Genomic DNA, 70,042 nt, shown 5'->3' on the forward strand with positions numbered 1-70,042 from the left:
AACCCTTAAACATATTTAAATTTACCAAGTTCCTCATCAAACCACCAAAGTCCTCCGCCACCAAAAGAAACAAGAATGGAGATAGTGGATCACCTTGTTTTAAGGCCTCTTTGAATACTAATTTCCTATGTAGGAGTCCCATTCACAAGTATAGAAATATTACCTCAAAACACACAAGCCTTCATATGCTCCACCCACTTATTACAAAACCCCACTCTTCTCAACATATATTTGAAGAAACTCCAATCCACCGAGTCATACACCTTTTCAAAATCAAACATTCATGCTTTAATTTTTTCGCCATCTCAACCACCTCATTAACAACCAATACTCCATCAACCAAGTTTCGCCCCTTTAAAAATGCCGATTGAGATTGAGAGATAACTGAGTTCATCACCCCGACTAATTTTGAAGCCAACAACTTCAAGAGTAACTTGGAGAGACTACCCAATAGAGAGATCAGACGAAAATCCTTAAGGGAGAAAGGATTAGACAAAATTCACACCTCATTTTTCACAAGATACCAAAACTCTTTAAGAAAAGCAAAATCAAAACCATCCGGACCCGGGCTTTTGTTTCCGTCACTTTTAGTCACCACCAATTGGATTTCCTCTATAGAAAAATGAGCAATTAATCCCATATTCTTGATCTCGGTTTGGCTAGATAAAGGTACCCCTTTCAACTTGGGTCTCTCCCAATTATTCGATCCAACATGTCTCCTAAAATACTCCACCACCGCACCTCTAACCGCTTCCGAGGCTTGTAACCACTCACAATCCACTTTAAGAGCTTTCAAACTATTACGGTTGTATCGAGCTTTGACGCACCTATGAAAAGATATTGAGTTTGCATCACCCTCTTTAAACCATTTCAATCTAGATCTTTGCACCAAACTTGCATCTCTACTCTTTAGAAACTTCCACAATTCACCAAACAAAAGCTTTCTACCTTCCACCTCCTCCAAGGATAACATACCTATTCACCTTTCACATCTAACTACGCTATATCCTCCATCAACAACTTAATTATATTATCCATCCCACCATACTCCCCTCTACTCCACTCCTTAAGACTACTTTTCAACCCCTTCAATTTATTTTTCAACACAACTCCCATCCACCCACTTCCATTTTGATTCCCCCAAATATCCTCCTCCACCCTTTTAAATTTTGGATTTTCCTTTCAATAGTTATTAAAGGAAAAAGGTTTGGGACCCCAGTCTGCTTATCCCACCTTTAAGACCAAAGGACAAAGAGACAGACTTCCCCACATATTCACCCACTCGTCCAAAATGAACACCCTATCAATTCGACTTATCGCCACCCCATTAGCATGATACCAAGTGAATTTACGACCCAAAGAATTAACATCTTCCAAATCTAACGCGGTCAAGAACCAATTAAAAAGATTCCTCTCCAAAATTTGACTCGAAGTGTCCTCCACATTTACACCCCTTCTTTCCTCTCTACTACTCACCACATTAAAATTACCCATAATGCACCACACTCCATGCCCCAATTCCTCTCTACTGTTTGTTTTCTTAAAAAGAAAAATTGTTATAAAGGAAAGCAGAATCACATGCTTTTAAATGATAAAAATATATTTTACTAAATTCATAAACAAAAATTAAAATTTCAAGTATAAATAAGTAAAAAATAATAATATTTTAAGAATAAAAAAAAAGTTCCAAACCATCATGTCTTATTTTAAGAGAAAACCACATTTTTATACAACAAAGAAATAAAGCAATTTACTACAAACCAAAGCAACAATAACAGCAACCTAGCTCATTACAATTATTGAAGAATTAATTAATAATAGCAGAAAACAACAATAGCATCCCTCATTGTAACTTACAAGTTTTGAATTATATCTACCAGAGATCTATAGGTACCAAAAATAGCAATAGCAACCCCCACTACAATGATTGAATAATTAATAACCATTTCATACCCAAATCTCTTGTATGCACCTGAAATCTTCAAGTAACAAATTGATGGCACTAAAATTGAAGCTGAGATGCATAATAATGCTCCAACAAGTGACATAAGGTATGCAAATAAAGGAATAGCCACTGCTATAATAAGAGAAATTATTAACAAAGACGTACTAATAATCATATGTGTGAACCTTTTGTTGTAGTAGTTGCATGAAACCTTTATTTTTATGGCATTTATGACTGGAGTAAGCAATAATGCATATTTTGCTATTGGATTAACCAAAGTAGTGTATATTGCCACTTTTGAACTCCATTTTTCTGCTTGGAGGTTCAATGTTACTTGTGATTCAACTTGTTCTCCAAACATTAAGTACCCTAGAATTGCTGCTGCTGCATAGCCAAAAGTGCATGCTAAAAAGCTTACAGATAGGACCTGCCAAAATAGAGAAATTTAGACAATAGTTTAGTGGTTTTACAACTGAAATTGTGGAAAAGAAACAACATTTAGGATTTTAATTCATGTTAACAACTTAATTATGTACCTATAGGCTATAACGTAAGCATTACATCATATTCCTGTATAAGTTATTTCTACAACAAAAGATAAAACAAGTTAAATTATTTTCATAAGCTATCCTAAAGAGTATATGAAAATAAGTTAAAAACAACTTATAATTAATTATAACAACAACCACCAAAGCCTTTTCACATTAAATGAGCTGTCATTATAAATTTAAGGCTTTTATATGTGTTTAGTCCCTGCAAATAGGGGTGATTTAAAAAATGGTCCATGTAATCGTTAATCCTGACAATCTGACCTCCCAAAGTTTAGTCACTTAAAATTTCACCAAATTGTAACAGAGCCACGTCAATAATCTGGTGACATGGCAATCATTAAGTGGGTTAAGGGACAAAATTTTAAGTGATTAAACTTTGGGAGGGCAGGTTGCCACGATTAAGGATTACAGAGACCATTTTTTAAATGACCCCTATTTACAGGGACTAAACACATATAAAAACCTAAATTTAACAATGTTGCAACCCATGCGGCTCAAACTGTTATGTTAGATTCCCTGGCTAAAACATACGGTATTATTAGTGTTTTAAATTTGTATCATTCTAGCGCAATTGTAATCAGCACAAACTTTTTTCTTTTAGAATGGGGATTAATTTAGGGGTGGCAAAATGGACCTAATCCGTCAAGACACGCCGTCCACTTTGTCATCCCTACGTTGATCCATGGTTGACCAAAAGGCTAAATTTATTTTTTTGATTCTTGCTCACTTAAAGATTTATCACATATATATAGTTCACTTTAGACCTAAACATATACGGTACCGACCCTCCTATCATAAAAAAAATATTTAATAACAAACAATGGGGACATATCCGTATCTTATACGTATCAAATACCAACACTCTCTGGATACTTGTGAATACACATCCACGAATTACTTCCTCCGCCTCATTTTAACTGAGCCCTTGGTTCATTTCACACTTATTAAGAAAAAGTATATAAGTGTGTGTGTGAGAGAGAGAGAGATGGTTTTGAATGCATTTATCAACTATTGGTGCATTCTTCTTTATCATTAATTAGTGTTATAATTGTAAAAAAAGTAATTAATATTGTATTGAAAAGTAAAATGGGTCAATTTTCTGGGAAAATATTCTTTTAGGTTAATGATGTTTTACCCCCCGTAATATAGGTCATTTTTTGTTTTCCCCCTGTAAAATATTTTTTTTGATTTACCCCCCTGTAAATTTTTATTTTTTTTGGAATACCCTCCTAATAGGTCATAAAAAAACGAAAAAATTTTGCAAAAAAAAAAATAAAGTCGTTTTTTTATGACCTATTAAAAATATATTTTACAGGGGGTAAATAAAAAAAAAATATTTTACAGGAGGGAAAACCAAACATGACCTATATTAGAGGGGGTAAAACACCATTAACCCTATTTTTTTTACAAATAACTCGGTTATTATGAGACGGAGGGAGTATCAATATTAATTTTTTCTATTTTTAAAAAATATTCGATTGAATACTTATAGGATACTCCACATAAATATTTATAAGAATACTTCACAAATACGAATCTAAGAAAATATGAAAGGTAAAAAAGTGATCTTTATAAGTATTATATTAATGAACTAACTTCTTTATAAAAATAAAAATAAATTATATATTAATGAAGAATGCATATTTTAGAAAATATTTTGCATGCATATAAGCTTTATTAAAAAAATATTAGTGTATCTTGTTAGTGTCGTATCCTTTTTTTTTTCTTTTAAAAACCATGTATCAGTATCGTACCCGCATTCATACTATGTATCTAGGTTTCATAGGTTGATAGGGACGTTGTTGTATGTATGATAGGGATTCGAACCCCAAATTTCCTACTTATTTATGATAAATGTAAATTTTTAGTCACTAAACTACTTGATCAATAAAAAAAAAATGTAATTTTTAAAACCTTCTAATAACAAGTATAATAAACCATTAAAATCCAAATCCTCCTGATAACAATGACAACTATATGTGTGCTTAAGAGTTTTGCAAAACTAGTCCCTACGAGAAAACAAGAAGTTTAATTTTAGAAGGTTATGGTAGATTATTAATTAATTAATTAATTAATGGGTTTTGTGGATTGACAATAAAGTTATTTTCTAATATGAAAAGAGTTCAGAATAAATAATATGAAGTACTATTTCTAAAACAGTATAACCTATTTTATGCTAGAGATTTCATGAAAATAAAATAAAAACTTAAAACATGTCATAAATTATTTTCATAAACTCACATTAGTGTTTATACCAGTAGATAAGTTCAATAAATCATATTAGTTCTAGAAATAGTCACATTAGTGCTTACTTACAGTGGAGAAATGACTTTTATTCCTCATAGAATTGTAGAGTGTAGGCAAAATTGGATGAGCACCATAACAAAAAGCATATAAACTAACAGCAGAAGGTATTCCACTCCAATTAACAAAAACCCTTCCTTTTCCATGAAACCCTATTCCATCAATTGCACCATTCCACAACAATGAAAAGATAAATATTAAAGCAGCTAGAGCACCACCAGCAGATACATAAGACAACAAACTCAAATCCTCTAACAAAACAGTAGGCAAAATAACAAGACCAGCGACCATAGTAAACATTGTTGTTCCACCAATTGTTATATTTGCTATGTGGATTTCTGAATTTGGTACTAGTTTGTTTAGATTGTCTCCTTCTAAAATAAGAAAACCTGTTACAGCTAGATAAAGTTCAACATTCATGATGATTGAAACTATTAATCTCCCTTTGGATCCAAATGCATGTTGACCTATGTCAGCAAATGTTTTGATATTAGGGTCCATGTCCATGCATTTTTTTACCAATGTGCCTGTATAACAACATGCTATGGCTATTGTAAATAGTAGCAATATGCTTAACCATCCTCCAGATGCTAGTGCATAAGGTATTGAAACTATACCAACTCCTGAAATTAGAAAAGAATAAAAACGTTAGTAACAAGTTAATGTCTCAACAATAAAAGCTTAGTTTTCTTTTGGTTTTCAGTTTAATGAAAAAATAAGTTTCATTGCATTGAACCCACTTGGGTTAGCTTGGTGGTAATGGCTTGGGACCTGAGAGTGTGCTCCTCCTCAAAGTTTTAGGTTCGATTCTCTCCGAGACTAATTTAGCTTCTTCAAAAAAAAAAAGTTTCATTGCATTTTTAGTCTCCAAATTTTCACTTGCACACATAATTCGTTTCTCTTTTCAAAATCAAGTTTATTGGTCTCTCGCTCATGTTTTTGGACCAAAAAATAGCGACGAGTCAAGTTATTTATTTATGTGGCATAAAACCGTTAATGTTATTTGGTGGGTCTCTCCTCAAGTGGAGCACACTCAAGTAAAAAGAAAGGGAAATGTTAAAATGTTAATTGGTGTCTTTCGGATATACTATTTCAGGAATCAAGTATAGTAGTATTTGTATTGGAAGTTAAGAGGCCAAAGAGTTGCGAAACCGGCTTTGTTGGTCGTCATGTGCTTGATTCTCTCATATTACAGTTTGTTGAAGTCTGCAACTTCAAGGGTCAGTTCTGCCTCCATTCCAGTATCATGTAGTTATTTGTCTCAGTCTCAGACTGTTCTCAGACTACTATGCTTGAAAGAGCTTTTATGTCTGCTGCTTGGGTCAAGAAGTTGTTGGTACGTGGATCTTGATGCCATGTTGGCGGTCGATCCACTCGTCAACTTATACCCCTTTTTTATCCACACAGATGTTCACTCTTCATTGTTTTTTGTAACATGGTTTTTCTCCCGTACGTGGGTTTGCGTTTGTGATGAATGTTTATTTTGTTAAGATTGATTAGGGTTTCTCCACCTGCATTTTATTATCACAATGTACACCAGGTTGGGTTATACTTGGGTCAGATCTAATGTCCCCCAATCTATGTATCATCGCCAACATGGAGAAAAACCGTGGCTTGTTTAAATTCGTGTTTTATAGAAAAAAAAATCATCGGCACATGTGTTGTACAAAAGAGGATTTTAAATTTCAATCGTCTATATATTTTGATCTATTTTGAAATTATATGAATGTAAATTATTTGATCCTAGCATGAGCCAACCATCAAAATATCTGGTATAGGTTTATCAAACAAATATTAATGCATCATTCTTACAATAAAATACTTACTCTATTTTTAAATTAGATAATAGTCATTTTGGTCCTTAGATGTATAACGAGTAGACACAATAGTCATTTAATGTATCAAAATTCTAAAATAGTTTTTGATTATGCATTCCATTATCAAAATAGTCTATTGCGTTAAAATATTTTTTTAATACCATCATATTAGTCCCTCAATATTCTTAAATAATATCAAAGCAGTCCATATAAGTACGCATACTTATTGTCATATCAATCTTCATAAAAAAAGAGTTATTGTCAACATTAAAGATTATTTTAACGTCAATGACTATTTCAACTAACTGAATGCATAATCATGGACTATTTTGAAATATATATGTCAAAGTTTAACCATATTTAATACTCGCATAAACTACTCTAACCTTTTTTTTATTATGATATAAAAACAAATGTTAGTTTCAAAATACATTAGTCAATAAAAAATTACATTAGAAATGTCAAAACAAATTAATTTTTTTTTCTTTCTAAAACACTAATTTGTTTCCTAAAACATAAATCCATTATTTAAAAAAAAAAAATTTATCCATAAATATCTTGCTGGTATCTCAAAATCAGTAGATTATCTGTTTAGTGGATACTCACATATGTATTGAAAGAATACATATATCATATTTATTCAACAAAAAAAAAACACAAATATCGTATTATATGATATATCCATTTACATCCCAAAATGAAAATATATTTCATAAAAATATGAAGTGCAAAAGTAATAGTTAATACTTAAAAATTAACAATTAAGGGGAGTAAGAAGCAACAAATTAAGGGCATAAGATCAGAATATGGAGAAGAAAAAAGTGGTAATTGGTGATGAAAACAATAAGATAAGAGAGCAAGAAAGGAACCTGAAATAGCATTAACTAGATGGAAGCAAGTCTTGAATAAAGAAGTGTTACCCACATGAACCATGTGGTATTGATCCTCAGTTTCTGCCACCACAACCCCATTTGAACCATTCACTTGGTACACTATTTCATCATCCAAAAGTGGTACTGCAATGGAGGAACATCCATCACCTTGCTCTTCAGCCATGTACTACAAATCCAGTAGATGGACGTGTCTTGTAATTTATGACTGCTTGCTGGATATTTGACCTTTCCCTCTCCCTTTTATAATGAGTTCAGAAGGGTTAAAGTCTTCAACATATTTTTCAAATCCACTTGGGACTTTGGAGTGTCTCAATATCTTATGTTCGATTATCTCCGGTGTAAATTTCGATAGGCTAGTTTAACATCTTAAAAAACAAATGGTGGAATGCAAAATCAATTTTTTCTGGTTAACTCTTTCCAAATAAACTTCTACTAATTTGTTTTAGAAAATGGATAGAAACCCAACTCAACCAAACACCATTTTTTTTTCTACCACTAATTTAATGTATACAATACTAGAAACTAAAAATGGATATTAAAGTCCCAAGTTCTAGTTCAATGTGTCAAATAAAGCCGAAATTGATAAGCTAGACGTTGTGATTAAGATTCGAATCCCAACTTTCTTCACATATGTGTGTGAGTTTTCGGTAGTTATTGTCATTTTGTCTATCTGCAAAATAGAAAATTTAATTTTATATTTTGTTGGCTATTCAAAAAACAATTAAGTTTGGGGTTATGATGACAGATATTTGACGTTATTTTGGCTAGAGTTTGAGAGGAGTTGTTTATAGTTTATGAGATATTTCGTATTGTTTTCAATTGATTCCATGAAATTATATTTTTTTCTTCTCGAAATTAGCAATTCCAAAGGCGTTTTGAGTCATTTTGGTGATAAATCATGTAAATCGGCAAATCAAGACATCACATGGAGTTATGCAGGCAAGAGAATGAATAGCACAAGGGTTCAAGAAGATTTTTTAAGGCAATACAATGTGAAGATTTTTTAAAGCAATACAATGTGGAGTCCCAAGAAACGACATTTCCGGCCAGTTTCCTTCCATGTGCGCCTTAAGGTGCGCCTCTTGCGCCGCAGGCGTATACAAGTGTCCATAAGACGCAATGTTTCTATCCTATATATGAGTCCTAGAAAGCACCCCATGCGCATGACTCCACAAAGCTTGTTAACCAGTTTTAAACTTTCCTATATATATAGAGACCCTTGCAAACACTTTTTCTTAAACTACTACTTAAATTGAGCACGTAATTAAATAATGAAACCCCTTTATTGCTTTCTGTTTTAAATAAGTTAAGTGAATTGCTAAGTTGACGACAATTCTCATGGAAACGTAAACTTACTACTTTATTACTTTTCTATGGTTTGGTACACTTGTCAAAGTTGTCATCATTTCTCATCATGTTTGGTAGTTTTATTCTAACTTTCCCTTTGAGGAGATTTCTATAAGGACATGGGATTATGGAATTCCCTAATCTTGTTGTTGAATAGTCCTTTAGAAGATAACTTCTTCTATAAGAATCTCGGAGATTGAGGCCGGTTAGTAATCTTTTGATAATAACATGGAGAGAGGGACCATTCTGGTATCCAATCTATACTCGGAATATGTTTAGAAGATCAGGTGTCATGGCAATGATGGTGTATACACGGTTATCCACGATTGATGTTGGAGCTACGCAATCAGTTCCTAAATTATGGGTTCGTCATTGACCGTCACGATTGGAATTCATATCATAAGTAACCTTTAATGGTTGATGCTGCCACAATGGGCTTCTAATTGGCCACGGTTGTATGTATGTCGTTTTGGTTGTTTCCACCATTCACAGTCATAGGCACATCGATCTGGTTTCTAGTTGTTGGCTCATCATATATGGGAGGAAGTAACCAATAGTGCAAACAACATTGCTTGTTGTCTTTCTTCTAGGACCCATTTGATCAAAGGATGATCGAAGAGTGATTTTATCATTTCTTTTTTATCGGATCATTATTATAAACAAATATTTTATTTTCCGATTCTTTGAATAATTGATATATCTGATTTATAAAATAGTCTAGATTCATAAATCTAAAAATGAATCTTTGTCACCATCAATGATCATCGAATGAAGTAATTGTCATAACCGTATCAAAGATGTTTGCCATTGTCACCAACCTGGTCGACGTGTTGTTCTTTCTAATCGTTGTAAACTTGCTAGCGACGTCTTGACTTGGTCAAGCCATACGAGATGGGTCATCTATTTGATGCATTATTGGAATTCTACGTGTGGATGATTGGTCATTAATATTGGAATAACCTACTACGATTTTCTTACTAATCTACTATAGATTTTTTTTTTTTTGAGAGAATCTACTATAGATTTTTTGACACGTTTAGAGTACTATAAAAGGATATAGATTTTTTATTTTATTTACCTTATTAAGGTGACTATCTCTGTGCTTTGTATTGTATAATAATATATATTTTTCAATTACATGTAAATTTAAACGTGTTAAAAAAATTAAAATAGTAAAATTAATTTGAAACTTGTGTATTTTATATTAAATATATAGTTTTTTAATAAATAATTGTTTTTTAATAATAAGCTACTACTTTTAGTTGCTTTAACATTTGTATTAATATTGCATATGTTAGACAAATCTTTATAATGTTTATAATAACTAAATTTGAAATAATTTGTAATTAAAAAGTTTAACTAAAACAGACATTTTGTTTTCAATTTTTTTATAATAATAGAGTATATTTGAAAAAGAATTGAGTTCTTAAAGATAAATTTGTTCAAAAAATAGTTCAAATAAAAAATAGTAAAAAGTTATTTAACATTAAAGTTGACTTTATACAATGATATAGATGACAAAATTCATTTGTATTTCTTATTCCTATATTGAGTCTTGGCAAAGATAAATCAATAAATTCCAAACAACAAAAAAACATCGGTATACGAGTCGTATTTTGTTTTGTGGACAGTGATGTCAAATAGATAGTGTCTTGTACGTTGTCTTTTGATAGCAATTCATTCACAAAAAAGATTTAATTTTAGTGTAGCATCTCTTTCCCTAGCAAGCAATATGTAAACACAACCAACTCTTTGACATATGAAATTATGATTGAAAGCTTTTCCGGGCTACGTTGATCAGCAGACTTATCAATAAGAGAATATAAATTTTAGTATTTAATATAGTAATATTAAACTTTTGAGTTAACATTTCAAGTATAAAATTGGGAATATTATTATCTTAAAAAAATAAAATTGAACAAGCCAAAATAGATATTTATTAACAACTAAATAGGAGTCTCTCCAGCATAAGGTGTACCAGAGAGATTACATAAAGTTTACAAAATTACAAACTAAACAAAAGCAACATCAACCAATGCCCAAACAAGCTAACGAGTCTTGCCACCAAAGTAATTGCGGAAAATTTTGGCGAGCACGAGAACCACTTGTAGAGTGAGAGAACTGAATAAAATGATCCATAATATTATTAGGATCCATCGAATTAAAACCAATCCAAGACTGCACTTGCATCCACAGGTAATTGAATAAATTGCAATGAAGGATGAGCTGATTCTATGTGACCGCAACCACTAACACAAAAATGATACTCTGTTGAAATAATGCCTCGTCGAGCCAAGTTATCCATATTCGGTAATCGGCTACACAAAAGGCGCCAAGTACAAATAGACACCTTCAACGTAACCTGTTTATGTGAAACGTTGTCCAAGACCGTATCCAATTGATGATCCTTCTGATGAGTGAGCAACTAATAGGCACCACGAAGAGTGTAACCATCACCTTGATTGGGAATCCACTTCCATTCATCTAGAGTATTAGCTTGTAAAATGATATCAAGTAAAATAGCCCTACACTCACCCACCATCTCCTCCTCTAATGCAAAGAACTGACGCCGCCATTTTCAAGCTTCACCCCCTTCCCCCAACCTAAGGAAAACATCTTAGCAACCGACTTCGTCTAATAATCAGACAAAAGGTAAAGTCGATCAAATCTCTCACACAAAGGCACCTCCCCCACCCAACTATCTGTCCAAAAAAGAGTATTAACACCATTATCCACCTTCCTCCTCACACTATTGGCAAACCACCTATCCTCCTCTCCCCCCCATCCCATCACGGATGCGCCCCACCTCCCTCCACCAGGATGCGACTCATCACAGATCCACAAAAAAGATAGTAACGCCCCTCGCCTTACTATCTTAAAAAGTAATACAGAAAATAAGGGGGATATATGCCAAAAAAGGTGTGTTATTTGAACAACCATTTATATAATAACTTTTAATACAACCATAGATTTACAAATAAAACTAAATATTGTTACGAAAACCAAAGCAATAAAGAGAGAAAGTAAAAACATAACATGAGTATGAGAAAGAATGTTGTCACAAACTTTATAATGAATTGGTTGTACAGATATCATTTCTCTATGCCAAAACCCTTTTAAAATAACATAATCTAAAATCATTAACTTGTTCATGACACAATCATTTTTGAGACCTTTAGGACCTCATTTCACCAAGTGACATATTAAATATTGTGCATTATATTGATAAATTTATCGAGCACAATGATTCTCCTCTCTAAAGATATGTGAAACTATGAAATCAATGTTTTTTGTTATATAAATAAAATTGAGCACACTCATCTCCTTAAATACTTAGGGTGTGTTTGGTTGCGAGAGAAAGTTGAGAAATGAGAAATAAGCGAGTGAGAGAGAGATGTTGATTGTTTTTATATATACCAAATTACCTTCGCAATCAAAAGATCCTAAAGTATCTAAAAAAAAATATTTAATCTTTTATTCAAATTTATTTTAATTGAGTAATTAAGTTAATTCATATTTTTATTCAATTTAATATTAATTAAATGAACTAATATAATTGTAATTATGATTTTTATTTTCTTAGAGAATAATTAAGTTTTTTATATAATCTAAAAAATAACTAACTTTGTTTGGTAAGAAAAAACATAAGCAAATTTTTGGCTGACATTCTGCACGTTGAACATTGTATATTTTTTCGGGCATTCAACATGTGTTACAAAGCTTTATCACGTTCCATATACTAATTGAAAGAAAGAAGAAAAAGCTTTATCACATTGTCCTCGGCAAAGATTGAAGGGTCCCCACAATTTTGTTAACCCAAGAAATACTAAGTAACCGTTTAGATTAGGTTTATTTTGAGTTTAAGTAAAATAACTTATGAAATAAATAAATTTTTATACTAATTTATAAATTTTACTAATAAAAATTGTATCTTTATAAACTAATTTTTCACAAACATTTACAAAAAGATTATATTGTATGACCCATTTATAAACTGTTTATATCTCAAGCACTTCAATTGATTTCTCTCAAAAAAAAAACACTTCAATTGAATTAATTTATACAATCATACTCGTAGATTGATCAAGGCATTGAACGTTTTAGATTGGAAGACGTGATTTATTGTAGTCTATTCATATACATGGTTGTGCTTTGCTAATTTTTTTTGCATAATGTATCCTAATTTTGCAGGAAAACTTGCAGCACATAGGTTTTAAATTTAATTAGTTTTTCTTCGTGTAAGCATTCCTTTTAAGAGCTTAGACTTGATTGACAAACACTTGCCTTGTACAGAATTTTCAGTCATATAATGAGAATGGATGAAATTTGGAAATATGCATGTACCATATAGTTGAAACTTTAGATGGCCTCCGCAAATTATTAGACTAATCACCAACCCATTCTTTCCTCATTTGATTCCACGTTATCTCAGCTGCACGAAAAGAAGAATATGCTTTGGGGAAGACAAACCCTCTTTAGGAACACAAACTATCTTTAAAATGATGTAACAAGTTTGCATCTCGTACAATGATTTTCCCTTAAATAAGGTTTGGTAAAAGCTTTATTCCTAGATGACAAATTAAGCAACAAAATAAATACAAGATTAATTTGAATTCATCACAAGACAATTTGTTAAGTATAAAATCCAACACTAATTACAAATCTAAACATATGAATCAAGCATAAACAAAAAGGAGAAGTAGTTCCAATGAAGGTGAAAGTGGGAGATCATATCATACTCCAAGTTACATGATTTAAATATCTTGGTTCCATGATATAAAATGACGGAGAAATAGAAGCAGATGTAAATCATCATATTGAAGTTGAGTGGTTGAGATGAAGAATAGCCTTAGAGTTTTATGTAATGAGAAAATACCGCTTAAATTTAAAGGAAAATTATATCGGACAACAGTCAGACCGGCGATGTTGTGTATGGTAAGTATGTTGGGCGGTTAAGAACCAACAAGAGAATCAAGTAAGTGTAGCGGAGATGAGGATGTTGCGTTGGATGAGTGGTAAGACAAGACGGGATATGATTAGCAATGACGTCATTAGACAGAGTTGAGGTAGCACCTATAGTAGAAAAGATGGTAGAAAATAGGCTTAGGTGGTTTGGACATGTAGATAAAAGACCGTTGGATGTTGTAGTACGAAGAGTAGATCAGATAGAGGAGAATCATATTAGATGAGGCAGTGGAAGATATAGAAAAACTAGAAGAGAAACTATTAGAAAAGATTTAGAGACTAATGAGTTTGATCCAAATGTGATTTCATATAGAATATTATGGCGTAATTTGATCCATATAGTCGATCCCACTTAGTAAGATAAGACTTGATTGTTGTTGGAGATAGATATAGATCCCAAAAAGAAGAGCTGAGATGGTGTTGATTTTGCACTTAAATCGGGCAGGAGTGCAACAGAAGGGAAGCCACGGGTATGGATGGGTAGGCTTCAAAAAGAGACAACGATTCTCATAAAATATTGTTTTTGAAAATTAAAAAAAAAAAAAAAAAAAACAACAAAATGAAGTGAACTTTTTTTTGGTTACAAAGCTAACAAAGAAAAAAAAAGAAACAAAGAAGAAAACTAAGTCCTCAGGAACAAAGTTCCGGTAGCATCATTTCGAAGGAGAGGTCGAAGATCATCAGGTGGTGACGAGTGAAGCAGGAAGTTAGCATCGGATGTTGCCCCTAACTTGGCAAAATAGTCTGCACAATGGTTATCTTCACGAAGAGTATGACGTAGCGAAACATTCATCTGAGAAAGCTTATCTTTGATGTCCTGAATGAGAGCAGCATGAACATGATACTTCGATGTATTGCTGGATATGAGGTTGATGGAGAGAAGAAAATCCGAGTAACATACCAACTCTGTGGTGCAAATGAAGTGAACTTACGACTGCCTATGTGGTGCAAATAGATTTGGAATAAGGATGACATCATTTTGTGCAACGTATAGAGGTCAATGAGAGTCATATTTATGCTTTAATATTAAAATGTTACACACATATATGTGTTGCCTACACTACTTAAAATTCCTGAATCCATCTTAACACCGATATTATACATGAATTAAATCCATAAACTGATGTCTTAGCTTAGCATATGTCCTCAGACATAATTTCTATTTCAGCCCACCAAAGAGGGGATGATTTTGGAGTTGCTCCATCAGGCCCCATATCAGTAATCTCCTTCAATTTAGATGTAATCTCTTTCATTGATGACCTTGTTTCTTGATCAAGATCTACACAATTGTTAATCACTTCACACCATTTCTCAATTTCATCATCTTTCAAAGAGTTCAACCTTGTATCAACCATCTCTCTCAATGGTTGTCCTCTTATATATTCTCCAGCCCAATCTGTTTGAGAGCCATTTTCCACTGCATATGGAATTTTTCCTGTTATCAACTCAAATAATATTACACCAAAACTATATACATTGTCCTTTACTTCTTCTGCTGAAGTTTTTTCGTAACGGTTCTTTGTATCAACTTTGTCGGTGCAGAAACTAAGGTCTGATATTTTAGCAGCATAATCTTCAGTTAGGTATATAGAAGAAGATAACAGATTTCTGTGGGAAATGGGTGGTGTGAGATTATGCATGTGGTCTAGACAGTAAGCTATTCCCATAGCTATCCTCTTTCTCATTCCCCAGTCTAGCTCTTCTGCTTCTCTAACTGCAATATATACATGAATGGTGCAACTTAAAACAATATCTAAAAGCTTAGTAAAATTTACATAATCATTTTCAATTAGAATTAAATATGTTTTTGTTCCCTAAAAATATATCGCTTTTTGATTTTGGTCCTTGTTATTTTATTTTAGTCCCCGTAAAAAAATTCATGTTGAAATTTGTCATTGTAATACGTGTGTAATTGCAAATCCTGCAACCTATGAAGCGCGGACATTCCTCGGATTAGACGTGTCTTGGTGTCAGACATGTGTCGTGTCCGACACCGATACTTGTAATTACACTGAATTGTATGATTTTTTCAAATTATTAGCTCTGTCGGCGTGTCAGTGTCCGTGTCGTGTCCGTATTCGTGCTTCATAGCCTGCAACTAAATTGTGAACATAACAGGACTTACTATGTAGATGCTCAAACAGCGTTCCATTCGGAGCATACTCAAAAACCATCATCCTTGTGAATGGCTTATTCTCTTCACAATAACCAATAAGATTCACAAAATTCTTGTGGTTCAACCTTGATAACATCTCAATCTGAAAGACAAAAAGTAAAAACAACAAAAAAAATTAAAACCAGATCAGAAAATGTGTGATTCATTTGCTATATTTGTTGCCTTTGAATACCTTCTTTCGGAACTGAGCTTGCATATTTTTTGACCAGTCTAGTGATGAAGTCGCGGCAGAGGATACAACGGCTATCTCAACTCCACTTGAAAGAGTTCCCTTATAGATGGTTTCATCTTGTAGAGAACCAATAATGTTGCTGAAATCTTCACAAGCTACTTCGAGTTCACCTCGTTTAAGACTTGGAATACCTGAATCGTGCATTTTTAGATCAACAACTCAAGTTCAAAAGAATAAAGATACGAAAATGCTAATAGAGAAACACACGAGGAAGAGACGGCCCTTGTTTGGATAAACAATTTAACTAAGCGTTTATCATATAAATGCTTTTTTATATAAACTATTTCTATACCAAATATAAAATAAAGTCAAACTGTTTTCACATAAGTTATTTTCATAAGCTATCACGATGTGTTTATCGAAATAATAAACTGAAAAGATGAATCAAGTATCAGAAATTACCTGTTACAAATGCTTTTCGAAGCTGGCCACTCAACCCTGTGGTCCAAGGTTTGACAGTTACAACCTTACTACTTCTGAAGCAAATGAAAACCATGAATGACACCAAAACAAGGAATGAGAATCCTCCAACTGTTGACCATATAACAACAGAATGATGCTTTGGGTTTGAACTTTGTGAATTCATTTGGTTTGAAGATGGAGCTGGGGAAGGTGCAGAAATCCAACTAGAATGTGGTGGTGTAGATAGAACTGTAGGGGAAGGTGATATCACAGGTGAAGGTGAAGGTGAGGATGATGGTGAAGGGGAAAGTTCTGGTGATGTTAATAGTGATGGAAGAAAAAATGATGGTGAATTTGAGGGACTTTCTGATGGAGAAACTGGTGAAGGTGTTGGTGATGATGAAGGTGAAGGATTCTCTTTGTGATCAAAACTCTTGGCAGAATTTGATGTTTGTAGAAGTTTTCTATTGTATGGTATATCCCCTTGTTGGCCAAAGTGCCTGTCACAAGCAGTGAATATCTTAAAATTAATGCTTGTAATGGTGAATTGAATCTTATTATAAAGAGTATTGTTGTTCACAGATTTGATTTGGCTGAGAAACACGAGTAATTTATCAAATTAAATAAGGAAATACACCTAAATTTTCCTTTAATTAAATTTAATTCTTTAATACATGATTCTTTTCATAACGTTGTTGATTTTATTCATATAATTTTGTTGCCATAAATGAAGAAATATGAGATCCTAGAATTATATATTCGATCATGTTTCTTATTAGTAATAGAAAAGAGGTTTTATTTCTAAAAAAAAAAAAAAGAGGTTTTATTAATAGAATAATTACAAATATAATTCTTTTAAAAAAAATTACAAATATAATTATTTGAAAAAGAGATGAATAATATCTAAAATATTATAAAGTAATAATAGATTAGTCAAACCAATGAATAATCACAAATATCAATGAAATTAATTACAAATATAATTATTCTATCATATATAATGTTTTTTGTTGTTGCATTTTTTTTTATTGAATCACCATTTTAGGTCCATTAATTACCGATGGCTAACATTTTTCTTTGTTGTTGCGTTTTTATTTTTTGTTGTTGCGTTTTTCATGTTAATTAAAGTAATAATATCTAAAATATTAGTATAAAGTAATACTAATAGGTTAGTCAAACCTATGAATAATGACAAACATCAATAAAATTAATTACTAATAATTACAAATATAATTATTCTATCATTTGTAACGTTTTTGTTGTTGTATTTTTTTTTATTGAATCATCATTTTAGATCCATTAACTACCGATTGCAGATATTATTCATCCCTCATATTTCTTCATTTATGGCAACAAAATCATATTAATGAAATCATAAAAATAATTATGTTTAATTCCTTAAAAGGATTAAAGAATTAAATTTAATTAAGGAAAATTTAGGTGTATTACCTTATTCAATTTTAGATTTGAAATTCCTCGCCAGTTAACTGCCGAAGTTTTCCTCGGCTGCAGCCGGTTCTTTAAAATTTTGGCAGTTAACTGTCGATGAACATTTGAGTAATTTACTCGTGTTTCTCAGCCAAACCAAATGTATCAACAACAATTCTCTATTATAAATGGTACGATATATCAATAAAAATATGACATGTTTTAGTAAAGGCTTAATTGCACTTTTGGACCCCTATCTTTCCAAAAGTTGCGGTTATGGACTCTTAACTAATTTAAATACAAAACAGCCTCTTATGTTTTGATTTTTTGGCAGTTTTGGACCCCCAGTCCATTGTTGACTCGGTCAACGCTGACGTGGCACCATAAGTGAGGTGCCACGTGTCAATTTTTTTTATTTATGAACAGTGTTTTTTCTTATGAAATGTTGATTTTGATTAAAAGTATAAGTGTTGATGTTGGTGACTTTCAAATTATAACAAATTGTTAAAAAAAAATCATGTTTATCATTTTCAATGCCACAAATGAAAATGTTTGTGATCATGACTTTCCAATTGTAAAAAATCATGTTTATCATTTTCCTTAACAATATAAAATATATATATATATATATATATATATATATATATATATAAAAACTTTTTAATTTAACAAAAACAAATATAATATAAATTCTTATATTTTTCAATAACCTGCAAATTTTTCAAATAATTTTTTTCCACCAACGTTGCTAAAAGTACATATAATAGTTACTTAAATATTGTTTCCAACAAAAATATTTTTTTGTCTAAAAAGCCTGACTTTTTGTGTGTGAGTTTTGTAGAGTTGAGTATTGAAGAACTGACATTTCAACCATATTATTTTACACTATTAATATGTACGAACAATAGAATTTTTAACAATAAAGCTTCTTCGATTCTTAAGTTGGTAGATAACGTTAAGCAGCTTTCTTTTTTTTGGTTAAAAGCAAATTCTAAGCTTGCAGATAACCTTCATACTTGGATACTTGATGTCAGTTCTTATAAGTATAGAATATAGATCTATTGAATTGGACCTTTCAAGCAGCTGATACTTGAATAATTTTAAGCTTAACTAGTTTCCTTTATATTATCCAATTTTCTACTGTTTAAACTACTTTATTTTTTACTCAAAAAGATACTACTTTATTTTAATTGGATTTGTTAACCAAACCCACATCGTGGTAAACACTTAGGAATTGCCAAATCCCTTAAAAAAAAACTTAGGAATTGCCAACAAACCAAATACTCTACCAAATCGATACATCAAATGAACAAAATTCAAAATATTGAAATTGAATCTTTTTGACCAAAACGGTTAATGAACCCTTTTTTTTTCTATAAAAAAAACCAGTATCTCCGTTCCTAAATATATAAGACTATTTTAATAAAAAAACGGAAATTAAGAAATGTGGTTGTTGAATTAATTTTGTTGACAATTGCTATTGTTTTACATGTTTATCCTTTGTAAGAGAGAATTACTTAATATTTTCAAGGAGTATTTATTAAAGATGGCAGAAAAACATGTAACATAAATAAGGATAAGGATGTACTTGTAAAGAAATATATTAATACACAATGAAATTTGAAAAGGGTCTTTTAAAAAGGGATGTAGAAAAAATTCAAAAGTGTGGGAGTTCTAGAGAACAAAGGTGGTCAAAAAGATTCAATTTCAATATTTTGAATTTTGTTCTTTTGATGTATCAATTGTCTTGAAAAGCTAAAGTGAGAATTTATTAACAAAGTAAAATTTGACTAAGGTAAAATTATTCGAGTAATATGTTCAATAGGAAAACTATATTGAATATTGTTTGAGTAATATATCAAAGAGAAAATCAAAACCACATGAGAAGAGGGTGTTATTACTTACAAGGCCACAATATTTCCATGAGAACATTCCACTCCAAACCAAAAGCATGGATCAATGACTCCTTCACCATTCCAGTTCAATAATTTCTTCATTTTTTCAAGTGTCAAACCTGCATATCACAATTCAAGCACACATCATATCTGAAATTAATTCTCCTAATATCTTACAATCTTTGAATTATATAAAGAAAAAGAAAACAAAGGAAAAAAAAAAACGAAAGAATAAATTATTGCACTTCATTTTCTATCATTACCTTGGCTGGTTAGAGACAAACTATGACCTAGTGTGACTCCAATTACCACCATGCAGCAGAATATTATGAATCTCCACACTTCTTTCATTGTGAGAACAAAGAGTTACTTCTGAAACAATGAATAATATCATAATATAAACAACATAATATGAGTGATGAGTAAGAAAAAATTTAGATATAAATAAAACGAACTTTTATTATTGATTTTGTATTTGGCTTTTGCGGCGATCAATGGCACGTTTGCATTAATTCACCGTTTCATAGTATTGAAATGAATTGTGTCATCTGTTTAGAGAAGTCACCAACTCAATCCCATGTCTCTTTATATATGCTTTATTATATATGTTAGAAGCAATGTAGGCACGTGCTAACCATGCATTTTATGATGGAATTTTTTATCACTATATTTGTATTATTAGCTTTTAGCAAATCTAATAGCTATATTGCACCTATATACAACTTGCGATAAACTTATCAATATAATAATGAAGTGCTAGTTTGGATTTATTTATTTTTTTACAAAAAATCGAAACTTATGAAATAAATATGGTAGAGACTAATTTCACCAAAAATTATTTACACAACACAATATATTTATTGTAATTGACATGTCATCACATCACATGTACTAGACATGTCAACACCTAAATGGCCAAGTTTTAGTGAAATTTAAAGGAGGGACTAATTAATCCCTCATATATATGAAATTATCAAAGGATAATTTGGATATTAATTTTTGTCACGACCGAATTGGTTTCATTCAAGAATCTTCTTCAATAAGATTGACATGTTTGTATTGTTTAGTCTCTATGAGAAAAAAATAATTGTGATGATTTTCTAGCTAAGCCATGCAAGAGGCATAATGCCATAATGCCTAAATTCACATAATGGATGTTGTTGGCCCTTATTAACAACAAATTAACATTTTTTATACCACATATTATAATAATATACTCACACTTGTACCAGTGCCATGTGGACCAAATCTTACTTCTTAGGAAGCAATTGTTTGATGATTTAATTAAATAAAACAGGATTAGTTGGCTAGTTAATTTTATGCTGAAGAAAGGTTGTGTTCTTTCTAATTCTATTATCCATTGAAGGAACATATAGGAATTAAAAGAGTAAAGCTATGGCGTGACACAGAAGTACTCACATAATGTTAGCAATAAGAAAAAAAGATGAGAGATAATGAGATCCAACCTTCTTTGAATGTGATAGAGATAATTAATGATGAAAAATATTTAATAATCATTCATATCATAAGTTCATAACTCCTCTCATAACATTTATTTCCAAATTATAAACTAGTAAAAAATTCCTATGTACACTATGTTTCAGTTGTAATGTGTTAATTCATTGGAGACGAATTTTACTAGTAGTCTAGAAATTCTATAATGACTAAATGCGCATCATTAAATTAGATTTAATAGTTCATATATCATCTTAAATTAAATTTCATAATCTTATCAATGTGTTTGTCTTTTCTTGGTTGCTTACTTTGGACACATTAGCTACCATATCTAACATGCTTATCAGAAAGGTGGCTGCATAAGAACCTTTTAATTTGAACACAAGACTAAAAAAAAGTGTATACATGTGTACTCACACGACTAAATATATAGTGGTTAGACACACATGTAAATAGTAGTGCTTAGCTCTTGTATATGAGCCGGGAGTTGGAGCTGAGGCCCTTAAGATTAACAAATTTATCAGATGAGATTCGAACTTTGATTCATTACGTTACGATAGATTAAAAGACCAATTTTATAGCAAACATCAACATCAGAATTATGAAGAAATTGATGCTTTGAGTAAAATGTTGTTGCTTAGAGTATGTTGTCGTTATGCAATACAAGTGTTGAAAATAATTTAAATCTAAAAAGTCTGTTAAGTTTAACTAACATGCGGTTAAAAGGAAAATATTTAGGAAATTAGTCACTTTAGTCCCTGAATGGGAAAAGAGTAGTCACTTTAGTCCCTGAATGCAGAGAAATTGCAAAACAGTCCCTGAATGTAGACCATGTTGGTCAATTTCAGGGACTAAAGTGACTAACGGAGTATGCATTCAGTGACTAAATTGACTAACCGAGTCTACATTCATGGACTATTTTGCAATTTATCTGCATTCAGGGACTAAAGTGATGACTCATTTCCTATTCAGAGACTAAAGTGACTAATATCTCAATTTAGAAAAACCATCAAAATATTGATCCATCCATCCACATTGCAATGTTGTTTATTCAAACAAAGGAGTCAATGAGTCCTGCTCGTGACCTAAAAAATAGGGCCTAGGTTGGTTTCATGGATCAGCAAATGGACAAGGCAACCTCCTTTGTTTTAGGAGAAAACGGCGTGCAACCTTTTCCGAGTGTGACACTAAATCATATCCACATACCGTACACAACTTCACATGCTTCCAAATTTCTTCATAAGGTTCATTCTATGCTTCCATATCACATTTTGTTTAAACAATGCTTCGATATCACATTAAATTGAAATCTAAGATGAACTTGGTTTAGATTACTCATCATTAGTTGAATTTAATTTTGATCCATTAGATGTTGACATGACAAGTTATGTGCAAATTCAAGGAGGTCATGACCTCTACAACCTAAAGTTCAAAAACATTTCATTTAAACCTACTAATAACATCAAAATCAAAATTATAAAAAGTCTAAATTTTCAGTAATGCTCTTTACATGAGACCTTTGTTTTGTTGACAAGGTACGATGTTAAAAGGTATCATTTTTTTTTAGTAAGTTAAAAGGTATCATGTTAAAGTGTTATATTTGTGCAACAACCATTATTTCTCTTGCTCTCTCCTTCTTTTTATTTTATTGTATTTGTCTGATAAAAAAAAATTGTCATTATATATGTAATTGTGACTCTTCGTAAAAATAACGGGTAATGAGTAGTCACAATAATACTTCAATGTATCAAAATTTTAAAAGGGTTTATCTAACATGTGCAACATTGCATATGTTAAAACAACCAATAGTACTAACATTTCCTTGGAAGACAACAATTATTTATTCAAAAGTTTTATACTTAATATTAAATATACAAATTCCAATACAAAATTCTATTTTAAATTTCTTAACATGTGCATGGGAAGCCCGAATACGAGATACAATACGAATACGATAATGCATTGATACGTCGATACGAATAAAATAGTTCAAGATTGTGCACTTTGTTAGTCAAACTAGCTCTTGATATTGAAATACTTCATTAATATTTTCATATCAGTCATTCAATATACTTATTTATTATCATATCAGTCCTTCTAAGTACTTACTTATTATCATTTCAGTCCCTATATAAAAGAGTTATGGTGAGTATTGAGAAATTATTTTAGCGTCAAGGACTATTTTGACTAAAAGAGTGCATAATTATAGACTTTTTTAAAATTTTAATACATTAAGAAACTATTTTAACTACTAATTACACATTCAGAGATCAAAATGACTATTACCCCTAAAAATCATAATTACATTTTTTTTTCAGGTGTGAATTTGCATTCACAGTTTGGTATAAGTTGTCGAGTTGACTCGGTATAGTTCTTGTAATGCCTGATGATTTGGCCAAATTGTTTGTCAAAGGTCAAGAAAGCTTATAGTTAGTTTGAAATTCGATATGTGCTTTGTTGAACTTAACAAAAAAAAAAAAAAACTATTTGTTATTGCAAGGGTATTGGAATCCTTAGCAAAATTCTATTTTGTTTGTGATCCTCCATTCTGAGTAGGGTGGAAACAGGTCGGGTTGACATTACAACCTAGCCTATTTAATGTCTAACTTAGATATGCTTGTTAAATAAAAAGGTCGGGTTTAAACTTTTTATAAAGCATATTTAACTAAATAAGTCAAACTAAAGTTTACAAAAAAAACATATTAATTCTGTCAGGCCGGTCTATTAAACTTTTTATATGCTTGTTAAAAAAAATCTAGCATCCACATAATAAACCATAGAAGTTTGACAGGTTGCTTCAGCTACAGTGTTGTTTGAAACAGTTTATGGTCTTGGGATCATCCTCGGATTGGTTGCGTTGTATTCTTGAACGAATTCCAGGGCTTTTTGGGCAATTGCAATAGGTTCAGCAACTTCATTCTTGAACACAACATTGTTCCTCGTTTTCCAAATCATCCACAAGATAGTGCAAAAAAGTTGAGCCCCTCTAGGTTCTTCACACGCAAGCCACTTTACTAACCAAACTTTCAAGTCCACGCCATTTGGTATGTGAATTCCTAATTGAGATGCAAACAAAGTTAACCTTGTAATTTGACAGTGTTGGCATGATGTATCCAAGACCACATAGTGGGCATGATGATGTATCCAAGACCACTCCTTTTTTCTCCAAGTTTGCTCTAGTTGGCATAATGTTCTTTATTAGCTCTCCACATGAAATTTTTGACTTTGTTTGGAATGGTAGCCCGCCAAATTTTTGGCCTATTTAGTAGCAAGTTTATAGGTGTTGTTATGCCTAAGTGTAAAAATAAGTTTTTATAGATTTTCATACTTCATTAGGCTTTTAAAAATGTCAGTCTAGGCCTTAAAAATAAGTTTACGGCGGATAATAAATTTGGATTAGGCCTATAATTTTTTTACTATTACTTTTTCCATCCTATGTCTTTCCTCGCGCGCCCTATTTTTTTTTCAATTTTTCCCCTAGTCTGGATTTTGTTTTCCGGATGGTATTGTTAGAATTTTACAGATGTTTCCGGATTTGAAAATCCGGAATAATGTTTTACCAGAAGTTTTGCAATTTTAATCTTCAAAATTCGTAAAATAAAATAAAAAACAGTATAAAAAGACACAAACATAAAAACAACTCATTTTATTAATATATGAATAATACATTACAATAATTTTCAACTTTTTAAGCTTATTATATAAGATCCTAAATCTATTTCTAATCTCCTAAGAGCCTAATTCTAATCTCCTAAGAGCATAACCACTGGTATGTGATGGGACATACCAGTAATTTGCCTATTGGAGGAAAACCGGAGGAGGAGGGAAGAGGAGGGCGGGAAGAAGAGAACAATGCCCCTGAGGGAGGTGAGGGGGTGCTCAAACTTACAACCAAGCAGGCCCAGCAAAGAACCACACTGACTCACATGACCCTCAGATGAACCGCGCTTCGTTTCAGCGCGGTTCCATCCTCATTGACCATTCATACAAACCCTTAAAGTTTTCAACGAGACCCTTATCTATGAAAAGCCAACGATGGAAAACCATGGTTGTAGAAGGAAAAAGAGGAGGAGAGGATGGTGTGAGAAATGGTGGGGTTTGGAAGGCTATTTATAGGAAGGGGTGGGTCAAAAACGGTTGGGAGGCCATAAATGCAGTCAAAAAACGCGTTTTACCACGTTTTTTTACTTGACCACTGACAAAAACGTGTGGTGCAGACCACCGGCCATGATTGATGCATTCCGGAATATATAACCCGGAAATCACATTTGTTTTCCGGAATATATTTTGCAAATTAATGCGATAATGGTGGTGAATGAGGGAAAGTTGTCACTTCCTATAGGGCTAAGGACATTCTGGAATGTAAAATCCGGAAAGATTCAGAGCCATTAATGTGGGTTTGGACAGTTACAACAACCACTAACACGTTTTCATTGACTGTATTAATGACCTAGGACTTGTTTTAGACTATAAATAGGCTTCCATCTTCAACAAATACCTACATTCTTCACTTCACCTCTTTTCTTGCATTTTCTTCAAATGTTTTTTAGTTTTTTAGGGGTGTCGATGGTGTCATGGTCATTGTTGACCGTTCATAGGAACCCTGCAATTGCAATGTATTGCAGCTTGTGCGGGGTTCATATAACGGTTAAGAGAGACACTTGACATCAAAGAAAGACACGGAAAATTACATAACATCTAGTCCGGATTTCTGTTTCCGAAAATCATTAACAATTTGATCCGGATTATACAATCTGGACAAAGGGTATTTTGGTCAAAATCATAGGGCGCGTGAGAAGGCTGTAGGGTGGGAAAAGTAATAGTCTAATTTTTTAAGTATGTCAAGATTGGGCCTTACAAAACTCGATCGGCCTAACCCATTTTCACCCCTAATCATAGGGTGTGCATAATTGAATGTTATTGTTCCTAGTAATATTTTGTTGGGAAATGTTAACTAGTAGTTAAAAAAAAACTAATATATAAACTTTGCATTGAGAAGTGGCGAAAAGTAGAATGTTCAACTTTTTAAAAGTCAAAAAGTTGTTGTGTTTTATGAAAAATTTCTATTTTTACTTCCTTATCTCCTTTTGCACACTAGATTTTACATAACCTATCCACACTAGATTTTACACCTCTCTCCTCATCCCCTTTTCCAATCGAGAAATTACAATCGAGGAATGAAGAAGAGGCTCACTGTTGCAAGTTTATTGATTGGGGAACCCGATTTTCGTTTTTTTTTCAACCAAATTTTATCATTATTTAAGATAAAATAAATTCAAATTTCAAAACAAGATCAATGTTATAAAAAACATATTCCATAAAACTCTCAAGAAAAATACAAGATATTTTAAAAAAAAAATAATTATAATTTATTTATTTTTTAAGTAGTTGGAGTTCTTCTCACTTTCGGAAATAATAATACCACACATATTATGATCAACGATGAAAAGAAGAAGAAACAAATAAGTAAAATTCCTAATGTTATTTATCTCTGCAAACACCAAAATACACTAGAAGATATTCGAGTAAGTTAAATAAAACATTCAATCTGGCGACGAATTTTTACCACCCAAAAATTGTTGCCTAAAGGGAAGTAAGTGGATTTTTGCACGTTAATACGTTTCTTTACTTTGTTAAATACCCATTTAAAAAGCGTTGTCTATTCTTATAAGGCCGCGGCCATAAAAGCATGGAAATAACGTAGTCTTTGTCTATTCCTTAAAGGCCACGGTTCTTACAGGTTGGTATTTAAACCACATCACAAAAGCGATGCCTTATGTTATTCAGTAGCCAATGAGTAATGAATCGTGGCCTATACCACTTCTGCCCATGTTTTTAAATATTTTAAGAGATAAAGTTGCTGATAATATTTGCAAACTGCGGCTAAGATATATTTGAGAGCATAAATTTTTCATTGTTTTGCTCTTTTTATTATGATAACGTGCATAAATTATGATATGTTTATGACTTTTAAATTGAAACAAAATCCAAAAATATAACAAATGTGATATATTATTATATTTTTAATTACACCAACAATATAACGTAATAATTGTAAAATTTATTTAAAGGTATAATTAAAAAAATGAAAATCTAATTCAAAATCATCTATTCGAAGGAAAAAAATTATTTCAGGGTATAATTTATTTTCCGCTATTATTAGTAATGAAGAAAAAAAATTGTCAAAACAAGGATTTTTTTCTACAAAGTGTCCAATATTGATGCTCTTATTGTTGTGGATTGTTACTATTTTAATGAGATTTAAGGAACAATATGATTCTCACTCTATGTGAGGAGAATTTGAGTTGTCTTTTTCCTTCCCAATTCTACCCTTTATTTAAATGATTTTATTTACTATTTTATCTTTTTATATTGTTGTGCCGATAAGCTTGCTTCTTTGGGTCATGATATGACGGATACCATTTGGTACACCACCATGCCTTCCTCTTTGGCATATGCTTTTACTAGGGACAGACACAGCTTGTCTAATTATCGGTTCCTTTAGTTTTTTTTGTTAGATTTCCGTTGCGTTTGAGGGATATGGCCTAGTCCTCCCTCTTGTAAATATTTTTTCCTTTTTTTGAATAATATTACGTATTGGAAAGGCGGTAGAGGATGGGGGTCTCTGTTGTGTGCCAACCTAGTTGGGATGCTTCAGTTTCCCTTTGATGCCTAACCTTTCTCTTGGCCTTATCAAAAAAAAAAAAAAAACTTTTTATAATATTTTTTAAATTATTAATTAAAAAAACTAAATTCATTTAAATAAGAATTGACACACTTGCAATGATGTATTGAAATGTAAATTAATGAATATGAAAATAAACGAGTTCTCAAATTCATTATCGGCCCGCTTGTTTTAGATTCAAAAAAATGATTTTTCTTTGTATTTTTAAAAATGGATTTTTTGGAAATTTAGGTCCCGTTTGTTTTATATTTTAAAAACAAAATAATTCTTTATATTTCTAGAAATATATTTTTTTGGAAATTTACTAAAAAGTAGTAGAATTATTTTTAAAGTCATTTGATATAAGTTAAAAAAGAGATTTTGACATTCATTAATTTAAATATTCATGCTATAAAAAAAAAAAAAACTTAAATATTCATTGTTCGAGATTTTACAGAGTAAAAATCACATATTTTTTCAAAATGACATCTTTCAAAAAAGATTTTTATGAAAAGCTATTTGAAATAGCTTCTTTTTAGAGATTTTTTCAAAATTTTAGTATCCAATTTTTTTTTAACAAAGTAATGAAATACTTAGAATGTCATTTTGAGATAATATATTCAAACGAATTTTTTATTTGGAGCTTTCCTTAAAATTTTCTTTGTGAAAACAATTATAACATAAACATATTACAATACAAAAATCTATTTAAAAAAAAAAAAAAAAAAAAACTATAACAAACGGGCTCTAATTTATATTTCAATGTTGCTATAAAGATGAAGAGAAAGGGGAAAAATGGGAAGGAGTGGAGGGAGAGAAAGTATGGATTTAGTGTTTTTTTTTTGTTTTGAAGAAGTTAAACTAACCCCCTGAAATTGGTACCAGAGAGAATTCAACCTCAGATCTTGAAGAGGAGCACACTTCCATATCCCAAGCCTATACCACTGGACCAATCCAAGTGGGTTAGTATGGATTTAGTGTTATTAGAGCATGATAATATTATGAACCTATATATTTGATCTAATAGTTTATTATTAAATGGAGCAGCATGGTGAAAAATATCGGTGAAAAATATTTATTTCACCATGCTATGCTTCGTGTTTCTTTTGTTATGGAGGTTTAAAAGATGGTGTTTGGTTTATTAACTACTTTTTTCATGTGTTATGTTTTCTTTCTGTTATTTAAACTTTTGTGATCAATTTATACTGCAAATTCAAAATCCTCACATGACAATTCTTGAAATGTATTTTTCATTCATATTTCATGTTATTTAGTTACTACTAGTATTCTTCTTACAAATGCTTGTGAAGGTGAAAATAACATGGATTGAAAATTTGAACAGGAAAGGCTCATTTTTATGTGAGTATATCAACCTACTCATACATTAAATTGCAAGATGCATGTGCCTTCACACAAGTCGCACAATGTTGGTTTTTATTTTGAGTTCGTTCCGGAAAAATGTGAATTTGAGTCATTCAAAACTCTTCTAAACAAAATATATTGTCTATAATCACACTTTCAAAAACATGTTTGCATTTTTATATAAATCTCATGTTAGATTGTTCTGCTTGGGCAACATGTCATAACGATAATCATGTTTTATATAAACTCATTATTTTTGAACAGGTATTATAAACTCATTATAAATATGGTTATGCATATATAATCAATTTTGGTTGTATTTATTTTTTGTGAACATAAGATATTGTTCACTTGGTTTTTATACTAAATTTATTGAATCTTTTTATTGAATATATTGAGTCTTAAACACTTAATTTTCTACTTTTTTTTGAATGAAATTAAAGGAGTCAAACATTCAAATTAAATTAGAAACCTTTAATAAAATAAATACACGTAAAACACTTGCATCACTTCAATAGTGGAGAGATTCCCTTCATACAATGACTTAATGAAATTCATGTTGTTTGCCTATCAAAAGACTATGGTAAATGCCCAACAAATCCCTTTTAACAAAGAAAAATATAAAACAGGTATGAGGATTAATTTATTAAAAGAAAATGTTAGTTGCTTTTATAATTGTTTAACAATATTATCTTATAATTTCTTAATTTTCTTAGAATGATTTTGACATACAACCAAAATACCTTCTTTTACACGATCCACTTTCATCTATTAACCACTACATCAAACACAACAAAACAGCTCCTCAAAGACATTTTTGCTAATTAACCATGAGAACTTGAACCTCATCACGACTGATAATGGACAGAAATGTCGACCAACACAAATGATGAATTATGTATCAATAAATATACAACGATCCCACAATAGCTAACGAACTAATAGCTTCAAGGTTGAATATTTTGCTAGAATATTGGTGGATCTTGATCTTTTAAATTTTTTATCTAACTTTTTTTGTGGAAAGAAAAGAATACGCCTTTAATATCGATGTTAATATGAGAAACTCTCTTCGTTTTGTAAATCTTGTCAAATAATTGGTCATTCATTGAACAACTATCATCGACATAATTGTAGGGAAGATACTCAGCAGAATATTATTGCTAAACTTATCACCCAGAAAATTATATATAATGATCCACACAAGTTTTAGCAATAATATTTTGTCTAGTATCTTCCAGACAAATTTTTCTTCCCTACCAAAGACCGAGGTGGGTGATATATAATGCTCAACCAGAATCGTCTAGACCACAGATTAATAATGATCCACACAAGTAGGTTTTGGTATAGGTACATGATACAAATTTGGAAGAGAATCAAACCAAGAAACAAGCAGAGGAACAATAGGGTAATACATATCGAGTTAAGAAAAGATTCATATCAAGCTGAACTAATTATTATCGAGTATGTGAGTTCGACTCAGCTCATTTTAGCCCTAGCAAACTCAACAAACCTTTCTGTTTTTTTTCTCATAACACAGATCTCCTAAACATGATCAAACCATAACAAGACCTCTAATTAACAAAAGTATTTTAATTTTATATAAAAGTAATTTGCAAGGCAAATTAAGTTCCGATTACACCACTCTCTCTATAGGAGGAAAATGTTTCTATCCAAAGAAACTTACAAATTCTGAATTATATCTACAAGAGATCTATAAGTACCAAAAACAGCAATAGCAACCCCCATTACAATTATTGAATAATTAATAACCATTTCACACCCAAATCTCTTGTATGATCCTGAAATCTTCAAGTAGCAAATTGATGGCACTAAAATTGAAGCTGAGACACTTAACAATGCTCCAACAAGTGACATAAGATATCCAAATAAGGGAATGGTCACAGCTATAGTAAGAGAACCTACTAATAAAGATGTACTAATAATCATATGTGTGACCCTTTTGTTGTAATAATTGCATGAAACCTTCATTTTTATAGCATTTATGACTGGAGTAAGCATTAATGCATATTTTGCTATTGGATTGACTAAGGTAGTATATATTGCCACTCTTGAACTCAACTTTCCTGTTTGGAGGTTTAATGTTACCTGTGATTCAACTTCTTCTCCAAACATTAAGTACCCTAGAATTGCTGCTGCTGCATAGCCAAATGTGCATGCCAAAAAGCTTGCAGATAGGACCTGCCAAAACAAAGGAAACGGCTTAGTTACACGCTATGAAGAACGGATACGGACACGATACAGATACTGACACGCTGACACAGCTAATAATTTGAAAAAATCACATAATTCAGTGTAATTACAAGTGTCGGTGCTTACACGCTTAATTCGAGAAGTGTCCGTGCTTACACGGCTATAGCATAAGCTCTTTCAAATATATTAATAGTGTTTATACTAGTAGATAAGCTCGTTAAATCAAATGAAGTAACTGAAACAGCTCGGTACTTACACTGTAAAACCGACTTTTGTCCCTCATCGAATTGTAGAGAGTAGGAAGAATTGGATGAGCACTATAACAAAAGGCAAACAAACTAACAGCAGAAGGTATTCCACTCCATCTAAAAACCCTTCCTTTTCCATGAAACCCTGTTCCATCAATTGCACCATTCCACAACAAAGAAACGATGAAGATCGAAGAAGCTAAAGCACCACCAGCAGAAACATAAGACAACAAACTCATGTCCTCTAACAAAACAGTAGGCAAAATAACAAGAGCAGTAACCATAGTAAACATTGTTGTGCCACCAATTGTTAATCCTGCTAGGTGAATTTGCACGTTCGGTACAAGTTTGTTAAGGTTGTCTCCTTCTAAAATAAGAAAACCTGTTACAGCAAGATAGAGCTCAGAATTCATGATGATTGATACCATTAATCTCCCTTTTGATCCAAATGCATGTTGACCTATGTCTGGAAAGGTTCTGATATTAAGGTCCATGTCCATGCATTTTTTGACCAATGTGCCTGTGTAACAACATGCTATGGCTATTGTGAATAGTAGCAAAATGCTTAACCATCCTCCAGATGCTAGTGCATAAGGTATTGAGACAATACCAACACCTGAAATTAGAGCAGAATCAAACTTAATTAGCAACATGCTAATTAATGTCTTTCAACATTTTATTTTTAGTTTTATTTTGTTCTTCAATTGAATAAATAAAATGTTTAATTGTGTAATCAGTTGGTAATGCAGCGACGTTGATATAAAAGGGTCTGAGTTCGAACCTCGAATTCTCCACTTCTTCACATATAAATATGTGAGTCTATCGACTAAACTATTTGCCTAAACAAAATATTTGACTGTAATTTTCCTATGGAGAACTATGTTTTTTTACGGTTGAAAAACAACACATACTAACAAAATGGGAACCATTGGATCATTAAAAATTGAATAATATATTTAAAAAGTTACTTATTTTATGTGGTATAACAACACATGATTGAATGAGGTCAAAAAAATGCGTACTTTAATAATTGATAACGATTAAATTCAATTTTAGCTTTTAAACTATTTGAATTGAAAGTTAGTTATTATATATAGTCACTAGGATGGAGAAAAATAGTGCCCATAAGTATTGACATTAAAATATTATGTCAAACAAAATGTTGTATCATCATTCACATATCGTTATCTCTACAGCCTTGAAAGCAATATCTCAGTCATCATTTGGATACAGTGGAATATTGTACCCAAATAGTTGCAAATGAATGCAGACAAAGTGAAAATCAGAGTAGGATCTAATAGAATAAAATAAGTATATACTAGTTTGTAGAAGATTAAATTGGAAATAAAGTAGTGCAATTTTTTTTCCCTCGGATTTGAACCCTCAAACCTTACATATTTCATACATTGTTCCTGCCAAATGAGCTAAGCTCACGAGAACATAAAGTAGTGCAACTGTTTTCACTCTTTAATATTCAAAAAGTTATCATATATTTTAAACTGATTCATATGTTGCACATTTAAATTAATCAATGTTATTTGGTTTGTTGATTTTTAATATTTGTTGACCGTATGATTTATTTTTTATATTTAAACTGATTCATATGTTTCACATTTATATATTTTATGTTTGCAGTCTTTATGATTTTAAATGTGAAACATATGATTAAAAAACATATGTTTGCAGAAATAGTATAGAGAATAAACTGATTAAAATAGCCACAAATTAAGAGTATATAGAGAATAAAATTGCTACAAATTTTATATAAATAGCCACAAATTAAGAGTATAGAGAATAAAATTGCTACCTATACATTCATGTGTAGTGTATGAACTAGAATACCTATTTTTTTAAGGAGATCCATACGTTTCTTTTTTTCTAATCAGAGAGATTCACATGTATTCTTTGGTAAGAGACTTGATTATATTAATTCTGTTTAAGGCCAACGATGGTCAAATATAATATTAAACACACTGTGTTATGAATGGTTGGGTTAATCCGGCACGATTGTTTTCAGATCTATAATCAAGGAGGTTAGACTAATCTAAAATTTTAAGTCCATCGAGTCAACTCGATGGATCGTGAAAAATTTGATGGTTCTACCAACTACATAGATAATATTACCTTAATATGTTTTTTCTTGCCAAACTTCATTAGGTTGAACACAAATACTCTAACACCCTTAAGACCTGGAAATTGTACAACCTATGTAGGGGTATTCGCGCATTGGATTGGTTCGGTTTTGGGAGTAAAAATCATCTGATCCAATTTTTTCGGTTCTGTTGTTTGTTCATCCAATTGGTTTGGTTTTAAAATCAAATCCAATCCGACCAAAAAAAATATTGTTTTGATTGGATTGGTTTTCGGTTTTCATTGATGTATATTTTTGTCATTTTCTTTTAAGAAAATATATTATTTTATGACATTTCATAAAATGGTAAGGTTGCGAAAAAGATGAATAAGTAGAAAATAAAAGTAACATAAAGCAAATAAAATAGTAGGTTAAAGAAAATAGTTACAGACTCGTAAGTTAATAATATTTCTTAAAAAAATGAAGAAAAAAAATCAACATCATTAAAGAACAAGTCTAGAAAATAGTTACATAATTTTAAATTAAGGAAACATTTATAAAAAATTCATATAATAATATGTACAAGATTGGATCGGTTTATACTAAGGGAACCGAAAATCAATCCAATCCATTTAAAATTGCGGTTCTTGTTCAAAAAAAAAAAATTTGCGGTTTTTGTTCGGTCTACGATTTTTTGGTTTGGTTCGATGTTTGGTTTTTTGATTCGGTTGCTGCGGTTTGCTTTGGATTGGATTGAACATTAACACCTCTAAACCTACCCATGTAAAATAGTGGTACTATTTAAACCTCCTCCTTCCAACAATAACACCGTTTATAAAACAACCGATTTATTTAGACCACTTACAATGTTGATGATTAAAATCCCCCTAAAAAAATGTTGAAGATTAAAATGTTGATTTAATCTGTGTGTAATTACAACTTTGTTCGCGGGTCCCATGAGTTTAATTTTGTCCTAAAAGACGAATGTGGAAAAGTTGAAATAAATTTTGGGAAAATCACAAAATTGCACGTATTATGGGAATGCTCTGGACACTGACCATCAGTCTTGGCATATTCCCTAAAAAAAATAACCTCACCCAATCATATTTATAAAAAATAAAAAAATTAAAATTGTATTTTTATTGAAAAACTAATGTATTTAGTCTATAAATGTGAACAAATATATTGGTTATTCAACAAAACTCAAAAAAAAAATATATTAATTATGAATGTGACTAGGGAAAATAAAATAAAATAATCTTAGCATATCTTATTAGAGTTGCGAAATAAGATTGATCAGTAAGAGAATCAACCAAAATAAGACATATACTTACAAGGTTTGACTGCCTCAATAAAAATAATAAGGTTTGACTGAGTAAAATAATAAACTCAAAATGCATGTAGCACATGTGTTGGACATAATTCGTCATTTGCATTTAGAGTAAATCATCGATTGTTTATAAGTCCTAGTTCAATTGAAAAATATCAAAATTGTAAGGTCGAACGTTATAACTTAAGTTCAAATCAAAATCTCACAGTGTGTGTGAGTTTAATTTAAGTGGTTTAATACTTCATCTAAGACGGAAAAAAATTCATCGATTTAGTTTATGAAATTGTAAAGCATTGTTTGATTGAGAATTTTTAATTTAGACTATCATTGATGTTTTGTAATTATAATTCACAATTTTCGTCTTTATAGTTGAGTTAGTAGGTTGATTGATATCAATTCATAAAAAAAAAAAGATAAAACGAAAATATTACTAATATTCATTTTGCTACTTTTGTCAAAGTGATGTTAATCAAACCATCATATCAATCACAAAGATGAGGAAAATCGTGAATTTATTCATAAAATCGTCAATCAATTTTAGATTTTCAAATGATTTTTAAGTATTAGAGGTGGCCCACCTTAAAACCCACATTGAGAATGGAGACCAAAAACAATAAAAGACACAAAGAAGACAAGAATCAAGAAGAACAAATTAAGGGCACAAGATAATAATATGAAGATGATAAAAAAAAGAGAGAACAAGAAAGGAACCTGAGATAGCATTAACTAGATGGAAGCAAGTCTTGAATGAAGAAGCGTTACCCACATGAACCATGTGGTATTCATCCTTATTTTTTGAATCATTCACTTGATAAACCTTTTCATCAACCAAAAGTGGTACTTCAATGGAGGAACATCGATCACCTTGCTCAGCAGCCATAAGTATACTCGAGAAGATGAATGCGTTTTGTAATTTGTGACTGCTTAATAGACAAATGCACTTTACCTCTGTTGTTTTATAGTGAGTCCACACACGTGGTTCCTTTCTCTTTTTCCCCAAACCTAATTTAATATTACCCACTAATAACAAATAATTTTTTCTTGTCCGCGTGAACATGGTTCAGTTGGTGAGAACATCGTATTATATATATATATATAAAGATTGAGATTTAAAGTCAAGATTTTCTATTTATTCATTTTGAGGGGTTAATTTTTAATCACTAGATTATTTAACAAAAAACAATAAATATTAATTATACTAGCGTTCAGACGAACACTATGTTCATTTGTTCGTTTTTTTACTTTGTTAACGTGTGTAAATTATAACTAATATGTCATATGAAATTTTAATTTTGATTGAAATGTTTACCATTTACCAATAATATAACTAATATAATAAAAATTCTTATCTTTTTTGATAAAACGAACAATATAACATTCTTAAAAATAAATTTGTTTAAAGGTATAGTTGAAATAATGAAAAATTAAGCCTAAAAAATTATATATTATGTTTATATAGTGTTATAGATATATTTGTTCTTTTGACCTTAAAAAAAAAAACGTTCATTTTGATAGCTAATATAAAAACTGCATTATGTGAATTTCATCATAATTTGTTCACTCTTACCACCACTTAATATCTTATTTTTCATCTCAATTCTCACACATATTCTCAATTTTTACTTTCATCTCATTTTATTCTCTGGTCAAACAAAAAATCTTATAATTATTTTTCTTCACTCAAATTATTTTCCTTGTGTGTAAACGATTGCCTAGAGAGGTCGTACATTATGTGTGTGTCGAGGACTACTATCCATTAATCAAGGAATAAATTATGAAATTTTGACAATAACTAAATATTTTGATTTGACTGGGTATCGAAAATAACAATCATGAGTATTAATGTATGTTTATTAAATATTTTTTTTATATATACAAAAATTTGTTAAATAGTTGAGTCCCACCAGTTATGGATTTTATTTGCTTATACATGCGAAAACTAATTTTTATGTAGATATATGAGAAAGTTGATATGATAAAATTTTGAAAATTATGACTATTTTCAAAATAAAAATTAATGTAGTATTTATATTAATTAAAGATGGTGGTGGAGGATGTGTGGGGGATTGATAAGGCGATTGGAGTAAAATACAGGAGGGATAAAATGAATCATTTTAATCTGTTGTCGAGAGCGGAGCGACGTGAATGGAGGACAGCTGGAGGGGTGGAGGTCATGAGTGGGTGTGTTGGTGAGGGAGGGGATGGCGGAGTTGAGTGTTAGATGTTTTTGGTGTATGTGTCGGTTGGGTGGTGTGAAGTCTTCAATGAAGGTGATTTCTTATAATATTTGGGGTTTAGGCGGGTTTGATAAGAGAAATGAGATGCTCATAATGGTCCAAGAGAAGACTCATTTTGTGATGTGTTTGCAAGAATCGAATGTGGGCTTGGTTGATGATTTATTGGTCCAGTCTATATGGGGTAGCTCTTCGTGTGGGTATTCTTTTCAACCTTTTAATGCTGCTTTCGGAGGACTTTTATATGTTTGGGATAGCAGTGAGGTAGAAGTATGGTCGTTCATGAGCTTTGAACATGTGTTGGTGATTAAGGGTAGAGTTATCATTACTGGCCAAGAGTTTGTGGTTGTTAATGTGTATGCACCATACCACACGGCGACGAAACAAATTTTGTGGGACCGATTATTATCTTTTATTCATAATCACGATAACGCGGATTTGTGTCTTTGTGGTGACTTTAATTCTATTCGTTCCCAGGAAGAGTAGAGGTACGGTGTGTCGGCAAGGTGACATGGATGTCTTTAATAAATTCATTGATGATTCTTTGCTGGTGGATTTGCCGATATATCGTCGTTTATTTACTTGGTACCGTGGCGATGGGGTCTCGATGAGTCGCTTGGATAGGTTCCTTTTATCTGTCAATTAGTGTGAAGTGTGGCCTAATAACATGCAGGTCGCGCACCAACGAGGGCTGTTCGATCACGTTCCTTTGTTGCTCCTAACAAATGATGTGAATTGGGGACCTAGACCTCTCAGGATGCTGAAATGTTGGGCTGACTTCCATGGTTATGCTCAATTTGTTCGTGATAAATGGAGTTCTTTTAACATTGAAGGGTGGGGGGGTTTTGTGTTGAAAGAAAAGCTTAAATTGATGAAGGGATGTCTCAAAGAGTGGCATAAACAACATTAGATGCAAAAGGGGTAATCGGCTTTGATGGAAGCTGAGTTGTTGGAATTTCATGAGTTGTCGGTGAATTTGCACTCTTTGTCTCGAGTACATGCTAGCATGATTTGGTAGAAGGCGTGAATGAATCGATTAAAAGAAGTCAATGCCAACTCCAAATTATTTCATGGTTTTATGTCAAATAGGCGTCGTCGCAATGCATTCCCATTAATATATGTCGATGGTGCTCAGGTTGATGGGGTTCAGAATATCATATCAGCGGTGTTCAACTATTTTTCTAATCATTTCAAGTCCAAAAAATTGGAGAGACCATCCGTGGAGGATCTCAGTTTCGCAACTCTCTCTAATGCGGAGTCGGGTTCCTTAATTGCAATTTCTCTTTGGAAGAGGTGAAGCATGTTGTATGGGATTGTGACAGTTTTAAGAGCTCGGGGCCGGATGGCATCACTTTTGCTTTCATAAAATATTTTTGGCATGAATTAAAAGATGATTTTCTAAGATTTACGATGGAGTTTCATCGGAACGGCAAGTTGACTAAGGGGGTTAATTCTACATTCATTGCTCTTATTTCGAAGGTTGATAGTCCTCAACGCCTAAACGATTTTTGCCCTATTTCTCTGTTTGGTTGCTTGTATAAAGTGTTGGCTAAGGTTCTTGCTAACAGATTACGAACTGTCACTGGAAGTGTTATATCTGATGCTCAGTCAGCGTTTGTTAAAGGGAAGCAACTTTTAGATGGAATCTTTATTGATAACGAGGTTGTTGATGAGGCTCGACGTTACCATAAGGAAATGTTATTGTTCAAGGTTTACTTTGAAAAAGCATATGATTCAATCGACCTTCATTATCTTGATGTTGTTATGGTGAAAATGAACTTCCCAACACTTTGGAGGAAATGGATATCTGAATGTGTTGGAACAGAAAGGGCGTCAGTATTGGTGAATGGTAGCCCTATAAAGGAGTTTCTTTTGGATATAGGTTTTCTCCAAGGGGATCTACTCTCTCCTTTTTTGTTCCTATTGGCGGCAGAGGGGTTTAATGTATTTATGACATTGATGGTGACCACTGGTCTCTTCAGAGGGTATCGGGTTGGTCGCCAAAATGAGTTGCAATTAACCCACATGTAGTTTGAAGATGACACCTTAATTATTGGGGAGAAAAGTTGGTCTAACGTGTGTTCTATGCGGGCAGTTTTGCTTCTGTTTCAAGCAATTTACGGGTTGAAAGTTAACTTTCACAAAAGTATGCTTACGGGAGTGAATGTGTCTGATTCGTGGTTAAATGAAGCTGCTTTAGTAATGAACTGTCGAAAGGGAACTATTCCTTTTGTATATTTGGGATTAACTATAGGTGGTGATGTGTGACGGCATAGCTTTTGGAAACCTGTAATTGACCACATTTTAGCTCGTTTATCGGTTCGGAGGAGTAATTATCTTTCTTTGGGGGGTCGCCTGATCTACTGAAGTATGTCATGTCTTCTCCTCTGGTTTACTTTCTTTCCCTTTACAAGGCCCCTGCAGGTATGATCTCTTCTATTACATCTATATTTAATATAAAAAAAATTGGGGGGTGTTGTGAGGAACATAAAAAAATTGATTGGGTCAGTTGGGACTCTATTTGTTTACCGAAGGAGGGTGAAGGATTAGGTGTCAAGAGGTTAGAAGAATTTAATTTATCTTTGTTTGGGAAATGGTGTTGGAGGATGTTGATTGATAGGGACGGGTTATGGTATCGGGTCTTAAAGGTTCGTTACTATGAGGAGGGTGGGAGATTGAAGGAGGGGGGATTTTGTAGTTCTAGATGGTGGAGGAAGGTTTGTGATGTCCGAAGGAGCGTAGGAATGGGTGTTAGGAGTTGATTCAACGACAACACACGTCGAGTGGTGGGAAATGATGGTAATACTTACTTTTTAGACAGATAACTGGGTTGATGGTGTCCCTTTACAGGATAAATACCCCAGGCTTTTTGATCTGGCAATGAGTCGAGGGAGTACGGTGGCGGAAATGGCAACTTTAGGTTGGGAGATAGGTGGAGGAGCATGGGTGTGGAAAAGACATCTTTTAGCGTGGGAGGGGGATGAGGTGAGGGAGTGTTATGTTTCATTATCTAACATTGTTTTGCAGGAGAATACTAATGATAAGTAGAAGTGACCATTAGACCTTATTCATGGCTATTTTGTGCATGGGGCTTACCAGTAGCTAACAGCTGCAGACGAGTATACGAATAGGCATCACTTATCTCATACTCCCTCCGTCCATATATCTAAGCACCCATTTGATTTTATTTTTGTCCCTAAATGTAAACTCTTTTACAAATTACTAGATGCATTTATTATTTTTTGCCTAAACATACCCCTAATTAATACTACTAACTTGTCTTGAAATATGAAAAGTCAAATTTAATACACATACAAATAAAGGACAATTTGGTAATATTAACACAGAAAACAGACACATTAATTACACTGACAACTTTTCTTAAGAAATGTGAAAAATGCAAAGGGAACTTACATAGAGGGGCGAAGGGAGTATTTGGCAACGAAAACTACCTCTAAAAGTTTCTCTGTTTGGATAGCGGCTTATGCGCAACAGACTTCTGACAAAGGACAATCTTCTGTGGCGGCATGTCATTACATCAGATAGTACTATGTGTGTCGGTGGTTGCGGCCTTCAGGAGACGACGGAGCATCTTTTTACAAGTTGTGCTACTTTCGGACGTGTATGGCATCTTGTTTGGCAGTGGCTACGACTGGTGTCGGTGTCCCCTTCATCGCTTAATGATCATTTTCATCAGTTTACACATATGGCAGCGATGTCGCGATTATCTCATACGTTCTTCACAGTTATTTAGCTTGCTTATGTCTGGGTCATCTGGAAAGAGTGGAATAGTCAGGTTTTCAACAATAAAGCGGCTAATACTCTTATCATTCTTGACAGGGTCAAGCTTACTTCTTTTTTGTGGTTAAAGTCACATATGATCACCTTTGCTTTTGATTATCATGACTGGTGGCGAAACCCTATGTCATGCATGGGTGTTTTTGTGTAATTATTTCATTATTTTTTTGCTCATAAAGTGGTGCTCCCTTGATTTTGCACCAACGGCTATGTAACTTTTTGGGGTGTTTCATCCGTTGCACACCTTGTGCGCGGTGTTTCACTCTCGTTTAATATCATATTTCATTTTGACTTGTTAAAAAAAAAATTATAGAGGGTAAATACATTTATATTAAAAGGTCAAACTCTAACTAATGAACCGACATCTTTTAGAAAATTTATCAATTATATAATTATAACTAAATAAAAAAAAAAATAATAATGCTTTATTCGGCTACAAATTTTGTGGTCTAAAATTTTAGGTTGGTCTGCTTGATCCTTAACCAACCTTGATCATAAACAAATATGAAATTTATATAACTTCAATTCTTCTTAGGTCTCTTTTGCCTCAACTCATGATGATATATGCCCACATAATTTACTGTTAATAAGGCCAATTAACAATAAGCTTGTCCCATAAAATCTTGAGCTTGGTATATAAGTATATATAAGTAATAGAAAAACAATAATCAATCAATACTACATAAACGTGACGGGAAATGATTGGGTGGCAAAAGTTTTTCCTCGAATTACACGTGATGCATCATGCATCTGTGTCTCTCGTTGTTAGGGTTCTTTTTTAGTCGGGACCATTGTTACAGAAGAGAGTACAGTATTATTAGTAGAATATACCTTAGATTTTTTTTGAGGGAAGAATATACTATAGATAGATGGACATAGATTTTCTTATTATTTACATTTACATTAAGATGATAGACATAGATTTTCTTATTATATACCAATGTGATGTTCGCAAAATAGATTAGAGAATCCCACACCTACCACCATGCAATCAATCGGAAGTGTTACTATTTTTGCAATTAAAAATTGTTAAATGAGAGAGTGCAGAGTAAACCACAAAATTGATCTCTACTGATTTTGTGATACACTTTTAAAAATATCTCTAACTTTATCAAATGTTATTTAGTAAATACCCTCCATCAACACTCGTTTGATGATGTTGTTAATTGTGCTTGAATAGGATGTTAACAAAGTCATAGGCTATGACTTTTGTGTTTGAAACTTGAAAGTGCTTCTCAAGATCAGAGACCAACATAGTGCCTGTTTGGCAACACGTTTTTCTCCTCAAAACGTGGTTTTTATTTACCAAACTCGGTTTTCAGCTTTTTTGTTTTGTTTGGGTACAGGAAAAGTGCTTCTCTAAAACGCAGTTTTGGTGCAAAACGCCGGTAGAGATGAAGCTGAAATTCCTAGCTTCTACGGTAAAGCAAAAGCAAGTTTGGATTTTCATTTTTGGTGATTGATACACTTTACTAAATTACCCATTACTTTCTTCTCCATCTCACCCAGATCTTGCACTCCAACCACCTGCTTGTAGCATTTTATCTTTGAAACTCACAAGTACCCAGATCTGAATTTTCCTCTGCAACTCATAAACAAATAAAATCATGAAACCATTAAAGAAGGGATTTTAGTTTCGAGATGGAGGAAAAAAAGAAGGTATTGAGAGATAAAGGAAGACTGTCGAGAAAAGAAAGATACAGGCACAAGAGTGTAGAAATCCGTTGTTGAATTGTAGTTTTTTCTTTATTTCTTGGTTAATATGTTTTTTGTTGAAAAAAAAAATCACACTTTTTTTTTTTTGTTGAAAGTTGGGTTGCGCTGGTGATTTTTTATCACACATTCAAATTTAGCCTTTGCAAAAGTGATAAAGAAACTTTATGTTTGGGGTTTTTGGTCATTTTACATTTAAAATCAATTTTGTTTCAAACTATCCAAACAATATCAACTAATAAAAATCACTTTTAATTGAGTGTATCCAAACATAAATCAATTCACATTCAACTCACTTTTTAGCAAAATCAATTCTCTCAAACTCAATTCTATCAAAATCAATTCTCCCCACCGCTATACCAAACACACACATAGTAGTTTACTCAATTGAAGAGTGAACAGTGTTAAAGATTTTTTTAGACAATGTTAGCATAATTATTATGCAATTCTTACTATCATTTAAATAAGGGTCATGTTAATCGGTGCTCCTGGGCACCGGTTAAGGAAGAAAAAAGAAGAAAATTTTAATTTAAAAATACAACTTTTTAAACTTTTGAAGAGTTGACTACATAAATTTCAATGTCATATTATTATATTTACTTCTTTAACCGATGTCCTGGAGACACCGATTAACATTTTAATTTAAATAATATTCAGCTTTGGTAAAGATAAATCGATAAATGGATCCTTTTTACCAAAGCCTATGTTTTGAGGATAAAATATGTTCCTATCTCACATGGATCGTGTATTTTGTACGTTGCCATTTGATAGCTATTCATTCACAAAAGAGACGTATCATCTCTTTTTGTAGCAATATAAACTCAATGAACTCTTTGACACCAAATGAGCAAACAAACGGACACTATAATTGTTATATTCTGTCCTGTGAAATGATTGAAAGCTTTCTCTATCAGCGAAGATCGAGTACTGTAAAATTCGTGAAGTCGCAATCCTAAAAATATTAGTCTAAGTTAGGAAGTGTGTACCTCTTTATTTAGACAAATATATTTATTTGTTATTATTCAAACAAATTTTAAACAAAATATTATTTTTCTAAATTTAGGAAATAGTTTTTGGAATGTTTTATTAAAAAATAAAAATTGAATGTAGTTTATTAAATTATCTTTGATTTTGAATTGGTTTGAATGGGAGGAAGTAGATTTTTTTTAATCATACACCTTTATGACATTTATTCCCATTCATTTTAGTAGTTTTATGAAAAGGTGAGTATAATTTTTTGTCTATAATAAAAAAGTGTAGATTGATAACATACACTTTTATGATTTTAGTAGTTACTACGTTTATTGATTGTTTTAATTACTTTTTATAGTTCCTTAAAGGTGGAGCAAAGGTACTTTCGCTACTCAATATAGAGAAATTGTGGTTTCTTAGTTAAAATCAAGATTTCCTTATGTGACTAACAACATGGAGTATTGGTTATACACATTAAAACACACAACTTGCAATCAAGAATAAATTTTGTCATGCTATCAGGTAACAAATTTCCACACTATTATAAGTCATTTGTTTCCCTTTCAAATTTTTCTTCATTTTGAAAGAGGACAAAAGTTGGAGGGACGAATTTTTTATCTTGCCATTTTTCCTCACCTTCCTTTAAACTTCTAATTAAAAGAAATATAGTAGTACTTTGTTCATAACTTTATCCGACAAAGCATTTGGCACCTTAGACTTGGACTCGGTGAGCCATCAGGGTATCCCCGTAGCTCGGCCGGTTGAACCGACTATAAGATTAATTTCAGGTTCAATCGATTAAATATAATTTATCTTTTGATATCCTGTCATATTATGATGTTGATGACTCCACTAAAATTTGAATTTGAGTTTTGTAGAAACTTCAGCTTATGGGGCAAGTTTGTTCCACTTTTTTCAATAATTCTAAGAAAACAAATGGTTTTTTCAAATAAAACGCACACACGTACACACGCATTATATCTCCATAGCTCGAATTTTTTTTTTCTGCCCTTGTTTGTGTCCAAAAATACAAAAATGCTCTACTTTTTCAGTTTTTCTGGTACCTTACTACCCCCACTTGCGGGGTACCTTTAAATTTTTTTAAAAAAATTTTAAGTACCCCGCAAGTCAAATTGGCGTGGTATTTTTTTATTTTATTTTTTTTAAAATTTATTACCTCGCAACCCCCACTTGCGGGGTATTTTTTTATTTTTTTTTTATTATTTTTAATACCGCAAGTCATTTGACTTGTTTTTTTTTTTAATTTTTAAAATACCACTCTAAACAAAAAAATTAATAAGGACAAAAAAAAATAATAAACAAAAAAAATACCACAATATCTACATGTATTATTTCATCTACTATAAATACTTCGTTTAATTTTTCAATTTATCATACCATTTGAACTTATATTAATAATGTAAATCTAGGCGTTGACAAAAAAGTAATTATAATAATAATCATAATATTTACAAAATTAAAAACATACGAAATACAATAAATATGAAATAAAGACTAGAGTTCTACTGATGTCTAATATTAATGCAATCTTTGCGGGAATGACTAGGCATCCTACAAACGCCGCATCTTCTCTCAGTTTCCACATTGTCCATTTCGGTCCTAATGCGAGTAATTGGTGGACGACCTTTCTTTGCCCTACGCATAGACTTGTCGGGAACCACCTTCAGTCCTTCATAATTAGGCCAATATGTCTGGTGGTGAACCACGTCGAAGTGGATGTTGTATACGGCGTATACACACTCATTCGTGAATTTGTTATCGACAAAAGTCTTGTAGTCATGACAAAAGCTAGAACATGCGGCAATGACATGTGAGCATGGTAGGTGTAACGCTCTGAATCGTCCACAATCACACCATTTATTTTGCAGGTCTACCTTGTATTCTCCCTTTGGTAATCCTTCTCTATGGTCGATGGTTTCACGGACGGAAAAGGTATACCGATTCCGATCAAACTGAGTGACATGATGACTGTTGGATTTAATCACCTCATTCCTCAGATATTTCATGCTGTTTTCTGAGAATGGCTCACCAGAATTTACCCTTGCCGCTGCCTCATGTCCTCTTTTAGCAAACAAGGCCGCCAACCTGTAATATGATGCTTTCACAATAGTTGTGATCGGGAGTCCTCGAATACCCTTATACACGTTGTTTTGTGACTCTACCAAGTTACTTGTCATATGGCCCCATCGTCATGTGATTGAGTCCACTTTTGTTTGGGAATATTGTCGACCCATGCTAAAGCCTTTCGGTCTGCAACAGCAATTTCAGAACGGTAATATTCGAATGTAGGGATGTTCATGGCGTAACCTGCATTGTTTGGGAAAAAGTTAGATGTGTCTTTTTAAACAAATAATATGACGAATTTACGTGGAAAGAGATATGATTTTTACCCATGCCTTCAACTTTCTTCTTAAGTTCCCCATCCTTGAATGATCTCATAAAGTTTTGTGCAATGTGTCGGACACAATACACATGGCTTGTCGGAGCATCGTGCCATCCATTCTGTGGATCATCATACGCGCTCTTTATCGACACATGTCTATCAGAAATGAGGCATATGTTCTCCTGTGGGGTGACATGCTGCCTTAGATTCTTCAAAAAGAAACTCCAAGCCTCCTTGGTCTCGCCTTCCACGATTGCAAAAGCAATGGGAAATATCTTGTTGTTCCCATCTTGCGCAACAGCTAACAACAATGTTCCTTTGTATTTGCCATACAACCAAGTTGCGTCAATTTGGACAATGGGTTTGCAGAATTCGAAACCTAAGATGCACGGACGAAAGGCCCAAAAGAGACGCTTGAAGACGATCTCATTTACCACTTCTGTTGATGGGACTGTTTGAAAATCAATTATTGTTCCTGGCAAATCTTTTTCCATGACCATCAACCAATGTGGTAGTTCTTGATAAGACTCCTCCCAATTACCATAAATTGATTCAATCGCCTTATTCCTTGCTCTCCATGCCTTTCTGTATGAAACTGTGTAATTAAACTTCTCTCGGATGTGTGCAATTATAACCTTCACTGTAATTGAAGTATCCATATGTAGAAGTGACTTAACACTTTCACATATCACATTGTAACTAAGTTTGTGATGATCTTGCGTCATTTCTGTTGAGACACATGTATGATCGTTCATATTGCCGATCTCCCATTTATCAGTTTTTTTCCTCCACGAGGCCCGCAATTTGAAACCACATTTTGTATCTTTACATTTGATGACATACCTTTCAGAATCTGATTTTTTCACAATATAATCCGTTGATTTCTTCATGTGATAAAATTTAATTGCAAGAATGCAATCATTTTTGTTATGGAATTGCATCCCCGGCGCAATACCTTGATCGACCGGAAGAGCCATTGAATGATAAAGTTCAGTTGAGTGGTCATCATTGACGTTGCGCATGGACCTTGGTGGATTGTAAGAAGCTCGGATTGGTAAAATTGGTAGTTGTGGCAGATCGTCGTCTTCATCTTCGTCCTCGTCTTCTTCGTTCTCATCACCGTTTTGTGCAGCAAGGAGCTCTTCATCATCATCATCTTCATCATCTTGAACTTCATCATTTCGTTGGTCTTGGAATTGGGAGGTGAATATATCGATTTCAGCGTTTAAAGTTTCGGGTTGTGTTGAACGGGATGGTGTTTGAGAGGGATGAGGTTGAGTTATTCTTTGTGATGGTTCGTACACATTTTCTGACCACTGTGACTGAAAAGGTTGCGATGAGGATGCACCATAAATGGATGACGTGTTGTAGTGTGGTTCGGACGATGACTGGTTGTAGTGTTGTGTGCTATATTGTTGTTGTGGTAGACTTTGGTGTTGACTAGAACTTGATGGGTTATTTAACTCAAGATTAGATGTTGGATTCTTCATCTCAAACATAACATAAAGCTCTATATAGGACAAAGAACTGTGACTTTTATGTACGTTAAACATAAACTCGACATCGTCGTTATCAGTTATTCTTAACGCCTGGTAGTGAATTGTGGTAGTTCCAACAAACATGGGATTCTGACATATAATTTCAGACACAACCATGTTATCTCCGAGACATAACTTTTCCACTATTCTTTTTTTGAGATGCAAGTAAGTACTAGCCATGCTCACTTTAAAACCTTTGGTATACTGACTTTGGAAAAAAATGCCGGATTCATTTTGTTTAACTTCTCCATTGTAGTACATAAAAATGTTTATATTTGGTGGTGCCATTGAATGGTTTGATGTTAAGAAATGAGTAAGAGTATGAAGTAGAGTGGTGTGATAAAATTATAACAGGTTCACCACTTTTATAGTAATGAAATTGTGTAAAAAATAAAACGGAATGCTTCCTCACGCGCCAGCTTAGAGTACCACGCAGCTCCGACTTGTGGGGTAGCTGGCTCACGCGCCAGCTGAGAGGGCACCACGCAGCTCCCACTTGCGGGGTAGGGCGTGCACGCGCCAGTTTCATTGGCCCTTCAGAGATAGCTGGTCGGTACAAACAAAGCCCACGTGATTTAGCATGGTTTGGTCATTTCAGTCAAAAAATTTATGCAGAAAATAATATATTTTTTCATGCAATGGTCATTTCATGAGGCAATAGATGCAATACTGTTGAACACCATGCTTCTGCTTTTACATGCAATTGTCATTTCTACATTTATTTGAACACTATTGGCATGCATGCATTGCAGTAGTAACACATGATTTCTTCACTTCAATTAAAATACCACACTACTATTTCAATTTCTTTACACATAGTTTAACATTATAAATACCACAACCTTATTCTTACTCTCCTCCCATATTCTTTTTATATCAATCCTTTTCTTCCTTACTCACTCACGCAACAAATCTTTTTCTTCCTTACTCACTCACGTAACAAATGGCATACTTGTGGTTGGAAAATGATCATAGATCTACGGAAGAACACATCAGAAGATGGGTATATATGAATATTAATTTGTTAATTTTACATACATTTTTTAAATTACTTATTATATCTTCTCTTTTTATTTTTTGTTAGGATGCAGAGGGTGTACCTCTTGTCACTCGTACACGACAACACATAGTACCAAGTCCTTTTATTCAAGATTATCTACGTCAGGCTAGATTTTTTGAGGTTTCTCAAATAGGGCGTTACAAAATTGATAGGCACATTGTAACCACTCTTGTAGAAAGATGGCGGTCCGAAACCCATACTTTTCACTTTCGAACGGGTGAGTGTACTATCACTTTGGAAGACGTCTATATGTTACTCGGCTTACCTTTTGGAGGTTCAATTGTTACGGCTCCTCCAACTCTTCCGTGGAATCTTTGTGCTCATTTGTTGGGAATAACTCCTCCGGCACACAAAACTGATGGTTTTACTCTCTCCTTGTCGTGGTTAAAGGATAATCTGGTCGATAATAACTTCAATGAACAATCTCCTCCGGAGGTAAAAATACAACACATTAGGAGGTACCTGCTATACCTCTTTGGAGGGTTCTTGTTTCCAAATACAACTGGATTATTTGTGCACACCTCTTGGTTGTCTTTGTTAATGGATTTTAATGAAACAAGAAGATATAGTTGGGGATCGGCAGTTTTGGCTTACCTTCATCGTGGCTTGTGTGAGGCCTCACATCCAAATATAAAAGCACTAAATGGATGTCATTTCTTGTTAGAAGTTTGGGGATATTGTCGGTTGAGTTATATCGCTCCGAGAAATGATAACCCACTCCAGTGACCGCTAGGATTAAAGTAAGCGTGGCCAAATTTTTTTTTTTTATTAACCCACTCACATATTCTCGCTTCTTATTAATATTATTATTTGATAAATTAGCTACTAATTTCTTTATATCATTTGTTAGATGGACAGGTGTAGGTTCAAGATACTACGAGAATCCAAGCCATGACACTATATCTTACAGAAAAAAGTTTGATGACATACTACCACATGATGTAATATTTTAATTGATTTTTTAATTATGACTTCATATATATATATATCAAAATTGTTAGCCTTACACTACAACTTCTCTCTTGTGCCAGTTTAAATGGAGACCTTACAAGAAGGTTCCATACAACCAGCCTGAAGACTATTGGGAATGGACAGCAACAACTTACCTTATCTGTTTTGACAAAGTTGAATGGCATCCAATTGATAGGGTCAAGCTTCAATTTGGTTTGCCACAAGAAATACCCGGGGCCCCAAGAGACATGCGACAATTCCATACGGTGGACAAACGGTTCAAGACGTGGTACCAATCAAATGGTTTTCGCTTTCCGATAGAGAGCCAACTTTGGGACAACCGACAGAGTTATACTTTACCTCGCATGCAGCCAAGATCACTCACCCCAAGTCATGCATATATTGAGTGGTTGACAACCACATGCAACCCACGTCTAAGGATTTCAGTTGAGACAAAACCATCAGATTCAGATCCAGGCGAACAAGAAGAGCCGGAACATGAACCTGAAATTCACAACAACCAAACACCAATTCATGATGATTTTTGGGATCAAGACATTTTTTCTCAACTACAAGATCATCAATCCCAACCACATACAACAAAAAACATTCATGGTTCTGTAATGTATGAATTTCTCGACACCCCCCAACAAAATATCATCCAACCACCACCATATACCTCCCCCATAAATGCATATGAGCCCCAATATCAGTCAACTTACCAACAAAATTCAATGTCAAATTATGGTTACAATGACCCAAATCAAGCTACCACATCCAACAACAACTACTTCTCTTATAATGACCCAAACCAAGCTGGACCGTCCAACACCAATTACCCCCCTACAACAGCCCACAATACCCAATGTACACCAACCAAAACTACAACCATCCACCAACACCAACAAACCTATTATCTCACTTCTCTCCGGCTTCGTTCAACGACAATGAACAATTTCTGGATATTGGATGGCAAACAAGGGAACACGATGTGTCGTTGTCATTGGGTTATGGTAGTCAAATACAATCAGCTACAGATAACAATGACGAAGACCAACGTGACCCTCAAGTAAATCGCGGAAGAAATCGTCGAAGACGAGGGTGTGGGACAGCCGGGCATTTATAATAATTGTAGATATTATGATATTTAATTTATTTATTATTTTTTTTTGTCCTTCTTTTTTATTTATTATTTTTTTTGTCCTTCTTTTTTGTTTATTTTTTTTTTTGTATTTTAAAAATAAAAAAAAAACAAGTCAAATGACTTGCGGTATTAAAAAAATTAAAAAAAAATCAAAAAATACCCCGCAAGTGGGGATTGCGAGGTAATAAAAAAATTTTAAAAAAAAAATAAAAAAATACCACGCCAATTTGACTTGCGGGGTACTTAAAATTTTTAAAAAAAATTTAAAGGTACCCCGCAAGTGGGGGTAGCAAGGTACCAGAAAAACTGAAAAAGTAGGGCATTTGTGCAATTTTTTTTCAAAAGTGAGGCATTTTTGTATTTTTGGACACAAACAAGGTAGCTCGGCCATTTGAACTGGCCATAAGATTAATTTCAAGTTTGGTCGATTGAACATAATTTATTGTTTGATTTCCAGTCATATCATGTTGATGACTCCATTAAAATTCAAATTCGAGTTCTCTAGATACTCAACTTACGGGTCAAGTTGCTTCCACTTTTTTCCATAATTCTAAGAAAACACGAGTTTTTTTTCAAATTTCAAATAAAACACACAGACACACACGTTTTATTCAAAAGATGATACAGGCCAAACACAAGATTTTGATCTATCATATCATACCTTTTGGCCCACTTATAATGAAAACATATTAATCCAAATAACAGATAAAGAAACCCCCCACACCCACAAATACATCCATGTTCACCAATGCAAAATGTGGATAGCCCTTTTTTACCTTATTTTCAATTTCAATAATAAGTGGTTCAGTTTTGTGCTGGAAGATTTTCTATGTCATTTTATGTACAAATGATTCGTAAGTTTCATTTCAGAATGTTATCTTGTCAAGTACAAAACTAAATTGGTAATGCAGATAGTGTCTTTCTATTCCCATTCCAAATAAAAAGGATAAAAAATCTAATATTTGAAAGAAAAAGGAGGAAGATTTCCTTTTGGACTTGGGAATCCTAACTTTTGATTACTACTCTATCATTTCATTTAATCAATGAATGGTTTAGGAAGTATTATGGTAAAAAAAAAATAATAATAATAAAATGCATAAGTTAGTATAAGATTGCGTTCAGTCTCATAAGTATGACTCAAATGGTAACAACTTGTTAGAATATTTAATAACCCGCAATTCTGTCAGTTCTCAATAATAGTGTAGTGATTTTCCTCGCTAAGCTCTTCGAAACTAAAAAGGTATTGGTGTAGGAAAAAACTCATAAGAAATGTTCCTAAACTAAGTAAAATCATAAATGTTTTTATATGACGTATACAATAAAAACTGGAGTGAAGACTATTTTAGATCTGGAAAAAAAAAAAATTGCTACACTTTATGCCACAAACCTATTGATATAGGAAAATGATAAACACAGCGAAAAAATCATCCCGAAGGGATTGCGAAAGTTTGTGATTGGTTGATAAAACCACCACCCAGCCTTTATGCCACAAAAAGTTGAACTTGACTTTTCCCTTCTTTGACACAATATCGACTCTCATTGATATAACGATGAAAAAAACATTTATGCATGGTGCAATATCATTTTATTTGTGCACGTCAAACAAAACCTTGTTTGTTCATTATTCCAAATATTTATATGGTGGTATGGTATCAAATTGATATTCTCTATTTCATGCTTCCACCATCTTGCTTTTCTTCATCGTCATCTTTCTTTTTTTAACCTTTATCATCAATGGCTGCAACCATTTTATAGTGCAAATGCAGATAATGTGTCTATCTATTTCCATTCCAAACAAATTATAGTGCAAATGATTTTGAGTTTCATTTTAGAAAGTTTTCTTGTAACGTACACAACATTATTGCTAATGCAGATAATGTGTCTTTCTATTTCCATTCCAAACAAATAGGACCAAAAAATATCCAATATTTGAAAGAAAAAGGACGGAACATTCCTTTTGGACTTTGGAATCCTACCATTGCATTGCTACTCTTTCATTTCATTCTACCAACGAATGATTTAGGAAGTATTATGGCATAAAAAATGGATAGTAAAATGCATATTCCAGTACTCCCAACCTAATCAATGATCGGTTTGAGGGAGTATGTTTCTTATAGCTTGTTTGGATGTGCGGTGGCACAGGTTTTCTTGCATCCCAAGGCAAAAATTGTCGTGATTTGGACAACCTAACATATGTAGCTTCACAACAAACGTGACCACCTGCCGTGATTTTGCCTTAATGTAGAAATGACACCACATAGCCAAACAAACACTTAAAAGATCTCAACGATCATAGTCAATAAATATGCAAGGACCCAATTTTTTGGTATGGATATTTTTCCTTCAATTAGCAAAACCATTTACTTCACTCATTCAAGAATGGATCACGTACACCTATGATTTGCACCAATTGCAACATAACTGATCGCACTATTGATACTTGTTTTAACATGGATTCCAAGAACATAATTACCAATTCAATCCTTCTGATGCTCCTAAGAACAATCCAATAAAAAAGTTTCCCTCCCGATTTTTCTAAGGATAGTTATCAGTATCTCACCACTCTTTTACAAGCATCCAAGGGAGATTCTTCCGATAAACAGGCTGCGAGAGTCGTCAGTAACGATGTACTCCATCTAATCCTATTTATGAAAGACATTTTGGTCAACAGAAGTTGATACATCAACTTTGATTGACCCAAATGTCTTTTTAGATAGTGGTTTATATTATCTCAAAATCAGTTAAACTTAATTCTCCTTTAGGCATTTGAATTTGACCCACAGACATCAATTTTTATTGACTCTGTCTGATGTTTCTTATAATAAAACCGAAGAGAGTAGTTTATAGCAACTTAAAATCATGCAAGTCTAATTCCCTAATTCCCTTTCATCTATTTGGATCTTTCCCAAAAGTCTCTCGTCATGTATGTCCATTCATCCATTGCTTTTCCAACATTAAACAAATCACACTTATTAATGTTAAATTTCCCAATAGGCATGTTATTTATGGATATTCTCATGAACAATTTAATTTTATCCGTCTATAATTGAACGATGTTTTATAGCACACTCTCATTTTCATTTCATTACATAAGCCAAACCCATATTCTTCATTGCAAGTTGGTCTTCTCATTGCTTTTTTACACTGTTATGCCTGTTTTCAAAATTAAGTATCAAAGTACCACTCTTTTCAAATTAAGTACCAAAGTGCCACTCTTTTTTTGTGAATTTGTCAACCCTTCCACTAAATGCATGACACGTGTCCTTGGGAAGTGGAGACAAAACCATAATATTCTCCTCACTTCCCACGGACACGTGTCATACATTTAATGAAAGGGTTGTCAAACTCACAAAAAAGAGTGGCACTTTGGTACTTAATTTGAAAAGAGTGGTACTTTGGTACTTAATTTTGAAAACAGGTGTAACAGTGTAAAAAAGCCTATTCTCACATGATTCACATTCAGAATTTGCATACAGATGATTAGGCATGATGAATTTCTCAACAACCTCTAAATTCTTAACCAATTACCAAAGAATTCTATTTGAACTACTATTGTTCCTGTTTTCTGCTCACAATAACATCGTATCTACTTATGTTTCTGACAGCAAACATGTTTTTCTTATTTGTTCTAATAATAATCAATTTGATGTTCGTCATTTTCGATTAGGACACCCTTCTGACAGCAAATATGTAATGAGTTTCCATATATTTTCATTGATAAAAAAGTTGATTTGCTATGTGTCATTTGGCTAAACAAGTTGGATTACTTTTTCAAGTTGGTGATACTTATACTTCTCATGCTTTTTAATTTGATTAAATTAAACATATGAACGGTTGGGGTCCTATTGGTGTTTCATCTATTTAGTTTTATAGAAAATTGGAATTAACTGAAAACATGTGATTTGGAATAACAAGGAGATCATTCTTATTTATTTCTGAGAATTGTGAATGTTTTTCTAGACATACTTGGATATTTCTCATGTAATCTATGTCTGAAACAATATACTCCCTCCGTTCCATGAAAATGTATTTTTCTAGGATATCAATATGGCACTAAGGGTTATCATCTTTATGTTTAGGGCTACTTCTATTTCAAGGAATGGTTGTATATTTCTGAATCTACCTTTCATTATACTTCTATAAATCAATTGACTATGGTTCTAATGAGAACACCTCTTAAATTAAGGCCTTAAAAATGTATATGATATGATGGTCTTGCCATTGATGCTATCAGTCCGAAATAGAATTTGGGGACCAAAAATGTTGACAGAAAATAAAAACAAAAGTTAGTAATATTATAAGGACTAAAAACATAATTAACCTACATTTTTATCATTTCATACGCATAAGATTGCAGTCAATAATAACAAGAGGAAACAAAAAAATTAAGTAAAAGAAAATGAAAATGATTAAGTAAAAAGACTAAACTAGTTAACATGATCCTTTCCTACATTGCCACAAAATTACAAAGCATAATACAACCCAACAAAATTAAGATATTTTCATTTCTCTCGTGACATAATAATTTTCACTTCCCTACAATTTTTGTCCTTTTTTATTTCAATTATTACTAATCCCCCCTACACATTCACACCATAACAAAAAAACAAAAATGAACGTGTAGGTTCACATGGTCAACAAGAACAAGAAATGCACCTGATTAAACCACTCTCATTACAATCCATACAAGTCTTAAACCCACCTTTCTCCGCATACACCTTACGCGCACCGGAACACTCCCCACAAAGCACAAACCTATGATCACCGCACACGTGGCACACTAGCGAATCCGCTACGGGCAATCCTTCAAGAAGCTTCTTCAGCTCACCATTCTCGTGCAGCCACGTTACTTCTTGTGCCCCACCTATGTATCTTCCGTTGATGAAAACACGTGGCAGTTTCAACCCGGTTTTATGACCCGTTACTAAACGAAGCTCCGAGAGAAAACCTGAGTCCATTGACACGTCACGTTCGTCTAAATGGATTTTGAAACCGCGTAAGATGGAACGCACCGTTTTGCAATCTTCGTAGGTTGTTCTAACCACGCGCAGGGATGTGAAGTAGATTACCACGCGCTGCTGAGAAGAGGGGATTAATGAAGGTTGGGCGGCGCGTGAAGCGCGTGGATCGTTGGGGGAGAGTGGAGAAGAGGTGTAAGTGAGTTTGGGTTGATTTGACCAGGCTCGGAGAAGTGAGTTAGCGAGTGTGACTCGGTGGAAGATAGAGGTTTTTTTGGGTTTGTTGATTGTGGTGGGTTCTTCTGAGAAGAGGGTTTGAATGTCTTTGAAAGAGGAACAAGAGAAAGGAGATGAAGTTGATTTTTTCCATGGTGGCCACATTGAAGGTGGGAAATGGGTTGGAACAAAGTTTGTATTTTGATTTTTGGGTTTTGTTTTGTTTGGTTGTATTAGGTCAAGACTCAAGAGTGGAGTTTGATTATTTAAAGTTTGGATTTTGGTGAGTGAGGAGTGAGATGCAGAAATGGGTAATTTTGCATTTTTGGTTGAAAGTAAATGTGTTGTGTATGAGAGAGAGGGAAAAGATGAAATGTTGTATGGGAGATGGGTTGAAAACTTGAAGTGGAGAGAGTAATTGTGGGGGTGGTTAAGGTTGTTGAGGGGTTGTTTTATTTTGCTATTATGAGAGGTTTAGGATGGTGAAAGCATGAATAATGAGAGATTAGAGATAATCTTTTTATGCCCAAAATACTTTTTTTTTTTTGGTATATACTTCCTCCTCCCATGACTATTATAAACAAAATTTTATTTTTGTTAAAAAAATTTATTTTAAAATTTATTTAATAGCTAATGTATTTAGTCTGTGGTATAGACTTTATACATTAATTATTTTTAAAATATAAAAAGTAAATTTAATTTATAATAATGATTGGATAGTAATTGTTAAAATTTTACTCTTTTTTTTTTTTTTTTGAATATGGATAAACAAGGAATCTAAAATTTAAATTTTAACTCATGCATTAGATACATCAATTTATAAGTTATAATTGAATTGAAGATTAAAACAGTTATTTATCAAGACAATTTTATTTTTTTTTACAAATGAACCACTTGTTGTGAATGATAAAGGTTTTTGTAACAAAAAAAAAAGAATGATAAAGGTTTTAATCTGGTGAAATTTTAAATTTTATATCCATTGTTCTATGCTTTAGAAATCTAACAAGACATTTATCACTTTTTAATGTTATTGATAAAGCATCTTCAATGAGAAGTTTATAAGAACTTAAATTTGGTTTCATAACCAATATTACGTAACTATGTCACTTTCACATTACGCTTATATGATTCAAGCGTATTTTGCTTCAATAATAAAAAAAATTAAACAACATTTATTTATTTTTTGACGGGGGAAACTTACTTCATTGAACAACATTTATGAAACTTACTCTTTTAATTATTATTATGGTGCGGTAACTTATTTAATCTACTACAATTACTTCATTTCTAGTACGTCGATCTTGGCCCTCACTAAAAATAATAATTAAAAAATTAATACTTGTAGTATTATAGAAATATATCCAATTAATAATTTTTAGCTTGGATACCCTATATGAATTAGAATATATCCAAATAATAATTGCTAGGTTGACTAAATCATTAAGTCCCTCAATATATATTATAAAATAAATATATCCGATTAATAATTGCTAGGTTGAATACCCTATATGAATTAGAATATATCCAAATAATAATTGCTAGGTTGACTAAATCATTAGGGCCCTCAATATATATTATAAAATAAATATATCCGATTAATAATTGCTAGGTTGGATACCCTAAATTAGAATATCCAAATCACTCACTTGTGTGTGTATTTTTAAATGATTATTGTTACTTTGTCTCTATCCAAAAAAATAAACTTAATAATACCTTATTTTTACCAAATCAACAAATTGCAAAAGATAAACCTCAATTTCATTCAAAAAACAAAAATAAAAACTCCCGATTTCTCAAGACTAAAGAGAAACAAAATCCCATGGTTACACAATGAATCGGGAGCTTTGATTTCCTTATCAATTTGTTGATTTTTATTAACTTTAAAAATGAAAGAAATCATTCGATATTTTTAGAGTGTGAAAAAACAGAGAATAATTGTAATTTATATTGATTTTTTAAAATAATGAATTTTATATAATATTTTAATGTATAATTATTTTACTTCTGCGAAATTTAAATATGTGACATACACTATTTAAAAATTTTAAGTCTGTCCCTACTGCCGCATCATAGTTCCTCAAATGAAGAGAGAGAAAAAATCATTATTTTGTAAAATTCACTTAGATACCCCATTAGATATGCTCTTATTTATTTATTTATTTATTTATTTGGTTACATTTACTCTTATTCATTTAAACCATTACTAGTGTTAAGGTGATCAATCATAAATAAAAATTAAAAGATACTACTATTGATCGAATACATTATTTTTTTTTCTAATACTATATCAATTTGCTTTGAATTTTTTTTCATAGATTAAATTTAAGGTGAGGAGATGGTATTTATTTGGGATTGGTCTAGTGGTTGACTTGAGATTTTGAAGTGTGTTCATCTCAAGGTTTCATGTTTGATTCTTTGGTGTCAATTTCAGTGGACAAGTCCATACAAGTTCTGGCTTAGAACAGGACCCCTACAAATAAGCGGTGAGATTGGTTCCTTCGAATTAGTCGGTCATTAGATCGGATACCGAATTTTTAAAAAAATGGTGAGGAGATGGTTTCATTGACACGTTTTTACTTATAACTATGAATGGACTGATAATTAGTTATTAGTTATTTTCATTAGCTTCTTGCATTATCTTAAAAGACATTTAATGACTATAAAAAAAAAAGACATTTAATATTAGACGCAAAGAATATTAATTTTTTTTTTATACGTATAATGGAGTAAATAATGAATCCTAGTTGAAAAACAATGACATGTGCTGTTGTCAAAAAGATAATTAATAATGACATATGTAGTTCATGGTACTATTTTTTTTTTTTTTTGAACAATCAAAAATGGATTATATTAATAATGTAAGATGATATCAAAAGCACAAGGTGTGCCAAGTTACCACCGCACACAACAGTTCACAACAAATACAAAGAGTCTATCAAATGCCTAAACACGACATAGGACTAGACTACCACATATGATCACCAAATACAAAACAAGCCTTTTTGGCTTTCAACCACCACAAAGAATAATACTTTACTTTGTCTAATAGCTGATCTAAAGATAATTCTTTTTGCTTAAACAATCTAGCATTTCTTTCATTCCATGTGGTCCAAACGATCAAAAGTCAAATAAGCTGAAGAAAAGACCGTCTTGATTTCATACCACCTGTATAGTGAATAAACTGAAAAAAAAAATGATCATGGAACTAATTATTTGTTCATAATCTTTTTATTAGTTCATGAGCAATTTTTTTCCTTCAAAGAATCTAATGGCGAACTCACACTCACTAAGTGCAGACTAAAGTTTACGGGGCTGGACAAAATTTTAGAATAAATTATTTAATCAGAATTTAGTTTTTTTTTTTTTTTTAGAGAATCAAAATTTAGTATAATTTTACTTAGACAAGGTAGGAATGTAGATGTTGGTTTAGTGAAATGGAACAGGATAATCTCACGATATTTGGTGCTTAACCCAAGAGAGATGATGCATTCCAATTCCTATTGACCGTTTCAATGACAACTCATGACTACTCTTGAATGTGCTACTTAATTAAATTTGGAACTTGGTATCATTGAACTAGATGATAAATCAATTATTGATGCTATTCATACAAGCATGCAAGGCCGGGTTAAGAGTCAAGCAACTCAAACAAGGGCTTTAGATCTTAAAATTTTAGGTGCAAAAAAAAAAAGTATTTAAAAAATTAATTTGGTTATAAGTATATTATCTTACAGATAAACTATAGACATTCGTATAGCTTAACTGATTATCAAAAATACCTCAATTACTTTTGGTCATAAATTCAAGTTTTGGTCTCCACAAAATTGATTTTATATAAATATTCTGTTAAAAAAATATTTTTAAAGGCCAATATATCATGTTAATTTTTTTGTTTTAGGCCTCTTAATATGTTAGATCTGCCCAACAAGCATGGTTTATACCATCTCATCATGGTTTATACCATCTCATAATATGACTAGCCATTCATCCTGAATGGGATTGTCTTCTTCAAGTCAAACCAAATTACTTAGGTATGTTAATGTAACAATCCATTCTATTGCTAAAGTGACTCCTTTTTATATTTATCTAAGATTAAATTAAGAAATTCCGGGTTTAATTTTGTCTTTTTACTTTTAAATTAGGTACACATGCTGCAGAAGCTATTAAAACCAGTCCACAACCTATAAGAATAAGTACATGTCCTATTTTAAAACTGGAAAGAGAAGGGGCACCAAATCCAATTATTGCTGCATCGATCCTTCCAAATGCTGCCATGCTTGTGATCTTCTTTTTGTTTTTTTGGTACAAGAGTATCAAAAAGTAAATGATGAATTTTTTTGTCACTAACGATGAGAGATAACTGAGATCGTGTGAAAAATGTCACTAACGATGAATTCATACTCTGCCTTACAAGGGTGTGAGCTCAATTCCTGTTGTCAAAGTGAAGACATTGTTGAAGAACAAAATTTAAATGCAACGTCAAGTTTTAAATAATGGTCATAGTTATGGTCGCAGCCGCGTATATGATGATTTCAGTTGTCCCATATGATACGTTATGGATTGCAGTTACTGTAGTATGAATTAATCATGACATTGCATAGCTCTTAAATAATGTATAATAACTTAAATCTTTCATAGATTTGAAGTTCTAAACTAGAGAAAGATATTAAAAGAGATAACATAACATTATGTAATTCATATTCAAATATGTATTAAATATGGGCTTAAATAAGTAAAAGGTCCATATAAGCTAGCACGTTTTTGGTTTTAGTTCCTGTATCTTTTTTTATTGCGAAACAACCCTTGTATCTTCTTAACTTTTTGGAATTGGTCCCTAACGTCAACTTCCATTAAAAAAAAGTTTTGATGGCCAACGGAGGCACACATGTCACTTGATGAGATGACAATTGGTGTTAGTAGAGGGACTAAAATCAAAAACACATATTTAAATAAGGATGAAATTAAAAAACGTAATCATCAAATTTTACAATTTAAAACCCAATTTTTTCTCTCTCTTTGTTCTTACTCTCTTCTTCGTTCCTTCCCTGCTCAGCCTATCATAGCTTGCACCCTAAAAGCAAAATCTTGTTTCCTTCAACAATGTATATATTGGACAAGTTATTTTCCCCAAGTGTTGATCATGTGATGGTGGTGAGGTGGTCATACTACTTTGGCTTGACCTGCCTTTTAATATGGTCTCTACTTTGTCCCCCCCGTCTCACACACAAAGACTGTGCGCACAAATACAATATATGTAAGAATTGCATAAGCCATGTATACCATTGTCAATGATATAATCAAATTAATTTGATTATTTTTCCTAGAAAGAAAACTAGTAATGATTCATGATAGCAAAGAAAATGAAGAATTGATTAGATTAAATGATAGTAAGTAGAGAATGCTTCCGGTCTACAATGCCTTTAGATGATGTTGTCATTGTTAAGGTAATTTATAAAGCAAGTCTGAGGCAGTTTGTTTATTATAGACCATATTTCAGTCTGAAAGACTTGAAGTTCATTCATTTTGTCAATTACACCCAAACACCATTTTGTTAATATATGATGAATATGAGTTTGCATTCAAGCATGGAAAGTCACAATTAAATGGTAAGGACTCTCTGGAAATAAATTGTTCTTTGCTCGGAAGTTTGAGAACCTAGTAGACTCAAACATACAAAACCTGAGATTTAGGAACTAACAAATGCTTAGTTAGATGCATTTGTTGCAGCAGAAGGCACTGATGGTGTATTTTCTTTGCGTTGTTTTTGGTGGTGTTGTCTGATCCCAATTGTTTTTCTTTTTTTATTTCTGAATTGATTCTTCTTCTGAAAATCTCATTATTATGTATGTGTCTTCCTCGAGATGAACATCCTCATAATTTTTTGCAACCACATATTGACAAATCATTTGATGATGATTGACAAATGAAATGAGAACACATTGTTGAAGGAAATGAGTTTTTTGGTGTTAGGGCGCAAGCTACGAGAGAGTGGGCGCATGGTAGAAATGAAGAAGAGGGAAAGAACAGAGTGAGGAAGAAGGTGGAAAAAATAGGTTTTAAATTTCAAATTTTTATGATTAAGTTTTTTTAATTTCGTCCCTATGTGGTTTTAGTCCCTCTACTAACCAGTTGCCAACTCATCAAGTGCTACCTATTGGTCAGTTAGCCAGCAATGCGTTTTTTTTACGAAAACGGACGGAATGGACCAATGTCAAAAGGTTAAATAAATACAAAGGTTATTTCGCAACAAAAAAATATATATAGACTAAAACCAAAAGAGCGCGAACTATTTAGACCAACTCATCTAAACTATTTTATAATAAAAAATGGCTGAGAGGGTCTCTTTGCAGTAAATACAAAGATGGGATTATCCAATGAATTTGATTATTAAGGTAAAAGAACAATTTTCTTGTTGCAATTAGAGTTAGAGAATGACAGAGAGTATTCAATCAATAAAATTTAAATCAAAATTTAAAATTTACGGCAGAGTGAAGTAAAATCTGCTACAAAGGATAGTTGATCAATATTGGAGAATGACTTGAAGAGAGTGTGATGCTTTGAAGCTACAATCCCATTACTCATTAATTGCACGGATTGACATTTGCTTGCACCATCCTTTCTACCAACAGACACATGCACCACAACTAACATCAATTACGACTGCACTCATTTTGTTTTACTTTTTCATTTTGACAAATTTGTTTGTTTTAATCAACTAAAATAAATATTTTCGTAGTTGATTAAGTTTATTTGCAAACTGCAAATAATTTCGATAACAATAGTGCTACTTCTCGCGAAAACTTTTATCGCCAATGTCTCATGAATCGTCGTTGACCTAATAAAATCATGTCAATTATATAGTACTTCAATTATATTTCTACGTCATCCAATCTACGTTAAAGACCTAGCTCCACACCCATAACCCCTAAGATCGAATATTTTTACTTTTAAATATCATTAGATAATTTGTTAATCTTGATGGATGAAATTTTCCTACATATCATGTGACCACTTGGACCATATGCTATATGCAATTATAACCGGATCAAGGAACAAAGCGTGCTTGAGAGTATAACACATCAATGGCTTCCAAAAGCTAAAAAGGTTTTAATCCACAAAAACAAAGTGGGGTGGATCGTACTGAAAAGTTTCACATGGTAGCAAGGTACTTAACAAAAAAAAATGTGGAAGGGAAGAAGGTTACTAGATAGAAAACACAGGGTCCAAATCACATGCCATGTTGTGAGTACTGATCCAACATTGGACAAAAGAACCAAAAATCCTTTTTTTTTTCCTCTTTATTATTTACTCATGTGAACCAATATTGAGTATTTCTTGATTTGGGTGCAGCATTCCACTACATTGGTATTGCAACCCTTGACTAAATGTATTAGTTGCTCTGACATCTTAGGCACCCTTTAAAATGAATGTTGACATTTAAATAAAGGATTTCATTTCACACTCACTACACTGCCAGATATGATAAATCATGAGCTTCAGAAAATCTGTCTCACAACACAAGTGTGATTTTTTTTAATGATAAATATTAATGATTAGTTTTGTTAGATTAAAATTTTACTATTTTTTCGTGTTTGAATTAAAGATATCAAACTTCTTTTTTAGATCAAATCAGTTGAGCTACTTAACTCGGTTGAGATTCGAGAGTGAAATTTATGGGACTCCAATCCATTGCTTAAATTTCATATTAGTACCAGTGAGTTACATTATTATCATTGACACTAACATTAACATATATACATGACTGAGCAGCAGCTATAGGTTCGTTAAATCATTGCATATAACTAGAATGAACATAAAGCTGCTTGTGGCAACTATTATTTCCTTAGGATGATAATTTATAAGATCAGTTCTTGTGTTATTTAAAAATATCGAAATTCAGATGATCATGTATGATATCAAGGAAAACACTTTGGTGATCCATTGAGCGATTTTGCACCCTATCTTTTTGCCTCATTTCTGGTTAGATGGATCTTCTTGTATTTAATTGCACTTTTGCCCCTATTTTTTGTCAATTGTGCAATTTTGCACCCCCTCTTCTTCTTTTTTGAGCAATTTTGCACCTCATCTTTTGCCTCATTTCCCCTCTTTTAATGATGATTTTGAACAAAACACAATTGGCAAAAGATGGGGTGCAAAATCGCTCAAAAAAAAAAAGGAAGTGTAAAATCGCACAATTAGCAAAAGATAGGGGGAAAGGTGCAAAAAAGATTTAAGGGTCTGTTTGGTTAACCCCAAAAAAGAGCTTTTAGCTTTTAGCTTATAGCTTATAAGCTCGTTTGACAAAAAAAGCTCTGTTTGGTAACACTTTTTCACCATGAGCTTATAGCTTATTTCACGAGCTTATAAGCTATTTTTCAGAAGCTATTCCAAGTAGCGTTTGAGCTTACAGCTTATAGCTTCTCACTTTTTCTTCCAATTTTACCCTTATTATTTCATTTAAATTGTATTTTTATCCATTATAATTTTTATAATAAGCTACGTAATAAAGACTACTATCCCTTTATTCTAATTTTTGTATATATATCAGCTGACCTTTTTTTTTTTTTTTTACGAAACAAAATACTATTATTCTATTAGTGTTACTTTTTTTTTTTTTGAGGTAAGTGTTATTTTCTTTATTCTCTGTTATTAGTATTACTCTATTAGTGCTACCATTTTTTTGGTTTTTAAGGTAAATGTTATTTTTTTTATAAAGTGGAAACACTTAAATGATAATAAATATAAGATAAAATTTTAGTGAATAAAATTTAATTTAATTTATAATACATAGGATATATTAAATTAATAAATTTAAAGTATTTTTTTAAAGAAAAATTAGTTTACAAAATTACAAATACTTAAATTAATGATATAATTTTTATTATGAATTAAGAATACCATTTATGTCATTTTACATTTATCAGCTAGTTGAACCGCTATTTTTACCAAACACTTCAGTTAGCTTATCAGCGCTATCAGCTATCCGCTATTTTTACCAAAGAGAGCCTTAACAAATTTATAACAACCTGACATTCCGTTTCTAGAAGGGTGTAATAGCAAAAATGGGGGTGTTAATATGAACACTCTATCACACATTGATCTTCCTCAAGAAAATCACATTGAGCTTCGTATTGTTCAGAAAACGTTGAAAATGGAAATCGATGGCGGAACAACGAATTCGAATGCCACAACCATAACCATAAGCGTGAAGTTCAGTGGTTCCACAATACCCATTTCAATTTCACCTCAATCAACCATCAAAGAACTCAAGTCCCTTCTTCTACCTGCCACCAATGTTCTTCCAAGGGGCCAGAAACTCATCTTCAAAGGTTGAATTTTTACTCACTTTTTCATTGACCCTTTTGTTAATTGATGTGTGAATGAATGTTGAATTGTTTAACAGGGAAGGTTTTGGAAGATTCTGTGACAGTGGCTGCTTCAAATTTGAGTAATGGGTCTAAAGTTATGCTTATGGCTTCTCAAGGTTTATATCAAGGGGTAATGTTTATTGGTTTTATTCTTTGTTTTTGTTGAGGATAAAAGTGTCTTTTTTTAATGTGTTAGCTTGGTGGGTTGTTGTTATTTGTTAACTATGTTGTGTATGATTTCATCATTATGTTGAATTATGGCTATGAAGCACATAGACACTGAACATCATACAACACATAGACACCGGTAATAATTTGAGTAAATAGAAGTGATCATATGTAATCATAAGTGACAGTGTCGTGACACTTAAACATGCTTTTAATTTGAAGTATCGGTGCTTCATAGATTATAGTCTTGTTTGGATGAACAATGTAATTAAATGCTTATAGCATATGTGTTTATTGTATAAGTGGTGGTGTAGTTATTTTCATAAGCTATTATGGAGAGTTTATGGAAATAAGTTGAAAACAAGTTATAGACATATCATAAGTTGTTTCAGTAAGCTCTTCCAAACAGTCTTACAAGTACTTATGTGAGTAGATAAATCAAATAAGTCAATCTAAAGAGGTAGTATGGTTTTATGATTGAGGCAAATAATTGGGGGGAAACAAACTACTAATAGTGCTTTACTACGTGTACATGGATTGTTTCACATGGGTAATGACCAAGGCTAGTTAGAAGTGGTACATAATAACACAAGTCAGATAAGCTTTATTATGCTACTCAGTAAAAGGAAATATAAAGTTGTGTGTAGATGCAATTTTGTAGAGTGTGTTTTTCTTTCTTTGCAATCCGAAAAGTGAAGCTTGTAGATTTCATATGTTTTGTTCAGGATGGTCCTGTCTTGAAGAGAGCTCAGGCTGTTCCAAAGAAAGATAGCCACTCAAGCTCTAGTAATGACGTGAAGAAAATTCCGGTAAAGAACAGGTTGGAACGGTGGAAAGCAACAGGAGTTGTAGCATTGTCTGAATGCAACTTGGAGGTAAAAAAATCATCATGGTTTTATCATATGTTCAACTAGACGCTTAAATTTTTATGTCAACTTGAAATTGGGAGATGTGGAACGCATTAAGTTTTGCAAGATATTTGTATTGAATTTTTTACTATGTTTTTCTATGCAATATATGCTTTTGGAGTGTTTCTCCGGTTTACATGTTAGAGGTATGTAAGAATTGCTTATTTCAGAATACTGGATGATTAGAGATGAGCTATATAGGTTATCAGCTCCATTTACTAGTTCATCAAATCATCATGATTCTTTGTAGATTTTTTTTAGTTATTAGAAAGTTTAAAGGGGTGGAAATTACAGACTGTGACTGTGTACTTTACATGTGAGCTTCCTGTGACTAAATTCATATTAGATATATTAGAAAGATGTAGCATTGTTTTTTTATTAACTTAGCTGGAAGGCCATGTCATGCATAGTTCTAAATTGCGGTCTGCAACTACAATTGCAACCGCAATATAAAGGGCAATATAAAGGTTTAGAAGGTATCCATAACGGCATCGCAATCGCGGCCACATTTGCTCATATTTTTCCATAATTTTAAGGTTCGCAAAACACCATTCACTTTTAGACATGTGTTAGGTTTCTTCCGCTGATCACTAAATTACAAGGTTGGAATCTAAAAAAATAATATTACCGGGGGGAAACCAAAATTCGCTCAAATGGCAGGGGGGGGAAAACACTATCCAACCCTATTTTTAATTGCTTGTCATTTGTGGTACACAATATCCTCTTTACTTTTGTTTGCAATTTTAATTTAAATAGGCCATACCTGATGAGGTTTGGATTTGTGGATCCTCTGCAAGAGTTCTACATTGCAACGACAATTTACTTAAAAAAGTCCCTGTTGAAATTTCACAACTTACTCGGCTAGATGTAAGTTAGACTTTTCTCATTCTTCATGGTTTTTTCATCTATAAATTTGTTCTATTGGAAGCAAAATTTAATCACAGTTTGCTACTTTCAAAATGTTGCAGAAACTATTTATTAATTCTAATAACTTGTTGGATGAATCAATTAACTGGGAAGCACTGTCAAATCTGAAGTACCTAACAGTACTATCATTGAACCAGAACCGGTGAGTTACGTGATTATATATTGCATATCTTTCTTTACAATTTGTGCCTGTTTTTGTTTAACTCAGAAATCGATAAATGGTTTTCTGCAGTTTAACTACTTTGCCATCTGTGTTGGGATTGATAACCTCTTTGAGGGAGCTGCATGTCTCCAATAATCAATTGGCTGGCCTTCCTGATGAAATAGGGCATCTGACAAAGTTAGAAGTCTTGAAAGCCAACAATAATAGGTACAATGAATACAAATAGTTTTTGTTGAAACATTGATTCTCATTGCTGTCATTCATCATTTTCATCAGTCTTAATCCAATGTCTGATGTTAATGAGTTTATTACATAGATGAATGGATCAGTTCACAGCTTCATGCAAATTTCATCTCCTCATGCAGAGAATTTTTTTATAATAACCACCAAGTGGTGTTCTTTTGGTAAAAACTTGTCATTTTGATTGATGTGTCTATTTTTCTCAGGATGAGTAAAATCAGTGAATTTATAGGGAAATGTCATTCGCTTGTTGAGGTACGGTCTTCTATCTTTATGAATTTTTTTCATTTCTTTTTCAGAAAGTTTCTTAGTGGATGATCTAGCATGGCCGAATTAAATCATATAAGTGAAATGATAATCTCTTTTTCTTAGACGAGGTAATGCTTATCAAGTTTTTTTTTTTTTTTTTTGGAGCAGGTTGATTTCTCATCAAATTTTCTATCAGAGTTGCCAGAGACATTCAGTAGTTTTAGCAATTTGAAGGTAGCTTGTTTCCCCGTTATCACCTAATCAGGAAAGACAATTGAAGGTGGATTTCTTTTTCCACCCAAGATTGGTTTTAAACCATTCTTCTCAAAGTAAACGGTCACTTTTGTTAGTTATAGTCCTCGAATTTTTCAAAATTACAAAAATATTTTCAAATGTACCTTTTGTCTTCCGTTAGTTATTTTTGTTCTCAAATGTGTCTTCGAGCAGTCACTTTGGTGCAAGAAATTGCTAAAAGAAGATACATTCAAGGTTTTTTTTTGCATTTTCGGTACACTCAGGGACTATAGTGAAATCGCCTTGCATATTTAGGGACCAAAATCACTGTTTACTCTAATTAAATATAGTAATACAAAGTTCTTTCCTTTATCTCAACTTCTCTTCAGATATAGTGTCTCTGCCCTTTGAGTTAAGTTATTGTACATTCAATATTAAACTAATGGTGGTTACACCCTTGCTTGCTCATACAAATTCACTTTTGAGAAATTGAGGTCAACAAATTTGTATCACAGTGATAGGGAAAAACAAAGGTAGACTCGAAATATGAGTTAACTTTGCAAGTATCTGGGAATTTTTAGTAAAATATTTGTAAATTACGTTGTATATGACTATACACATATATATAAATATTCATCACGTGCTCAAAGTAAAATGGATCTGTTATGTACCAAAAATGCTAACTTTTCTTGCATTATACTCCACATTTGTGAATGTTATGCAGGCTTTGCATCTTAGTAACAATGGGATGAAATCCCTGCCATCAAAACTATTCAAGACTTGCTTGCAGCTTTCCACCTTGGATCTTCATAATACAGAAATAACTATTGATATTCTTCGTGAGGTGTGCACTTTAGTTTTTGTATTGTCTTTGTAAACAAAAAGTATTGCATTTTAATTGAAGGCTTATCATAGTTATTCATTGGAGCATGACTGCAAAATACCCGTGGTTTTCTTTCAGTTTGAAGGATGGGACAGTTTTGATGAGCGTCGGCGCTCAAAGCATCAGAAACAAATAGAATTCCGAGTTGGAGTTTCTAGAGATTTTGATGAAGGTGCTGATAAAAACTAAATAGAAACTTTTTTAAACATATGTAATGCAGTTCAAACTTGATCAACATTCCTTAACATGCCTCTGGTGTGGTGCCAGATTGGAAATATCTCTTCTAATGTTCTTTCTTTTAAATTGAGCAATGTATACAATGTTATCTTCCTATATGATTATTGGAAATATTTTTCTAGTGGACAAGTCACAAGTGTCTAATATTTTCCGAATTATAGATTTCATTCAAACACATTTCAACTTGTATATTATGTAGGACTGTTCAAAATAACTGACGAACTGCTACTAAACAAGTTGAACCTATTTTGATGGTTCACGAGTCGAACCATAAGAACCAAACTGCCAAACTCGCTGAATTTTGTAGAACATGTTTGTAAACTGCCAGCCAACAATCGTTTGTGGTGTCAATTCCCTACATACATGTTGGTTCTAAAATTT

The 70,042-nt window shown here is 32.5% G+C and overlaps 6 protein-coding genes across 6 annotated transcripts; 1 reads left to right on the forward strand and 5 right to left on the reverse strand.

Annotated features, from left to right (window-relative positions):
• Positions 1-1,847: 1,847 nt before the first annotated feature.
• LOC25490975 (amino acid transporter AVT1I) lies at positions 1,848-7,673 on the reverse strand. The gene is made up of 3 exons (XM_039832043.1): positions 7,538-7,673; positions 4,813-5,423; positions 1,848-2,372 (listed from the first exon to the last, which is right to left on the reverse strand). Exons 1-3 carry the CDS (start codon positions 7,671-7,673, stop codon positions 1,854-1,856), a joined length of 1,266 nt encoding a protein of 421 aa, XP_039687977.1. The 3' UTR covers positions 1,848-1,853.
• A 7,140-nt stretch (positions 7,674-14,813) lies between these two features.
• On the reverse strand, positions 14,814-20,536 carry LOC25490976 (inactive receptor-like serine/threonine-protein kinase At2g40270). Its single transcript, XM_013604889.3, has 7 exons — positions 20,411-20,536; positions 20,219-20,327; positions 19,966-20,074; positions 16,633-17,132; positions 16,171-16,361; positions 15,948-16,080; positions 14,814-15,536 (listed from the first exon to the last, which is right to left on the reverse strand). The coding sequence occupies exons 2-7, from the start codon at positions 20,304-20,306 to the stop codon at positions 14,956-14,958; spliced, it is 1,602 nt and encodes a 533-aa protein (XP_013460343.1). The 5' UTR covers positions 20,307-20,327; positions 20,411-20,536; the 3' UTR covers positions 14,814-14,955.
• Positions 20,537-31,011: 10,475 nt separating this feature from the next.
• Positions 31,012-36,236, reverse strand: LOC25490978 (amino acid transporter AVT1I). The gene is made up of 3 exons (XM_013604891.3): positions 36,008-36,236; positions 31,904-32,511; positions 31,012-31,635 (listed from the first exon to the last, which is right to left on the reverse strand). The coding sequence occupies exons 1-3, from the start codon at positions 36,174-36,176 to the stop codon at positions 31,117-31,119; spliced, it is 1,296 nt and encodes a 431-aa protein (XP_013460345.1). The 5' UTR covers positions 36,177-36,236; the 3' UTR covers positions 31,012-31,116.
• Positions 36,237-46,207: 9,971 nt separating this feature from the next.
• On the reverse strand, positions 46,208-48,072 carry LOC112420192 (uncharacterized). Its single transcript, XM_024778889.2, has 2 exons — positions 46,425-48,072; positions 46,208-46,341 (listed from the first exon to the last, which is right to left on the reverse strand). The coding sequence occupies exons 1-2, from the start codon at positions 48,070-48,072 to the stop codon at positions 46,208-46,210; spliced, it is 1,782 nt and encodes a 593-aa protein (XP_024634657.2).
• Positions 48,073-55,505: 7,433 nt separating this feature from the next.
• Positions 55,506-56,775, reverse strand: LOC25490979 (uncharacterized protein At3g28850). Its single transcript, XM_024777913.2, has one exon. It carries the CDS (start codon positions 56,447-56,449, stop codon positions 55,745-55,747), a length of 705 nt encoding a protein of 234 aa, XP_024633681.1. The 5' UTR covers positions 56,450-56,775; the 3' UTR covers positions 55,506-55,744.
• An 8,546-nt stretch (positions 56,776-65,321) lies between these two features.
• Positions 65,322-69,790, forward strand: LOC25490981 (LRR repeats and ubiquitin-like domain-containing protein At2g30105). Its single transcript, XM_024777940.2, has 10 exons — positions 65,322-65,613; positions 65,688-65,782; positions 66,546-66,695; positions 67,485-67,595; positions 67,697-67,797; positions 67,888-68,025; positions 68,265-68,313; positions 68,476-68,541; positions 69,266-69,385; positions 69,503-69,790. Exons 1-10 carry the CDS (start codon positions 65,361-65,363, stop codon positions 69,611-69,613), a joined length of 1,194 nt encoding a protein of 397 aa, XP_024633708.1. The 5' UTR covers positions 65,322-65,360; the 3' UTR covers positions 69,614-69,790.
• The last annotated feature ends 252 nt before the right edge of the window (positions 69,791-70,042 follow it).

Source organism: Medicago truncatula, chromosome 3, assembly GCF_003473485.1.
Source record: "Medicago truncatula cultivar Jemalong A17 chromosome 3, MtrunA17r5.0-ANR, whole genome shotgun sequence".
Taxonomy (NCBI): Eukaryota; Viridiplantae; Streptophyta; class Magnoliopsida; order Fabales; family Fabaceae; genus Medicago; species Medicago truncatula.

Coding starts and splice junctions, on each gene's coding strand:
- LOC25490975 (XM_039832043.1), bottom strand. CDS start 7,673: ATGGCTGAAGAGCAAGGTGATGGATGTTCCTCCATTGCAGTACCACTT. Junction 5,424..7,537: donor ATACCACATGGTTCATGTGG/GTAACACTTCTT, acceptor TTCTAATTTCAG/GAGTTGGTATAGTTTCAATA. Junction 2,373..4,812: donor ATAAAAGTCATTTCTCCACT/GTAAGTAAGCAC, acceptor CTATTTTGGCAG/GTCCTATCTGTAAGCTTTTT.
- LOC25490981 (XM_024777940.2), top strand. CDS start 65,361: ATGAACACTCTATCACACATTGATCTTCCTCAAGAAAATCACATTGAG. Junction 67,798..67,887: donor CTATCATTGAACCAGAACCG/GTGAGTTACGTG, acceptor GGTTTTCTGCAG/TTTAACTACTTTGCCATCTG. Junction 68,314..68,475: donor AATGTCATTCGCTTGTTGAG/GTACGGTCTTCT, acceptor TTTTTGGAGCAG/GTTGATTTCTCATCAAATTT.
- LOC112420192 (XM_024778889.2), bottom strand. CDS start 48,072: ATGGTTGTGTCTGAAATTATATGTCAGAATCCCATGTTTGTTGGAACT. Junction 46,342..46,424: donor GAAGAAAGTTGAAGGCATGG/GTAAAAATCATA, acceptor CAAACAATGCAG/GTTACGCCATGAACATCCCT.
- LOC25490978 (XM_013604891.3), bottom strand. CDS start 36,176: ATGGCTGCTGAGCAAGGTGATCGATGTTCCTCCATTGAAGTACCACTT. Junction 32,512..36,007: donor TCTAGTTAATGCTATCTCAG/GTTCCTTTCTTG, acceptor CTCTAATTTCAG/GTGTTGGTATTGTCTCAATA. Junction 31,636..31,903: donor ACAAAAGTCGGTTTTACAGT/GTAAGTACCGAG, acceptor TTGTTTTGGCAG/GTCCTATCTGCAAGCTTTTT.
- LOC25490979 (XM_024777913.2), bottom strand. CDS start 56,449: ATGTGGCCACCATGGAAAAAATCAACTTCATCTCCTTTCTCTTGTTCC.
- LOC25490976 (XM_013604889.3), bottom strand. CDS start 20,306: ATGAAAGAAGTGTGGAGATTCATAATATTCTGCTGCATGGTGGTAATT. Junction 16,362..16,632: donor TCGAAAAGCATTTGTAACAG/GTAATTTCTGAT, acceptor TGCACGATTCAG/GTATTCCAAGTCTTAAACGA. Junction 16,081..16,170: donor AAGCTCAGTTCCGAAAGAAG/GTATTCAAAGGC, acceptor TTTGTCTTTCAG/ATTGAGATGTTATCAAGGTT.